The 72,089-nt window shown below is 45.2% G+C and overlaps 1 long non-coding RNA gene across 1 annotated transcript; it reads right to left on the bottom strand.

Annotated features, from left to right (window-relative positions):
• Positions 1 to 11,571: 11,571 nt before the first annotated feature.
• LOC146805165 (uncharacterized) lies at positions 11,572 to 48,253 on the bottom strand. The gene is made up of 3 exons (XR_014967433.1): positions 47,687 to 48,253; positions 17,243 to 17,512; positions 11,572 to 12,783 (listed from the first exon to the last, which is right to left on the bottom strand). It is a non-coding gene; the product is annotated as an uncharacterized LOC146805165 (long non-coding RNA).
• Between the last annotated feature and the right edge of the window lie 23,836 nt (positions 48,254 to 72,089).

Raw genomic sequence — 72,089 nt, 5'->3', positions numbered from 1 at the left:
CGGTTTCTCGTTTTTTAAACAGTATGTGGTACATCAGGCAAGTTGCCAAGTATAATTGTATTGAAGTGTCTAATGGCACAGCCTGATGTCTGCCATTTCTACTATTGTAAATCTTCTTGTATCTATTTTTAATGATTTAACATCCTTTTATTCTTTTAACTTAGTAGTTTTTAGGGATTCTTTGAGCGTGTTGCTATGGAGAGGCCTGTCATGTAAGGATGTAAATGGCTTGTAAATATATTGTATCTGTGATTTCTTTTTAAAATGTCAGCACTTTTATGGCTTTGCGCCGAAATAAAGTTTTTACTGACTGACAATCTAAAAGGAAACGGAAACCTAAGAGGAAAAGTCGACCCATGAAAGGAGCTGCTGAGGTGCACCAACTGGTTAGGGGAATAGGTCCTGGAACATCGATGATCCGTTTGCAAAGCTTGGGTGCCGACCAGTCCAGGAGCCTGGTTTCTGGTCCCATAGGGAAACATGGGTCACCATCCAGCCTTTACCCTCTGGCTCCGATTTTTGTAAGACTGGGAGGCAATGTGTGAAGGTCAATTTGCAAAACGGACTCTTCATCAGATTATATCACCATAGCTAACTGGAAAACATCTGACTGCTGCTTGGAATTTTTGACCTTTTTCTGGATATTGGCTCTGCAAAGCCCTTAAACAGGTCAAGATTGCTAGCTGTTTTTTATACAATTCCTGAGCTAAGAGTGGTTTCATCAGGCGAGATGAGGATAGTGAAATTGATCAACCAGCAATCTGGGCCAGGCTTAAAAGGGAATAATGTCCATTATTATCGAAGTCCAATACAGGGCATTACTAGATTGGTACTAAGTCATATAGACAACTTTCATATTGTGGGGGTCGATGTCTTGCCCTGCCCAGGTTTTGACTGAGAAAATGCTACTTGACCAGGGCAGCCCTGGCTGCTAACAGTGCCCCTTGTTCTGAGTGCCTCTCTAATCATAGATGATCTGCGGGGGTGCTGAAGAGCGACCTATCAAACACAAATGGAGTCACTCACGAGAGCCTGCATATCAATGCATGCAATAATTCCAGGACAATGAAGCTCCTAAACCCTGAGATTCAAGAGGCCAAGACTGTTTGTGAATTTTGGTCAAGGAAAACAGCAGGGCTGGCTACCAGCCCTAGTGTGTTCACCAGAGTGGACTCTGATTGAGCATGAAAGTGCTCGCTCTCCATGTCTGCTGCTTCAACCCTAACTGGGTTACTCAGGGCCTGTGTAACGGGCAGGGCTGGCAATGATTATTTGTATGTTTTATCCTGGAATGTTGCAGGCTTGGCTAGCAAAACAGAGGACAAGGACAGGCTGAAATATATCGAGCAATACACCATTTGCTGCTTTCAGAAAACATTGGCCCTTGAGTGTAGTGCTTAGTGTAAATGGGTTTCTTGACATCAGCACTCAGGCTGTCTGTCCCAAGAAGGGGAGGCCTTCTGGAGTGCTTACTGTGTGGGTGTCTTGCAAACTGGAATGTAGGAGAGAGCAGTTGGGGATAGCTAAATTGTCGTCTAATGTACAGCCCATGAGGATCGTGTTTATGTGCCCGAATGTGGTGTGTGGTTGACATATTGAATGTATATATTCTACCGGGGTTGCCATAAGAGGTTCAGGTAATATGGGGTAATATTATTTCTTATAGTGGCAGTGAAAGGAAGACGTGGCTTCCTGTAAATTGATAGAGGAGGGTAAGAGAGGGAAGTACTTGCCATTGATTTGCAGAGATTTCAACACATGGCCATCCAATGCTATTATTAATAGTGACGTCCTAATGGAAGACCACTGCTTAGGTATTCCTTAAACAGCCATGAACAATTTTAAATCTACCAGAAGGGTGGTACATTCTCTGATCTCCTGATAAACTATCAGTCACGTTTTTATTAAGGGTCGTATTCCCTCAGATGCTACTGCTATGGCGACTTTTAACAATGGGAGAAGTCTGACATTAATTGACTATAACTTAGTCAACACAGAGGGGGGGAATGTGTGCATGATATGAATGTCATCAAGAGAGTGGAAAGAGACCACGACCCTGTGGCACTCTGTTTGAAACTGTGCTCGAGGTGGTATATCAATGAGAAAAATCTAAGGAAGAAAAGTTATGGGCATATGATCGCTCCAACTAATAGCAGAAGCAGAATAAGATGGAGCAGTGAGAAATATCAACTTGAACTTCCACTGCTAGAATTCAGAATGGTTAAGTAGGGACCCACAATCTTGAATTCCCTGACTGATGTCAATGGGGAAATCTTAGCAGTCTGTGATGGGATGGTAAATGAGCTGGTGGCTCTGTGGTCTAAGCCCATTGGACCCAAAACTGTTGGCTCGAATGAAGGGAGCTAGAGCACAGAGGTTAACTGGTATGATGAAGAATGTCTTAGAATGAAGGGAGATGTCTCATCTGTACTTGTGCAACGACTATGTAACCCCCAGAGTGATATGTTATTGCTAGAGTGTAAGGGCAAGTAGAAACATCTCCTAAAAACTAAGAAATCGCTGCATCAATTAGCTTTATGGGAGGAACTGAGAGAGACCTCGCATGGCAAAAATACTAGAAGATTCAGGGAACTGATAACATCGGTGCAGAAGGGGACAGTAAATATCATAGAAACCTACAATGGCCTACCTGTGTGGATCAGTCTCTTTAATATTTTATACAGTGCTAAACTGAAGGCCCATCTTGTGCTGAGCCACCCCATGAGAGTCCTCGTATAGGGCCTTGTACAAATATCATCCAAGTACCAGAGGCGGAAAGATCACTGAATGATAGGTACAAGGCTCAGACCTTGTACCTATTGATATTTACCATGAGAAGCCCCACATGTGGGCCAGTATTCTTCCTTTAGGGCCTCATTACGATGCCAGTTGGACTTGCCTCTGTGGTCCTGTCAAAGGCAGCCAGACCACTGGATCTCTCATCGGAAGAAGTCCCACCGACTACCGTATAACGATGCATGTGAGTAGATTGCAATCCGACAGTAGCGGCCCATCCGACTCCAACAGGAAATTCTGAACACTGCAGCATCGGTAAGACCCATTGGAGTGAATCAGAGAGCAGAACAGAATTCAAACCACCCGCCCAATTACGATGCACGTTTCCAACGAGGCGGTCCAACCTGACGGAAAGGGAGGCACATAAAGTTGAAACCCCCCTCTACACAACTGCATGTGTCTTGTAATGACATGAATCCTGCATTACAAGTCCTGCTGCTCCTGTACCTGCTCAATGACAAGGAAAAGCGACATGGACACAATGCAGGTAAGTGATATACCGATTCCTCCACTGAGATCCCATAGCAAAAAAATGGGCTGCTATCCAAAGGCAGGAGCACACCCGTGTCTGCATGTTTGTTGTGTCTGAGAAATATGTGTCCCAGTAATCACCCTGGGCCACATGCAAATACAAATATGTATTTGAAGATGGACATGAGGGAGCCTCAGGCCTTTACAGTGTGCTGGGTCCTGCCGATGCCGAGCACCGGTAACACTAAAAAGAATGTGGTGAGACAAGGATCCATCGGGCTCTCCATTATAGCCATCAGAAATGAGGATCCACTAATACCCAACTGACATCAGCAGCAGTCCCACCCTGCATTACCTGTGATGTCATTCCAAGGAGACCCATCACAATACACTTATAGTCTCATTATTTCAGAACAGAAACTCTACCAAAAATTACAATTAAGCTATAGTTGTGGGTCCATTGATCCCATGAAATCCAGAGCTCATCTCAAAGCCATTAGTCCTGGAAAATCCCAGGTGTTAGGGCAGTTGTATCAGATACCTGGCAGTAATGACGGAAGCTTCAAAATGCACGTCAGGTGGCACACTAGGATATGCACAGAAGCACAGTAAAGGTGTCGTTAGACACGGCCACACTTACATAAGGCACACCATCTCATACACACACCCAGTTAGCATAAACCTAATGCAATGCCTGGGTGATCTGAAGGGACTGAAAAAAAGAGTGAGTACTGTGAGTGGTGTAGCATCCTTTAAAGTATCCTGGGGTATGTCTGTCTTCAGTCCCGGCAGATCACCAGTTCAGAAGCCCAAAAGGTACCCAACATACATTCCAGATTTTTCACACACTCAAGGTGCTAAATGATCCCAAATCAGCAGCAGTACCACCTTCCATTGTTGCAGATCAAACAATAAATACACTCATTACAGTCCATCCCCTCTGTTGGCAGGTCAGAACAGAAGCATCACCAAACATTCTTGAAAGTAAATCAGAGTAGGGTCTTCAACTACTAATGCAACTAACAACCATTGGGAAAAAGCAACTGTCCTTTTCACCTGTCGAAGCAAAGTAAGTTGTAGTCTCAGATACCAATATGAAGTGCTACGTGACAAGGAGGAATATATGTAACTGTTGTCAGGATTCTTACCTTGGGTGCCAAAAATCTTCCACAGAAGCAGATGATAGGTCCCAAATCCCTAGTGCAGTTACTGAGACAGAATTTATCTGAATCGACACTTACGGGGGGGAAAGGGGAATGGGAAAAGAAATAGAGACTGCCTGCGAATCCAGGAGTTGCCAACCTTCTCTACTCTGGAATCCTCTGTATACGTTCTCACGTCTGTTTTCTAGATTCGGGAAGCATCTGGCTGACCTGTAGAGAAAGAACAACCTTATATTTCTCTATCCTTCTTGATACACTCTGTTAGCCCTCCTCATCTGACTCGAAAATATTCTACCTGAATTATTCACAGTTTAGGCCGCTCTCTTGATGGTTAATTGGATTGGTGTTCCTGAGGAGTTGCGGTTCTAAGTTTTAACCTACAAGGAAGAAAGGAACAATTTTATGTCTATGGCCTCTACTCTAACTCTATTTCTAACCTCACTCTGGGACTGGTTTTCATACCTGAACTAAGTAACTAATTACCTCACTCTCCTGGAATGTAGAATAACAATAGCTCTCTCATTTGTGGCCTTAGAGAGCTTGAATATGCTCACAAGAGGAAAATAAGTCTTTTTAGCTCTCAGATCATGTGTTTATAGAATGTCAATAATTTACCGTTTCAAGAATTTCATAGTCTCTGTTGAGTTAATATATATATATAAATGAAGCAACTCGCAATTCTTTTTCCTGAAGGAAAATCACGGGCACAGACCACTGTTATACCAGAACAGTTTGCTTTTATTTATTTCCCAATTTCAATGTCCAGACGCGTTTCGGCCGTCCAAGCGGCCTTGATCACCTGACCACACGCATTGACAGACCCTCAATTTAAAGTGCTAGTGCTAATTACATTTGTAGTAAACATGGAAGAGTTACTATTTATCTTGTCATTTTTTACATAATCATTCATTGCCAATGCAAAAACAATTACCAAGAAGGTATACTTGGAAATTCAAGGGCTTAAGTGCCACTATTTGTAGAATTTAATTTTATCTAAACATTTCCCCTAGTTGATAATTGATGACAATAGAGAATTTTTTCCATGACATATGATTACTAATATAGTGCTTACTTAACCGTGTTAAAGAATAAAAAAACAGGAAATTAATTTATATACATTCCCACAATAGTCCAACACTTTGTTTAACTTCAAGTTAATCAAATAAAGTGCATAAATGCAACAGTGTTATAAGGACATAAAGTGACTGATGCTTAGGGGTGCAAATTTTGCGAAATGAGGTAGGAGACATAGACAGATAAAGCGCAGTAAACAAATTGACATAAGATTTCAAAGTGCAACAGTAAGATAATGAGCTAAAGGATGGCTTGTGACATATTTAAAATGATCAATAAAAAAGACACCTGGTAAATAAAAACCTACCCTGCAGCATCTTAAAAACCAATCATTAAAAATATATATGTTCATAAAAAGCAAGCCCAAGAACCTTCAGATGGATACGTGACATTCCCAGGGAGAGAGAAGCACCCTGTATCAATATATTGTTGCCAGACACAATGTTTAGACTCATAAAAAAGTGTAAAGGTCTTCTGTTGCATTAAGACCCCCCGGCCATTTGGAATCGAACTCTAATATATACTGTGTTTCCAGGCGACGTAGGGTGGCCTCTCTATTACCACCCCTTCGCTTCTGGGGAACTGATTCAATTGCAAAGTACCTAAGACATTTGGGGTTACTTTCGTGCACTTTTTCAAAGTGTCTGGCTACAGGGTAATTCTGGTCCTTGATGACAATAGCTCTAATATGCTGCAAAATTCGCTTGTGGACTGCCAGTTTGGTACTGCCTATGTATTTTAAGGGACAATCACATTGTAACAAATAGACACAAAAATCTAATTTGCACGTCAAGTGTTGCTTAATTTCCCTTGGAACTTCTGAAAAAGCTGTGCAGTATGTTTTAGTGTTTATACCAAACTGGCAGGCCTTGCAGGATGAGCATTTAAAATAACCTTTTCTTGTAGGTAGCCATGTCTGTTTTTTAAAACTCTCTTGGCTATTGTCAGTTAACATATTCTCCATGCTTCTGGACTTACGGAAGCTGATTGGAGGATTTGAGGGCATAAGGCAACCAATCACCGGATCTTCACGAATTAGATGCCAGCTCTTTCTCATGATGCTCCTCAATTCATTTTCTTGTTTGGAATGTGTTAAAATAAGATGCACAGGTTCATTATTGGGGTCAGAAACCTCTCTTTTTCTGTATTCTAGAAGTTCTTCCCTGGGTTTTAATTGGGCCTTTTTCTTGCCGGCTTCCAATACCTCATAACTGTACCCTCTTGCTAAAAACCTAGTCATACTTTCCCTTAGTTTATGTTCCGCATCCTCAGGGTTACTGCAGATACGACGGATGCGGAGCATCTCCCCATAGGGTATACTTCTTATTAAATGGGGGGGGTGGGAGCTGGAGGCATGGAGAAGTATATTGCCAGCCGTAGGTTTTCTAAAAAGGGTAGTAGTTAAAATATTATTGGATACTAAAACCTGTACATCTAAAAATGTCACTGAGTCATCACTGATATTAGAGGTAAAAGAAAGATTAAGATCATTGCAGTTGATATCCCTGACAAAGTTAATTACACTGTCCTTTGTACCTTGCCAAATGATAAAAAGATCATCAATGAAGCGGAACCATGAGATCACATTTTGAGCAAAGACATTTCTGTATTGGTGTCTGATCACCAGCTCCTCCCACCAGTCCATAAATAGACAGGCATAGCTGGGGGAGAAGCTGGCCCCCATTGCTACTCCTCGTATTTGTTGATAAAATTGCCCATTAAACAAAAAGAAATTGTTTTCTAAGCAAAAGGATAGCATGTTCAATAACATTCTTGTGTGGTCAGCATATTCCATTTGTCTTGTACTCAAGTAAAATTCCACTGCTCTTAGTCCATCCTTGTGTTTGATGCAGGTATAGAGGGAACAGACGTCCAATGTGACTAACAGGTAGCCTTCTTTCCATCTCAGGTTGTTTATTTTTTTGTGGAAATCTCCTGTATCCTGGATATATGAGTTTAACTTTTTCATGTGATCTTGCAGAAAATAGTCGATATACCGTGATAAGTTCTCAAGGGGGCCATCACAGGCAGCAATAATCGGTCGTCCCGGGGGGTCCGTCAAGTTTTTATGCACTTTGGGGATGAAGTAGATGTATGGTACTAATGGATGTTCTTTTTTGATAAACTTGAATTCTTCCTAACTTTAAAGACCCAAGCTTTTCCATGCCAGTAAATCCTTGAACAGTGTCTCTTGTGCATTTTTATATTTAAGTGGCGTACTCTTGCTGTAACATACTACATCATCCAACTGCCTGTAGGCCTCCTTGAGATACTCTACTTTCGGCCAAAGAACTATGTTCCCTCCTTTGTCTGAATTACGGATAGCTAGATCCGCCTTCTGTAGTTTGGAGATTAACTGCGTGAATTTTCCTTGTTGATGGTAATACTTTCTTTTTCTTACTGTATTGCTAGCATGTGTTAATTTCTTTAGTTGAACTGCCACATGCTCACTGAAGGTGTCTAAGCCATCACGGGTGGAAATAGGAATGAATTTTGATTTTGGCTTGAAGGGTGTATGAGGTTTAGTTTGATTCACCAACGGGGACAGTTCACCTGTTTCCACAGTTTCCCCTGATGTTGCTAGATGGTGTATATCCGAGAATAAGGCCAAGTCAGAGACTTGGAGACCAGTAGGATTAGTTGTACTCTGCATTCCATTATCTGTTTCCTTTGATGGTTTTAACATATGGAATTTTTTGAGTTTCAATTTTCTAATAAATAAATACACATCCGCTCTTGTTTGAGTGTATTTAAAATTAGATTCAGGGCAAAAGCTTAAGCCCAGACTTAGTAATTGATTTTCTGCTTTGGTCAGTTCAGTTTGCCCTAAATTAATAATAGTTCTGACCTCGTGGGCTTTATATTCCCTGATCTCCTTTTCTAATATCTCCGGGCGCGTCCGCGGCCTCGCTTCTTTGGCTCGCCGCTGTTTATTCGCCCGGCGCCTGGCCCGTCTCCTTTGGCATTTTGTGGTGCCGTTGTGCTATGTGGTCTTGGCCTCACTGTCTCCCTTCTCCCCTTTTTTAAAATGTCCAGCTCTTCCCCCACCATCAGCTATACGGTGAGGAAAGCTCTATTTGTTCTTTTTGCTTCTCTTTTCCCACATCATGTCTTTTATTGGCAATCGCAACTCTCAGTGAGTCATAACGTCGTGAAAAAGTAAAAATCTGGCCGTTGGCATAATCGTCACAATCTTGTTTAAATTTCCAAATTTTTCGCGCTTTTATTTTTTCCTCCTCTTTGTCAAGCCTGTTGTTCATTTCTTCCCTCCACTTGCTTTCTTGTTGGGGGTCATTGCCTTGTTGTTTAATATACGATTCTTGGGCATCTATTTTTATTATCAGTTCCGCCCCATCTATTTCCGCATATTTGACGAGGATCTGAACTAAACGCCTCGAGGATTCCAGGTTACATTCACCCCATTCAACCATCATCAGGGGATTGGGCGTCTCATAACTTGGGGCTAACATGATGCGTAGCCCCCTTGGAATCCTGCCAACTTCCAAATATCTCTTTAGGGAGCGAGCCTCCCACCATTTCGCCGTTTCTCGCCTCTTTAATTGTTCCAATAATTTAAATTGCTCTCTCAGCGCAGTTGGCTCATTGCTATTCTCCTTCTGTGCCTCTGTTCGTTGGATTGCCTCCCCTTCTAAGGCATCAGAGAAAATTTAATCGGCAGCAAGCTCTCGGGCTCTGCGCGCGTCAGCCGACATCTTAAATTACGGGTTTAAAGCAAACTGTTCACTACACAGTGGGGGCCTTGTCACGCATGCGAGAGAAAGACCTAATCTCCCGCGTCTGCTTCCCCCAATGCGGGTATACCTCCGACTCGGAAACTCAAATATGTATATATATCTCCAGTTCAAATAACAAGAAGTCTCTGTCTTACTTGGTCTCACTGTACTCTCGGAAACGCTCTGAACTCACAGTGAGGAACGCTGACTGGAAACTGTGACTACGTCTGCTGAACTCGGCGAAGTCTCTTCACTCTGAACTCTCTCTGAGGAACTCTGACTGTGAACTGTAATGATGACCGCTGCACTTGGCGAAGCCTTCTGAGTTTCTGGATAAGAACGGTATTCTCAAAAGGGGAAAATGAAGGGCATACGGAAAAAACAAGATGCACTCAAAATGGCTAGGGAACTAAGTTCCCGGTGTGCACATCCTTATGCGACTAGCGGGAAGAAATTGGGGTTTACTCTGACAGGGTTTTTCTCTTCAGAGGAACAGCTGAGAGACATGGCTGATCATCGCGGAATTCCTCAGTTGAAGTGCGCGGCTCACAGGGGGCTCGCGCAACAGATAGGCTTGGGCTCGAGCCTTTCTTCAAAAGACTAGAGCGTGTCACTTTGAATAGATGGCGGCCGCCATCTTGGGTCGTGCCCGAACCGGTTTGCGCAATCAAAAGGAGCAACCTGTTAAACAATAGCCACAGATAAGGACGCAACTTTCTCAACTTGGGGTGCCGACTCAATTTGCTCTTTCTTGGAACTGACGAGGCAAGTGTGCAAGCAATTGAGTTCCTGACAACTGGGTAGCATAATACCGCAATCACAGAGGTACAGGTGACATGTTTGGAAGTTAGCCCCTCGTGTACCTCAGCCACGCATCTGTGAGAGCCCACCCCCCTGAAGTCCATTCAAAGTCCTCTTGTAGAGCACAAGAGTAACATGATTCAAACCAACAGATACACAACACAGTACTTGTCCACCACAACATAAAAGTCAGAACAGTCTGTGTATGTGTCAGTGTGGGTAGCACAAACATCCCAGTTGAACATCTACAGACACTGTGCGTTACTTGGCTGAAGGTACTCATAACCAACTCTGTCACCCAGTAAACACCAATAAAGGCGAGGAGACACTACATCCCACCCCTCTGGAGCCACAACACAGTGGACAAGTTCAGGGCTGATGGACCCCAGCCCAAACCTATCTAGTGAGTCCCTGTACACAAGATCACATTGAGTCTGTTCCCATCACATTCTATTAGTTACTTCTAGGCCTCGATCAGTGACTATGTACAGGCTCACACTTGCAAATCCAAAATGTGTGGACATCTCAGAAGTTGGTGTAATTCTGTGTGCCATAAACATTGTCAACTTACTACGCATCCTCACGATTTCCATAGCAAACATCATTGGTGACAGTCTCAAATATTTCATTAGCTATGTCATGGTGTTACCTTGAAAAAATATCACTAAGCATGTCTCTGGGAAACACAAATGTCCTCCCCTGCTGATGCACTGTCGTGGGCTTGCACACAGCACACACCTGGAATTGGAAAGACCACTAAATGGTTTAGTCACAAACCACAGTCACAGACATTGGGTGCTCAGGTGCGCATGTGCATTGGGCAGATTTTAGGCTAGGGATGGTGGATGGAGAAGAGGCATGAGGTGTTGTGTAGGTTTGAAAACTTGGAAGGCAGCTGTGAGTGTGGATGAAAGAGCCTGAAAAGATCCCTGTTGGTGCGCCATGCAAGATTGAATGCCCTCCAGGTAGGCAACAGTCTGGGTCAGCTTGTCATACTCCTGGAGGGCATTCAGCACTGCAGTGTTAGCCACAGAGATCTGCCTCAGAACATCTATTGCTTCTAGCCTCAGGGCAAGAGGGGAGACAGGAGCAGGGACCGAGGAACCTGGTGTGATGGAGACACTCCTCTGCTTAGAAGAGGAGGCTCGGACAGCAGTTTGGGGAGCAGCAGTGAGGATGGAAATGTAAGGGGGTGGTGGTGATGCAGCGGTAATTTCCCGGTAATTTCTCAATGCAAAACCTCATTTACCTCTAATTTACCACTGTAAAGGTACTGTACCCTTGCCGCTGTATAATACCTTCAGGAGACTTTACATAAACATGTAAAATCAAAAATGCATTTAAGCCAATAAAGAGAGTTTTGAGTAGTTTTAAAGGGTTTTATTTTCTAGTTAAAAGTTAAAGTTTTCTGACCCTTTATTCATTAGTCAAATATCAATCAGGTTACAGATTTGAAAATAGGAAAATAGAATTAATACAGAACATATTACAGTCTGCATATAAGCATCACTTGTAGAAAAGAAAATGTGGTGCAAAATGTCAGTCAAAACTCTTAAAAAGTTTCTAAGAAAAGAGTGAATCTTGCAAGCCTAATCAATAATTAATAACGGCAAAAATCTCCCATAAAGAGAAATAAATGCATAGGACAAATACATCTTTTCAAAAGCAGTTAGTCAAAGCATGAAATTTAAAGTTTAGCACCTAAAATCTAAACCTGTTCTGATCCTCTAAGCTCTCTCTCTCTGCCTTACTGTGCGGTTCCTCTGTCTCTCTGTCTCGGGAGCTGCAAAATAGCCCCCACAGACGCAGCCCCTCCTTCTCTCTCTTAGGCTTCCAGTTATCTGACTACTGTCCTGCCTGGTGTTCAGGAAAAAATAAGCAAAAAAAGCCACCCCTCCCACTTGTAAACCATATTTCAAGCAAACGTCCACGTGCTTGGTCCTCATAGCTGGTCCAATCAAAACTTCAAGACACATCGTCTCCCCATGGGCTGACTGGATACGTCATTAATCAGGTGTGTTCCTCATTACATGACTTCACATCCTTTTACATTTTAAAACAATTACATTTTCTGTAACAAAAAGTATTATTTATGAGGAAACAGAAAAATAAATTTTATAAGAAAAATGTGTGCTCTGCAGTTTCTCTTCACTCCACTGTTTAAACAGGCTACAAAAAAAATAAAAGAAATATGCAACATAATGAAGGGTGAAGAGACGGAAACTGGAGGGCGTGATTTATTAACAAAGACCTTTCATTGAGAGTTGGTAAGGAAGAGGAGCACCTTCCATTATTTCATATTTTCACTTGTAGGTACCAAAAGTGTTACCCTTTCAAAGCATCTGATTGATGTTCTCACTTTTCATGCACCAAAATCTGCCACTTAAAAAGAATACATTTGACTAGGCCTTATGTCATGTTTTCATTTTGCTTGCGCCAAAATCTGCGTCATTTTAAATGCAGTCTATCTGAAGCACAAAAATAAAGCAATGCCTGACTCCAGATGAAATCTGAGCTACATCAGTGGACATAAATGTGGCGGATGGTGTTCTTCCTTGGTCGGCCACCACTGGATGCTGATGAAGAAGATCATGTTAAGGTGTTGTCGTCTTGCTCCTTAAGGACGCTCTCCTCATCCTCCTGGCCAGGGGTCACCTCAGTGTCACTGGGTTCCCGAGAACCACTGTGACCAGCTGCAACCCCAGTGGTCTCAGCCCTGTCTCCTTCTCTGCCCTCTGTAGATGCTGTAACACAAGTAGAAATGGGTTTTACCAATTGCTTGAGGCCAACATGCAAGCATATCATCACATCACACATTATACATCATCACGGAGAAGTACTTGTACAAGGGTCTGTACATCATTTGTACCAGTGGTCTGAAAATATGTATTAATGCCACATAAACTGAGCATAGTCAATCATCAGGGTGTCAGAACAACTGCCAGCTCAAACTGCATCTGGGAGACTGCACAAATTTCACCTCTCAACCTAGGCCCTTGTACCATGGAATTGCTAGCTTAAGCTATCTAATGCAACATCTTCATGAATATATCACTACTTATCCACACAAGACCTGCAAAAAGCTAAAGGTCAGGAGTCTCAAACCTACTACTACCGGGATAAGTGACATTAAATTGTGAACTAACAATTGAGATGGAAGGGCCCATTCCACACAGCTAACATTTCCAAGTTACTGTCTCAATTCTGTCCACTGCCATATGATGCTGTTGACAGATGCACGAGTAGGCTAGCTATGTATCACATGTATTTCAGAACAGTAGTAAGGGAGACATATAGGCACAAAGTTGTGTGAGATAACAGCATAAATGACCTTTGTACCTGACTCTGCCTAGGTACATCAACATTTAAGAACATTACTTGTGGGCAAGCCTTTTCCACATTCAAATTGTCTATACCTATAGGTAATTGACAGTACATAAGGCATTGTAATGAGGCCATCCATGAATATGTCAGATTGGCCCCCACAAGGACAATGGCTTCAAGGTACCTTCCAGGTATTTATGATACATGTATCCATATAGTACTGACTTCTGACACAGAAGTCACACCAACATGTCAGCACATCACTCCCAGTTGCATGTCACCATCTGCAGACTGATGGCTCACTGATGCACATGGCCATCCCAGCACACTACATAGATCCCTTTCATTGGCATGCTTAGAGAAATGGCTGAGATGACTGTAACAACCCTAACATGTGTCAAATCATCAACACATTTAACTGCAAGATGTCAGCCATCAGTGTCATTGGTATGTGTGACTCATCTACCCATATCCTAATATAACACAAAAAATTGGCTTTTGCAGACTCTGTATGAATGGTCATTACTCAGTCATATGATCATGTACACATTGTCAAATAGAAATGTCTGCTGCATACAGTTACTGTATATACCCTCAGTTCAAGTATGCCACAGAGGTACTTGTGACAGTTCAACATGTAAAGGTGATAGAGCATGATTTTTGTGCATAAAATCTGCTCAATGTAATCTGTCCAAAAGTGTGAATTAACATAAACTAATAAATTGCATAATAGTAACACATTGAAAACATAATGTATAACGTTAACATGTGTATAGGAGAATCGGCAAATGTTTTCCTGAGTAATGAAATTAACATAATGAAAACTATTTAATGATAGTTGAGAAACTTAGGTGATTAGTATTTAATAAATAAATGAAGAATAATTTTGTTTGTTAATTGAATGTGATTTATTTCTTCTGAAATGCAGAGACAAGACAAAAACAGAAGAAAAGCCTTTATTCTTCGTGAAACACTTTATAAATATTTTAGAAATAATTCTCTCTTTTGCTAAAATAATGTAGGCCTTGAAATGTTAAAATGTTAGAGGATGTGCTTCCGTGCTCCTGTCCTTCAAAAGTTTCAAATGTTTCCTTAAAATGCAGATGTTAGTCTATTTCTGAATGAACTTTTTAGGTTTTTCCTGTCTAGGTGAGAGACGATGTAGTTCTAGTATAATTGTTTCAACAATTATATACTTACGTATCGAGGACTTCTTTTTCCTTCCTTGGAAGTTGATGTAATAACGTTTTGACAAATGCCGTTTAGAAATGTTTGTAAAGTAGAACTCGGAAGACTGTCTCCTCATGCGAAATGACCAATGAGGATGCAAGGCGAAGAAAGAAAATGAAATATTTAATTGAGATAAGAGTGTCATGTACTATAAGAACTTCTGTGAGAAAATGTTCATCGGCTCGTTCACAAGATTCAATCAATCAATCAATCATGGCATTTGTAAAGCGCACTACATACCCGAGAGGGTCTCAAGGCCCTTGGCGGGGAGCTGCTACTGTTCGAAGAGCCAGGTCTTGAGGAGTCTTCTGAAGGTCAGTAGGTCTTCGGTCTGCTACAGGCGAATGGGGAGGGTGTTCCATGTCTTGGCGGCGTGGTGGGAGAATGATCTGCCGCTGACGGTCACTCTTGGGATGCTGGGGACGGTGGCGAGGGTGCGGTCTGTGGAGTGGAGCTGGCGGGTGGGGGTGTAGAGGCTGAGTCGGCTGTTCAGGTATGTTGGTCCGGTGTTGTGGAGCGCCTTGTGTGCGTGGGTGAGGAGTTTGAAGGTTATCCTCTTATTCCCAGTGCAGGTTTCTCAGGTGGGGTGTGATGTGGCTGTGGCGAGGGATGTCGAGGATCAGGCGTGCGGAGGCGTTCTGAATGCTTTAAAGCCGATTCAGGAGTTTGGCCGGGGCTCCTGCGTAGAGTGCGTTTCCGTAGTTCAGTCTACTGCTGACGAGGGCCTGGGTGACTTTCCTTTTTATTTCGGTGGGGATCCACTTGGAGATCCTGCGAAACATGCGGAGGGTGTTGAAGCAGGAGGAGGAGACGGCGTTGACCTGCTTCGTCATGGAGAGGGTAGAGTCGAGGATGACCCCTAGATTGCGTGCGTGGTTGGTGGGTGTTGGGGGTGTTCCTAGTGCAGCCGGCCACCAGGAGTCGTCCCAGGCCGAGGGAGTGGATCCGAGGATGAGGACCTCCGTCTTGTCCGAGTTCAGCTTCAGTTGGCTGTTCCTCATCCAGTCGGCGATGGCCTTCATTCCTTCGTGGAGGATTGTTTTGGCGGTGTGGGGGTCCTTGGTGAGGGAGAGGATCAGCTGGGTGTCGTCGGCATAGGAGATGATGTTGAGGTCATGCCGTCGTGCGATGTGGGCGAGTGGTGCCATGTAGACGTTGAACAACGTGGGGCTGAGGGATGAGCCTTGGGTTCGCAGCAGATGATCTCGGTGGCTTCGGAGTGGAAGGGGGGAGGCGGACGCTCTGTGTTCTGCCAGAGAGGAAGGAGGAGGTCCAGTCCAGGGCCTTCTCTTGGATTCCGGTGTCGTAGAGGCGTGTTCATAGTGTGCGGTGGCAGACCGTGTCGAAGGCGGCTGACAGGTCCAGGAGTATGAGGGCCGCGGTTTCTCCGTTGTCTAGCAGGGTCCTGATGTCATCGGTGGCGGCGATGAGGGCAGTTTCGGTGCTGTGGTTGCTGCGGAACCTGGACTGGTACGGGTCCAGATTAGTGACCTGTCCCTGCGTTCGTTGGTATATTGACTGCCGTGCTGATTCTGTTACTCTGGGTGGTGTGAATCCTGCAATCCTAAAGACTTTCCTATTTGACTTTGCACATCATCGGCTGGTGATGCTGCTTGTGCTATACTCTTTTATCCGAGGGGTTAGCTTTTCAGACTAAATGCATGCTGTGCATTTGAATTTCTAGGTTGGTATGAGAAACTGATAATCTTGCATATTTGTCTTTGCAATGATTTTTCTCTCTCCCTCTCACTCCTCAATACCTTTTGTTGATGTATTTTAATGAGTTGTTTCTTATTGTGAATTTATCCTGTAACATTGAATCTAAATATTACATTCTAATCTGTGTACATGTGTTTGACCATTCATATTATGAAATAACAAGATACGAATTAGCGTTTGTCTTTATTCATGAGTTATTGAGTTATTTGACATGGTATTGATAAATACTGATGTTTAAGCTATTTCTTCATTTTAGTTTCTGATTACTTTGTCCCTTTTAGCTCTACCAATGATCCATCGGAGGACATTTGTTACAGCTAACTATGTGATAATGACTTATGGGCCCGTCATTAGTGTTACGTTTCTGATAGTTTTATAAGGTTGGTGTGGGGCATAAGATGATTTGAAAAAAACACCGCTTCAGCTGCATCAAAGATACACATGACTGCATGTAGGCATCCATTAAGCTGACATGAGTTATGTTGGCCAATTATTGCTACTGCACACTGCCAAATACCAAGGAGATGTGGTACCCAGTCGAAGCACCCAGAGTCCATTGAATACCATACCACAAGTATGCGGTATACCATCTCATGAGACACAGTAGAGAGGCAGCTAAACTGCAGAATCAAGATGACAAGTGGCCTGTGTAGGACCACTTACACACATTACAATCTGCTGCAATGGAGGACATTACTCCGCCATGTGGATCTGCCACAGTGGTAAGACATGTTTTATTGGCCCTTACTTAGTTCAAAGAAACATGACCTATAGTCAGTGGTGGACACTAAGCACCTACTCCCATGCCCACAAATGCAACAATGGACCTGTTGTGTGGGACATAGCTCAGCTCCAAGTTTGCGGAGAGAATGCTGCCTGTAACAAAATTTAGCTGTTCATGCAGAAAGTCACACTCAGGCAAATACTCACCCCCAAATTGCTGCTGTTGGGCTCTCAACTGCCCATGAAGCTCTGGGTGGGCCACCACCAGTATGCGGTCCATCACAGGGTTGTGCTCCGGTGTGCGCCTCTACCTCACTTGGAAGCCAGACCCAGCTTGAACTCTGCAATCTTGTGTGTTGAGCTCCGGTGATCATCCCACCCCTTACGGCAGTGGGCACGATGCCGGTTTGAGACACCCAGGGTGTCCACCTTCCCGGCGATGGCTTTCCAGAGGATCTTCTTTTGATGGGCAGTGATCTGTATGAATGCAAGAGATGTAGAAATAGTTTTGTACCAGCAAAATTCTAGGTCTCTATATGGTAGGTATAACATAGCTAGCCATCTAGCACACCGTAACGCCATATGGAACATTGTACAAGTGCCCATGTCACATGCTAGGCCTAATAAATGCATGGAAATGGCCTCTTCTGCTCGTGTGAAGGTAAACCCAAAGGCTGGTCATGACATGCACAGACGGAGGTAACCCACTAACATTATGTTGATCAAAGCAATCCTATATGGAATGTGATGTGAAGAACTATAACACACATTATACCGTTTTGGAATTCTGAAGGGAACAGGATGTGTGCATGACTACCCGGACACCTTTCCTGACAATCTCAGTGCATTGATGCACATGGTACATAGTGGAGAGTAAAATAATTTACCCAGCATACAAGGACTTAGAACAAAAGGTAAGGGCTGGAATGTGTGACCCTCAGGACTACGTCTCATTGGGATGGTGTAGAAATGTGAACCACTCCAATGAACTACCTATTGAGTAGGCTAAACTTTGTCTTGTTTTTACTGCTGTCACAGGACACCCCTTTAGGCACATGTGGCACTGTAACACGGATGATACTTACTCTACATTTGTTAGTGGGGAAACTTTAGGGAAACATGTGTTCCACACTTCTACCTCCCACCAATCGTGTACCTGTAGCCTCACTGTACATGTCTCAGATGTGCAATCGGGAGGCATAATGGAAGCTACACAAAGGAAGCATTGTTAAATGCATTAGGTATTGCCTATGTGTTTATTAATACTTTTTTTGTTTTTGTTTTAGCTTGGTGAGTAGTTGAGCAGAATAAATTTAAGAAAGCGTGACTGAGCTGGAAGAAGGTGAGGGTGAGAGGAGTTCGAAACACCGGAAAGCAGGAAAGGGGTGGGTTGACCCCATGCAGATGGAGATCCACAGTTAGCCCCTGAGATACTTTAAATGGTAATCGTCACAGCAGGTCATCCCTTCTCACTGAGTGATGAAAGAGTCCAATAAACACAAATTTACAATGGGGCTTGATCAGGGGCGGCTCCTCCACTAGGGCGGAGGAACGTCACCCCACTACTTTCTCACAGTGCGAGAAGCAGAAACATAAAATGGTAATAACTTCCGGATAATACCATTTTATGTTTAGTTGCAGGCGGGTGGGCAGGGCTGCTCTGGAGCAGGGGAGGAGTGGTGTGTGTGCCCACTCCTGAGAGCGCAATGACTGTTTGGACGGCCCTCTGGGCCTGCATGGAGAACATGGGCTCCCAGTAAGTCCCTGGCTGGGCGGCGGTCCCACCAATCACAACGCTGCCATTGCAGCATTGTGATTGGCTTAGGGGAGGGGAGGGAGGCTGCCTGCTTCCTGTTCCTAATATCAGACTACAGGAGGTAGCCCATACACCCTATAGAGACCAGGGTGAACATATATAACATACAACAATGTCTCTAAGGGTATTAGTTAGTAGTCAATTTAAAGAAGCACAATTAGTTGCTGGGAGTAGAAGGAGAAACCAGGGAGACAAAAATGCAATTTGACAACATAAAATTGAGTTTCTGTAATCGTATATATTTGTTATAAATGACTTCATATATTCTGACATGTAGAAGAACAGCACTGCGTTACATTAATTGGCATGTAACCTGTGGGATACTGTGCACAAGTGCTCGTGAAGTGGTGACGACACAAGTGATATGTGAGGAAGTATGTACAGCGATGTGAAAGGGCACAACAAAAAGACAATTGGTGGTGGAATTTGCATAGTAGAGATACCCAAACATTGAATGATAATATATACAGGTGAAGTCAAGGTGGGTATCCTTGAGGAGCTAGCGCCGAGGTTTTCGCTGTTAGAGTCGACGGCGTTTCGGCCTGTTGGAGTGTTCAGGCCTTCATCAGGACTCTTATTTTTATAACAGTGCTGTGGGTAAGAATGAACACACTCAGAGGTGGACCGTGTTGAGTGAGAGATATGAGGGGAGGTATAGAAAAAGGGAAGGGGGAGGTTTTGAGGGGTTGGATGAGCACAAGGGGAAGAGGAGGACCGGTTACAGCGCGGCAAACATGTGAGAAAGTGTAGGAAGATTACCGCGTGTCTAGGCTCAACGAGAAAGATAAAGTAGCAGGTAAGTTGTCCTTGTCTGTGATCAGGAGCGCGGAGGCGCAAAGGTTGCCAATTAGAATCATGGCGACTTACGCATAGTATGCGCCAGGAATCCCAATTATAGATGTGCAGGATCCCCGTATAGATCAAATTAAGGATGCATCTGTCTGAAGTGAAAGAAAAAGGTAAGTACGCCATTCAGGGGTGGCAGTGGGATCTAACAGCTGAGAGAGAGGACAACTCACTGGTCCAGAAGGATCAGAAGTAATTGTGTAAAGTAGTCCCTGGAAGATGGTCCAAGGCGGGTCCAGTGATTACTGTAAGGATCCGTGTTGAGGAAAAGCTGCTGGAGTAGGTTGTCTGGGGAAGAAGGGAGGTACGTGGGTCAAGGGAGTGCAATGAGAATACAGGTCACGAATACTTGTCATGCATTCATGGTACCCCTGTGGCGGTGGGTCTAATGGACAGCGGTACTAGGAATTAAAAGTCTGGTGTAACGTGGCCAGAATGCCGTGAACCTAGTACCAAATCAGGTTAGGAACGTGGTACCACTTAAGTAGGGGGGTGAGGTATGGCCACCTGCGGGTAGGTATAGTCGAATAACGTTGGTGTGGTATGACGGCCAAGTGGGCGTGGTTGGCCTGGTGACCTTGATACGGTGGAAGGCTATGGAAGTGGAAGTTAGCACGACAACCGGGGAGGTAAGAAGAGTGGCCGCTTAATCAGAGAGCCACTGGCAGTCTAGTGAACATGAATCCCTGGCTCGAGTGAAAATTCAACTCGAATACGGTATTCAGGGAGGGAGAAAGTGCTGGTGGCCAGCATACCACGAGGTGACAGCCGTTAGAACGCACTAAAAATAACTGGCTCAATATCATGCAGGTGAGGGGATTATCCGATCAAAGATCGGGAGGCCGGAGGGTACGCATAACTAATAAAGGAGCAGCGCAACTTTCTATGAAGCAATCGGCTGTCAGCGAGGAATAAATCTCTGGTGTACGAAGCCGGCATTAGTCTGGCCCAAGTAAAGGCGACAATGTGCTGCTGGTGCTTAAAAGCTGGTCTAGTCAGGTAATACGCATGCAAGTATACACGTTTTGTAGAACTAGACCGGCACAGAGCATGCAAGAAGAAGAAGAGAAAGGAAAGACTAAGAACCTCTCGCATCTGTTGCAATAGTTTAAGTATTGTCTCTGCTGCGTGTGAACAAATATATTGGCATGCCACTGTCTGTATTGTCCCCGGAAATGTCGCCTACCTCCCCCACACTACGAGGTGGTCTTATTAATGCCCGTTCGTTGTGTAAAAATGCGCAAAATATACAGGAGCTCATTTCCGACAATGACCTCGATTGGCTTCTGATTACCGAGACCTGGCTTAAGCCTTGGTGTAATCCTGACTTGGCTATCGCTCTCCCGGAGAATTTTTCTATTCAGCGTCTAGATAGAAAGGAAAAACGGGGAGGCGGCCTGGCCATTATATATCGCAGCTCACTAAAATGCTCCTCCCATGAACTCGCCGAGATAAAAGGAGCAGAAGCGTTAGCATTCTCTTTGGGTATACATGATTCACTCACATTTTCTGGTGTACTCATTTATCGCCCCCCAGGCCCCCCTAAGGAATTCCTGGAAAGTGTGGGAGATGCACTCAGTAACTTGGTACTTAGATTCTCGAATTTTACCATACTGGGTGATTTAAATTTGCACCTTGACTCTCCAAAAGCCTCTGGAGTGGACTGCTTTATGGACATTATTAATATTCTAGGACTCACTCTTCTGACTCATCAATATACGCATTCGGGTGGCCACCTATTAGACTGTATTTGCTCTAATTCCAGCAATCTGATAGTCAATCCGCCCTGTCCCCAGATTTGGTCTGACCATTTCTTTATCCCGTTCTCTATTCCATTTTTGCATAAAATGTCGGATAGAATTAGAAATAACACCACCACTCCTAACATGATTCATAAACCTAACTGGAAACAACTATCCAGTAGACTTGATGCGTTGGATGCGCCTGGAATTGGCACCCTGGCGCCAACAGGTAACACCTCTGTTGATAACCAAAAGCTGCGGGATTGGATAACTATGATAGGCAATCAACTAAGTCCTTCCAACATCAGAAATTCCACTAAAAAGAAAATGAAGGCTCCTTGGTTTACATTACCCCTGAGAGTTAAACTGGGGGAAATAAAAACATTAGAACGCCGGTGGCGCAGGCATTATGAGACCACTGCCCGTGACATTTATAAACAGGCCAGAAGACAGTACCATGCAGATATAAAATCAGCCAAAAAAGCCTACTATCTTCAGGCAATTGAAACGGCAGCTCAAGGACAAAAGGAAATCTTTAATATAGTCAAGGACTTTATGAATCCCTCTGTCCTGTCGCAGGAGATTCCACCTTCTCAAATCCTATGTAATGAGATCTCGGATTACTTCGAGAATAAAATTCTTAAAATTGTGAGAACCTTTCCTCTAGTTCCCTCCATTTTAGAAGCAGATGAAAGAGGGGAGAGGGTGAAGGCCCCAATTAGTTTGGACACTTTCGCCCCTGTCTCCCTTGAAGACTCCCTTAAAGCCATTTTTGCGAGCAAATCCGGATCCCCCTTTGATCCTTGCCCTCCTTTGGCTTTACAATCTCTGGCAGAAACTATCAACCCCATTGTAAACAGTATTATTAATTCATCTTTAGCGACGGCAGATGTCCCTAGCGATTGGAAGCTTGCTGCGGTCAAACCACTTCAAAAAAAAAACCTTGCCGACCCTACCACTCTCTCCAACCTACGCCCAATCTCCCTGCTTCCAGTGATGTCTAAATTAACGGAAAAATTTGTGAACATCCAACTCACAAATTTCCTGGAAACTAATGATATTTTACATCATAATCAGTCAGGGTTCCGGTCAAAACACTCTACCGAGTCTGCCTTATTGTTTACAACTGAGACTCTCCGTTTGGCCATTGACCAGGGAAAGAAGGCGGTCCTAATTCTACTTGACCTGTCGGCAGCGTTTGATACGGTCTCGCATAACATCTTGGCGGACCGTTTAGCTGCCGCGGGGGTAGAGGGGACAGCTCTGACCTGGCTGAGAAACTTTCTCAGAGATAGACACCAAATTACAGTATTGGGCCAGTATCAATCTGAAGCTAAGGCCCTTACCTCGGGAGTCCCCCAGGGTTCAAGTTTGAGTCCCATACTTTTTAATCTGTACCTGGTTCCCCTGATTAATCTGATTACTTCTTTCCAGATCAGTACTATCTCGTATGCTGACGACACCCAGCTTATCCTAGTACTAGACAGGGATCGAGCAGGTGCCGACGAAGAAAATCTTAAAGAGTGCCTAGCCGCAACATTTAAATGGATGACAGATAATCATCTTAAATGCAATGCCGAGAAGACGGAAATCCTTCCGGTCGGAAAAGAAAATCTGTTTTCCCCGATAAGTTGTTGGCCGGATGGTGAGGTACCTCCTCCTAATACCATCACATCAGTCCGGAACTTAGGCATTAAATTTGACAATCAGCTGTCCTTCAAACAACAAGCTGTTGCAGTAGCTGGCACATGCTTTCACATAACCAAAGCCTTGAGAAAGTTCTTTGATCTTCTGCCGCTGTCAGCCAGGAAAACTGTTGCAGTGGCCTTGATCACTTCTAGGCTGGACTACTGCAACAGTCTATATGCAGGAGCCAACAGATCGGTACTTCACAGACTACAAATGGTCCAACATGCAGCTGCCCGCCTAGTATTAGGCTGGCCCCGTAGATCATCAGCTTCTGCAGCAATGGATGCATTACACTGGCTACCAATCGCAAAGAGAATACTTTTTAAGGTCCTCTTGATTACCTTTAGGGCTTTTCACCATCGAGGCCCTAAATATCTAACTGAGGGTTTTAAGCGATACAAGCCGGTACGTTGTCTAAGATCTGCGGGCCAAAACCTGCTGACTATCCCTAAATTTAAGCTGACAACTAAAGGTGGCAAATCTGTCTTCGTGTTGGGTGCTAAAGCATGGAACAAGCTACCCTTTTCCTTACGCTCCTTGTCGGATGAAACCCAATACAGGAAAGCATTAAAAACTTGGGTATACTCTATGTCCAATTCAGCTTGTATAGCAATGGTCTGAGATGTAGTGTGCCGCATGTAATCTGTGTCTACTCCCCCCCCCTTCTCGTACATCTGAGTTGGGTGAGCGCCAAGATACTCCCTGGAGTGGTAGCAGCGCTATAGAAGTAACTTTTACATTACATTACATTACATTACATTACATTACATTACATTTCAGCATTTTAACCAGAGACAAGTAAATCAATTGAACATTGGAGTTTTAAACAGAAACAAGTAAATCAATAGAACATTCAAATTTTAGAAGAGAGATGTGTAAAATCCACAGGACAGCAATAGTGGGGTGTATAGCAAGTATGTGCTTGGTCATTAGGGAAAATCAATTGAACATTGGAATTATAAACAGACGAGAAAATCAATTGAACATTGGAATTTTAAATAAAAGAGAGATTTACAACACCCACAGGACCACAATAATGGGGTGTATAGCAAGTATGTGCTTGGTCATTAAATAACATATGCCAGTGATATATCGCGCAAAGCATGTATAGAAGTACACATTGGTGGGTTAAATCAATACAGTGATCATTCTGTAGATGAACCATATGATTGTCTGTGCACATTTTAAGGTGGACATTATACAATATGGTGAAAACTTTATAGATTAAAAGTTGGTGCATAGCAGGGTAGTGAGTGGAACATGCATACAATAGAATATTTCAATGGCCACACCTATGCGGTTATTGTTCTTTGGAGAAGGAAAGTATAATGGTCTGTACACGTGTTAAGGTGGGCAATTAAGAATGGGAATACAGTTGGTGTATAGCAAAGCAGGTATGGCAAAGTACACGGGGACTGCCTGCAGCAAGTGGAGATGTTATATGCAGGCATATCATGAGAACACATCGAGCGTGTGTCCATATGCGTTGAACAACGTGTGGGACATGTAGAGTCATGTCAGGGTACTGTTCCACTCATCTAGGGTGTTCAAGCCGTGTTCAATTGTGTTACAACGTGCTATCCAGTGGCACTCACATCTGTTTAGAAGTCTCTGCATGTTACCACCCCTCGTTGGTAGGGTAGGTACGTTCGAGGGGGAACTACCTGTACCAATACTCAGGAGAGAGCCAAACCTGCCACAAATTCTATCAATGGGGCCTGAATTAACAACAGAAATAACCACCATGAACACCGACACCCCCAAGTCGCTCCCCATCTGCAACATATCCCAAGATGACCTCTCACCTCATGAAAATAGCTTTCTGAGCAAAGGACTTACTTTCATCCCGATAGTAAAAAGCAACTTCTTTGAATTACAGGAAAATCTGTTACAATTCTTCGGAAGGATAAGCAATTTGTTTGTAGGGAGATCACAACATCAACAAACCACTTACTCAATCTTCCAACCAGCTTCCACATTTCATCCCTCTTCAGCCTTTATCCCCTCTGAAATCCTGACTTCTGAAAGGCGTGTTCTACTTGAGATGAAGAACATCCAATTTCAACATGAATGTGTTCCCTACAACCTGACCCTACTTGAAAAACAAGCCTTGAACTGCCTTACATCTAACAAGGATATCATTATTAAGCCAGCAGATAAAGGTGGAGGGATTTTCATCATGGACCAAGCAAAATATGACACGGAGATCGTAAGACAATTGGGCTTCCTGCTCCTGTTCCAGCTGCTGTCAATGGGGGGATAAAGCAGTGCAGGAAGAAAGCCAGGGACTTCATACTTTTTTTGTATGAGTCCATCTGAGATGAAAGGCGCAAAATAAATTAACAGCAAGTCACTGGTAACTTCATCAGATACTGCCCTCCTGGGATTAATGTGTTAGCCGGCTGATTTCAAGCCCTGATGCTGGCTGTTAAGTGGCTGAATGTGCTAGACTGACCGAGAGCGATCCCAAACATCATTTAGTGATTGCTATTTTTGCATCAAGAGAATCCCTCTTGTGTCCAGTGTGCTTGCCTGTGGTGCCAGCAGATACATATCTACAGACATAGCAGCTCAATCATGTAACAATGCAATTGCCTGAATTCAAATGTGTGTGAACCTAAAAAGGAATAAGCAAACCTAGGTTTAAGGTGGTGTCACCACGTTGCATTCCAGAAACAGAAAACAGTCCGTATAATGAGACGAGCAAGATCAGAAAAAATCATAAATAGAAAGAAAAATTATGCACAAAACTGGGAAAAGATGCGTGATGATTAACTGCAGTCTCAACAATAAAGAGTACTTTCACAGATGTGCTATGTGGACAGAAGCAGCATGCAAAATGACAAACAGATTATGTGAAAAAATTATCATCTGTGACTTGGAATGAGAACTTGGGTTCCAAAAAAGAAAAGCCTGTTGAGCAATACACGGGGAAGTGCAGAATCGTAATTGCACTGATTCAAAGTAACAAATAGATTTCTAACTTATACCATAGAAAGAAAATGTATAAAGACCCTCGAGGTTCATCGACATACCATAAACCCGTATTTGCTACAATAATGAGCCATAGTCCATAAACAATTTTATATACGAACGAAAAGAGTTAAAGTTGCACGTACATTAGATGTCACACAACCGGTAGTAATGTGAAAAGTTAATGCTGTGAATACATACGATGAACATTGAAATAATAAAGGCAGGAAAGGGCAATGTGGCGGAAAGATTATAAAATTAACTCATAAACCGTAGCGATAAACCATATTGGTGCACGCCACGGTTAAAATGTGGCAATGTGAGGGGGCATCAAGCCAAACATGGTAGTACATTTAACAATTAAGGAATTAAATGTTAGACGGTATAAAGTATGAATTATTGTTTCTATTTATTACTAAAGTATCTAAAGACTGTGTGATTGAATCAGTGTGGAAGTAAATGGATATACTGCAAAGAGGAACAAATGTCAACTGTTTAAAACAGAGAAAGGGTCATTAAGGAAGACCTATGGGCAGATCTTGACAAGGCAGCCAGCACAGGAAATAGCAAGGATTTTTGGAAGCTTGTGAATGCACCTCATTTCAAAAGCAATAGTGACCCCACGACAGACATAAATGTGGATGAAGAATCATGGGTCTCTCATTTCGAAAACATCTTTGCTTCAAAACCTAATCCTCCAATTACTTCTATGATAGTTGAGCAAAAGTCTTATGCCCCTCTTGTATTCTCACACAATGAAGTCAAGGTAGGACTTGAATCTTGTAGTAAGGGAAGGGCTCCAGAACCAGACGGAGTTCCAATTGATTTTTTTTCAATGAAATCAAGACCTATGGGTACCACTTTTGACAAACGTAATGAATAGCATAGTTCTGGTGCCTTCCCCCCCTTCATGGTCCACAGGTGTGATTGTACCAATCCACAAAAAAGGGAATAGGAATAATCCAAAGAACTATAGACCGATTTCCCTATTGGATACAACATATACATTGATGGGCCACCTACTCCTCTCTAGGTTAGAGGGGTAGGCTAGGAAACATGACATCTTGATTCAGGTCCAGTAAGGATTTCAGCAGGGAAAAGGTACTGTGGATCGGTGCTTAAATTTAGCACTGACCATAGAAAAATATACTAGAAGGAAGGGTGAAAGGATTTACATGGCTTCATGGACCTGACACCCGCATTCGACTGTTTGGTCCATGTTAAGCTATGGAACATAATGGAGGAGATGGGGGTCGATCAACCCATTCTAGACTTGATTAGGCAATCTTATTTAAATGCTGAGGCAACAGTCCATTAGACTAAGGACAGAAACTGTACACACCCTTTTAAAATTGCTTGGGGAGTAAGGCAGGGCTGCGTCCTCACCCCATTCCTCTTTTCCCTATATACCAATGGAGTTGAGAAAATGCTCACCACGGCTTCCCAAGACGTCCCGTCTTTTGACTCTCAATCGTTACCAATACTGGCTTACGTACCAGAACGGGACTAGGCTTACAACGTTTAATAAACTCACATGTCTCCTTCATGGATTCACTCCAATTGAAGGTGAATCAAACCAAGTCCTTTGTAATAATAGCGGGGGCAAAAAAAAGAGACAAAACACCGTACCTGCAAGCGGAGGGCCAAAGAATTGAGGTGGTGGATTCCTTCCCTTACCTGGCGGGTCCTGTTTGACAAAGACCTTTCATGGACAAAGTTGATAGAAGGAAGGAAGCTGGTTATGGACAGAGGTATTGCTGCTGTCAAATCCTTTGCCCGGAAACTCGGTGCTAAACCCTTTTTACCAATGAAAAACATCTATTAGGTCAAGGTAAAGGCAGCAGCGACCTATGGGGCGGGTGTGTGGGGTATGGCATCATCCACAGTACTCCAATCCACTGAAAACAGTTTCTTCAAATCCTTAGTGGGACTTCCTCCCTCAATCTCAAACTACATCTTACACTTGGAATTGTCCTTATCACACATTTCTGATTCCATACAGTTAGCCTCGATTTTACTTTGGCACTCAATCTGGCGGAGAGAAACAGTGACACTCACCCAAACGATAGTGAAGAGTTGCTTGGGTATGGACAAGTGGAAGATGTCTAGATGGCTTAGTTATGTGGAATGCACTTTAAAAGAGATCGGACTCCCCAAATTGTTTTATAACCCACTGACCTGCCAAAAGGTCTCCAAACAAAAGGTCACAAACATGTTTTTATTGTGGTCTGAGTTCAAACGATATGAATACCATAAAGAGAAACGATCAGTCTGTTTATACCATTCAAATCCCACACTATCAAAGGAGGGGTTTTTAGGTCTCGCCTGAGACAGCGCTTTAGCGCTGCTCTGGCGAGACTTATAGTAAGCACTTTTGGAAGTGCAAACGAGTGCTTTCAGGCCGCCAACTACTGTGCATGTGTGCCGGGCGCGCGCACCATTTGGCAGCCTGAAAGCACTCGTTGTCTTTCACTTTCGCAGCCGCTCGGCCGCTTTGATGTTTTATCGTGCATGTGCAGACTGCTCGTGTTGCACTGTCTGCGCTCGCACATACACCTCCCACTCCGTTTGTTCCACCCCCTCCCTAGGTCCCTGGCGTCTCTCCCGCCGTGCTTTCACGCCCGCTCTGTTTATTCCAACTCCTCTGTGGCCTCTCTTCTGCCGTGATTTCACATCCTCCCAGTCCGGAAAACCATTATTCAATTGCCGCGAATGCCAGTCTGTTGTGGCACACGCAATGTTCTTTTAATTAATATTGACATTGAGCACTTCTGAGAAGTGCCTGCACCTTTAAATCCTGGCTTGCGTGTAGCTGCTCTGCTTTCACCCCTCCCTTTTTCATTCCGGATGTGTCCAGGCACCCGGAAGCAGCAGCTCCTTGTCCTCCGGGTTGCCGATGAACATGGGGGAACTACTGGTTTAGACCGTGGCGGTGGAGGGGGCTCAGAGTGTTTGACCTACTGCCCCCTCTCGAGCCCTTCCAGCATTCGCCAAGTCATCTCTCCAGTGTGCAAGTCCGAGGCACAGAATCCGGGAAAGCTTGGACCGGTTCCCAGCCCTCAAATCACACTCTCTCGAGTTGTATTTCCATCTGAGCTCCTGCGCTTCATGTTTTTGATGCTAACGCAGGGGATTCAGGTGCTTGTGTTACTTCCGCTGGTGCTAAACTGGTAACATGCTGAGTTGTGTACTACCCATTATTTAAGCATGGCCGGAAATGCAGTTTGTGTAGCTAGATACACAAGCGGTTAATATAATGCTATTATAATAGGAGAATGGGTTCCCAATTGCACATTATAAAAAGCATGTCACCTCGTAGTTCAATGACCATATACAGGCATGATGCTGACGAATGAGTGCTTGGTTAAGGGCATGGAAGTCTGAAGAGATTTACCAAAGTCTTATAAAATGGGTCTGGAAGAACCCAAGCAGTCTGGCTCAGACCTGCAGCCCCTCTCCTGCCCTCGTTTAAACCCCGCTAGTGTCTTCGTAGCGCTGCACAAGAGAACATCCTCGGCTTTCCAAAGTCTGTCACCCACCTCACTGCCATGTGTTTGACTTTTTCTGTACTCCCCCATGCATCTATATGCCCCTACACACCGTGCTCTTTCTCATCTCCCCTTGACTTACTGCGTACTATTTCAAATATCTCTACTCACCTGTCCTCCACCCCCATCTTTTCATCCCCCTCCCGACCAGCTGCCCCAACCCCTTCCCTCCCACCAGCCTCTGCCCAGACACAGCCTGTTTGCACAGGTATCAAACGGCCATCGTGGCAATAAGTGCGACTGAACCTACCTGAAACTAGATTCCTACAAATACCCGCCACGCCTGGCTCTGCATGCAGTGCCTGGATGGGCGCCTTTCTTAAAGCAGCGCTAAGCATAGCATTTCATATATATGCGCATGTGTGTGTGATGTGTTTGTATATATATTGTACGTATTTACGTCTTTGGGAGTGTGAGGTAAATGCAATTGTGTGTGTGTGTAGTGGTAACGTGTTTAGTTGATGTGTTAGCATTAAGTGTGCATGTGTGTGTAAATGATTTCACTGGAACGAAACCCCGTTCTAATTTTTTCACAGCTGGCGAGGTGCAGAGAGCAGCACTTGGTGCGTGAAATAATTCCATTTGTGCGTCTCTGAACTGGTCGAAAGACCCCGGTCTGGAGTCTAGGCGCTGTGCTTTTTCCACGAGTGCTGCTAACGTCTGAATTTCAGTGCCGAAGATAGAAGGAAACGCGTGGGTCAAAGCCACAGGCCTATGAGATGTTAAACACCGAGATTCTTTCCTAATTTATCGCGAAACAGCGCGGTGACAGCCCCTTGATTCTCTTGCCTTCCTCTTTGTGCCCATTTTACGAGTGCACGGGTCATAGCACTTCTGCGGCAAGCACCCTCCAGCACCTCTGAAAACATACTTCAGCTTGTTGTGTTATTGTGCTGGTACACATTACCAGGCTAGGGTTTGAAATCAGCAATTTAAACATACATTGTGTGATCTTGACAACTGCTAGCAACAGCGGCAAATAAAGTATGGAACTCTCAGGGTTTGAGTTGGAAGTGACTAGTTAAAACTGCAGTCTTAGGCACAGATATCAATTTTTAGAGGCCCGCTCTACCATCCAAAGTTTGGACTCTTAACACCCGCAAACACCTCCCAATAACTTTGCTAAACATAACAGCTTGCGAGGGGGAGAGGATGTGGCCTAACAGCTAGAGCGGGTCGACCTCAAACCTGGGGAATTGGGTTTGGGTCTCGGCAGACACGCTCAACATCCTGTCATTCTGGGCAAATCACCGAATCTCCCCGTGCCTACCAAAAACGAATGTGTCTGTGTGAAACGTAACTAGTGCTCATGCAAAGCGCTCAAGTTTGGAACGGAGTAAACCGGTTCAAGACCCTGCGTCTGCTCCACATTGTGTGATTCTGGGCAAACCGCGTATTCTCCCCGAGCCTACACATATGCATTTGACCTCGTGTGAGTAGTTTGGTGCTCATGTAAAGCGCTCAGAAGCCCTTGGACCGAGTTCTCGCTATATAGAACAGAAAATAATAAATGTAAAGCATAGTCACTGCCTGTTGGATTGACCTTGTCTGTTTACAAACCTGGCCGTACCCTGGCTGGTAAACGGTGACAGCAGGAATGCACCAAGTATCATGACGGTACCAGACCAGAAAGGGGATCTGCAGGCAGCACTCTCGCAGACGCACATCCACAAAATGGTGCCTTACTTGCCTTTTAAACAAGCATTTGCAATGCAAATAGGTCTCGCATTTACGTGAGTAAGCTATTGGCATTGTAAATGACAATGCCTTTTATTTATGTTTTTAAAACGAAAACAAAAATAAAAGGCATTGTCATTTGCAATGTCAATAGCTCAAACTCTTGTAAATGCGAGACCTATTGCATTGCAAATGCTTGTTATATTTAGTAAATGTAAGTAAGTAAGTAATAGTAAGTAAGTAATTTTTATTAGCATAGTTACTTAAAACCATTGCTGTACAAAGTTAATTAAGAAAAGGTATAATAAAAATACAAAAATGACAATTCTAAGTAAAAACGGAATAAAATTTGCACGCTTCATGTTAGTAGGGTAATTTCTTCTTTCTTTGATTTTCCTCATGAGTTCGTATGGTCATTAATGTCAGTCGACAAGCAGTGTTGAGTCAGTGATACAAGGACCATTATAAGAGAATTTTTGGCATCTTTCTTTCCACTGCCTTCATAAATTTTACAAAGCTGCAATTCATGCGAGGATCGTGGGAAGAGAAGCAAACCAGAATTGCCTTTCTACGTGTACGAATCCCTTGCTGGTTGAAATGATGTTTCAACAGGTGTTTTCGTTCGTCACGTAGTTTCTCACAGGAGCAGATCAGGTGCAGCATATCCTCTTGCCCCGATCCACATAGCCGACAGAGAGGCTCGGTTTTTTTTTTGATCCAGGTTGGAAGATTTTGAATGCAGGGGAGCAGGCCTAACCTGTACTTTAAAAAGCACATTTTGGTGGATTTAGGAAATCCCTCGCCAAAATAGTGCTGTGGTGCCTTCTTTAAATACGAATTTACGATCATCCATCCATGCGTTCTTTTGGAAAGGGCGGCCTTGTCTTGAATCCATGATAGCTGTTTGATCGATTTTTTGACCAGTTTTTTGAAAGTTGTATGATTTGCTGGGGTATCCCAAAGCTGCTCTAAACCAGTATTCTTCAGGCTGTCCCGTAGGAACTTGGCTGCCGCCGAGGATGGGTGTTGGGCTAACTCCATCCACAAGTGTTCATTTAATGATCCTTGTGTCGATTTCCTCACTTTATCCCAGGCTATCATGTAGGCTCCCTGCCTTGCTAGGATCTGTTGGTCAATGCCAAATTCAAGCCTAATTTGAGCTGGTGAGGTTTGCTTGGGCAAGCTGAAGATGATCCTGTAGGCAGCTGTTATAGTATTATCAAGGGTCTTGGCGTCTCTTCCTCTAAGCACCTCACTCCCGTAGGTAATTGTTGGGAGAAGTTTAGCGCGGATAACTTGCGTCAAGGGCAGGAGAGACGGGCCAGAAAGTTTGTTGTTTAAGGATTTTAGAGAAATTGCCAAAGAAATCCCTTTCCCTCGAATACTTGTTTTTTGGGCTGAAAACTGCCCTCCGTTATCAATCTTCACTCCTAGATATTTGTATGTTGGCGTGTCTCCGATTCTTGTTTTATCCCAGTACCATGATGTTGATTTATTTCTTTTCTTGCTGATGGTCATTGACTTGGTTTTCTCCAGGTTTATTGTGAGATCGTTTTTGCTTGAATAGCATTGTGTTGCGTTCAGGAGGTGCTGAAGTCCCACCTTGGTGTAGCTTATAAGGACGATGTCGTCAGCATAAAGTAGGCAAGGTAGTTGTAGTCCTCCTAGTTTGGGGGCGTGGGAGTTGCAACCATTTAAAATAGGGACAAGGTCGCTTAGGAACAGATTGAAAAGGGTGGGGGCCAGGACGCAGCCTTGTTTCAGGCCCTTGTTGGTCGGTATGCGCCTGGACAAGACGGATCCATCCCCTACCTTTATCTGTATCCAGGTCTCTGTGTGGAGATTAATTAACAGGTTCAAAAGGGGTCTAGGTATCCCCCAATCATTTAGTTTAGACCATAAAAGGTTCCGGTTTATGTTGTCAAAAGCAGCCTTGTAATCAATGAAGCAGAAGTGTATGGGCATTTTGTTAGATTCTGCCTTATCTATTAGCAAGCCCATGCTCAAGATGTTCGTCATTGTCCCTACTGCTTTGGCAAAACCAGTCTGGTTTGTTGGGATTAAGGATCTCTCTGTTGCCCAAGCCGTCAGCTCTTCTAATAGGATGCCTGCAAAATATTTTGCCTCAATGTCAATTAGGGCCACCAGTCGATAGTTTTGAGGGGAAGCCTTATCTCCTGCCTTGTGGATTGGGGAGATAATAGAGCCCTTCCAGGAGCTTGGCAGGATGTTGTAGTGTCTTATCTCCAAAAAAAGCGGTTCGAGGGCTGTTGCCCAGCCTGCCACATCTTGTTTGTAGAGGATTGGCGGGATACCGTTCGGCCCTGGTGCTCCCTCTCTTCTTCCCTTCTTGATTAAACGCTGAATGGTGTTTTGTAAGTTCGGCAGATTCTCTCTATCATTTTGAGGCTGCCCGTCTGTATAATTTGTGTTGTCCATCATTAGTGGTTTTTGCGTGTCAAACTCTTGGTCCTGGTTGTGACCCGCAGCCTGGTGAAAGTGGTTGCCAAGATAGTTTGCCCATTTGTCCTCTGAGATGTTAGATGAGACCCCATGGTGCATAGGTCTTGTGAATGTGTTTATTGATTTCCAGAACCTTGCCCCATCGTTCCGTTTGATGTCAGAGTGTAGTCCCGCCCATAGGTTGTCTTCAGCGGATTTGTTTGCTTCCCATTTTGATTTTTTCAGTGTTAATTTTAATTTCCGTAGTTGATCACGCTTTACTAGGTTCGTAGGATGCTGTTGAAGTTCTCTCATTGTACGATAGATTGAGGTTTTTATGCCTCTGATTTTTCTTTTATGTTCTCGGGAGAATTTGCACGATCTTTCATTGCTTAATTGTGGTTGTATTTTAGGTCTTGTGGCGTACATGGACATGGTATCAGTAAAATGTTCCCAGTTTGTGATTTTACTGTATCCAGTATAACTACCAAAATGCTGTTTTGCTCTTTCCACTAAAGCTCCGTCTATTACTGCTGAATACTTGATTTTTTTGAAGTTGACAGTATGGGTTGACTCTTTTGGTTCTTTCGAAAATTCGAAGTTGGGTTTTGCAATCTTAAAGATGGTTTCTTGGGGGCAATGATCACTGTCTCCGCTGTGACCTATCTTATATGATTTTAAAAACTGAAATAAAGGAAGTGAAATGAAGGTATAGTCTAAAATACTGCTTGCTCTTGTTGAATGAAAAGTTGCAGCTGGGGGATTGTCTCCAGATGTCCTTCCATTTAAGGCCCTGATGTTGAAATGGACCAGATCTTCCAAAATCTTATTACCTAGCTTTGTTTGCTTGGAGATCTGTGAAATCGCTTGTGGAGGGATGTCCCAGATTGCATTTTGAATTTGTGGGTCAACTTCTTGCGTGGCGCCCATGAGGTTGAGATTGAAGTCCCCAGTGAGAATAACATTTGTTGTGGGTCTTTCCCTAATGCAAGACTCCATGAAGCTACAAAGATTTTTAGCTTCTTTTCTTTTCTTTCTCGGGTGAATGTAGACATTGATTAAAGTAATATCATTTTCGGTGGGGCCTATTGTAAGTTGTGGCAAGTGAATGTTTACCGCCAGTAATGCTGTGAGGCTTGGACCAACTTCTTTTGCTGTCAAAATGCTTGTGGCTGCTATGTAAGTTGCTAGACCACCTTGAAGGTGCCCATATTTGGCTGTCCTTTTTGCAGCGGTGAAAAAGCGTAAGTAGCCATGTAGATGCGGGGGGTCAGCAAGCCATGTCTCTTGGAATGCCACGACGTCGAAGTTCCTGATATATGTCATAAACTCTGAGTCTGATATTTTGGCGGCCAGGCCATTGATATTCCATGAACATGTTCTTAATGAGTCGTGTGCGGCATCCCCTAGCTTGGGCCCGGTTTGTCATTCGTTGTTATTTAAAGTTCTGGCTATCCATCTTGGGTCAAGCAGTCCCGATGATTGTGGGTGTTTGTCTACTATGCGTCGGGCGCTGTCGTTGTATTGGTCAACCTTTTCACCTTCTGGCCCTGCCGCGCCTCTCAGGACCGAGTTTCTGAGGCTATTAGTAGTAGTTGATTCTGCCTCTTTTTCCACCGGGGCAAGAATTTCAGGGTATCTAGGCTTTACGTATGGTTCTATTGTGATTCCCCAGTTTTTGAAGGTTTCTGCCTCAGCGTATATTTTTTGTGAGGTTGCCAAGGTTGTCCAAGTTGCTTTTGTTTTTTCTCTTCCTGTGTGCTCATCGACTACAAATTCAATGGATACCAGGTCTGAGCTTTTTACTTCTGCCAGAGAGGTGACATGAGATAGCAGTCGCAGGATGTTGCCCCTATTCAGTATGTCATGTCTTCCTTGCGAGTGGTAGTTCGGATTGAACCAAACAACGCCAGTTGTGTGACTTTGTTCGCTTGTCTGCTCGCTCTCTGTTTTTGGTTGGCTGGATCGCATGTCCTCTACTAGTCTTTTTGCAGTTGTTTTCATTTGGCAAGGGTTAGATGCAGTGATTCTTAGCTCTCGACCAGGTATTTGGCTTCGTACCAGAGCCTGAGCGATTCTTTGTTCATTTGACTGTCCACCCTCCTTTTTGAGGGGGCTGAGACGCTTGTCCTCTACTAAGCGTTTGCGTTTGTGTTCGCCTGAATTGCGTTGGGCGCGGTTACTCTTAAGTCACGACTGATTATATACTTGGTCAGTACTGGTTGCCCGGCTGAGTGGCGCGTTTCGCCTGGCCTGGAGATGTTACGTACTGAATCCATTGGCCCTATAGTAGATGTTGTTTCTTCTTCTCTCTTCGTGGGCGATGCTCCTTGGGTTGTTTTCAATGGATTACTTGCTGATTGCCTTATATCTATCTCTGCCTTTTCTGATCCTTGATTGCTCCCAGGATGTTCTTGGTTTTTTGTTTGCTGTAAGTTGGGATCGTGCTGTCCGCCACTTTTTTGTGCTTGATTCACACTAGATTCACGGAGAGTATTGCGAGCTACACCGGATTGGAGATGTAAATTTTGTGTACCTATTTCGAGCTCTTTTTGAATGCGAATCCCGGGTGGCTCCATGGTTTTTGTTTTGGGGTTAATGTGCCTCCCCGTCTTAATAGGGGTTTTTACCTTAGTGGGAGTCTCAGATGTACTGAAGGCTTCCTCACTTTCCGGTGGGCACAAGGCATACTCAGATTGAGCTGCGCCTTGTTCCATAGTTGGAACAGTCCCAAAGAGGTGCATAAAGCCTTTACGTTGAGAAGCAATTTTTTGTTTCCTGCCTTTGCGTTTTTTTGCTCGTCTTTGTTTGGCGTTCGTTATTGGGCTTTCTTTTTCTTCCTCGGGGTTTGCAGAGAGTGGCATTTCTGTTGTTCCGAGTGCACAGATCCCTGTGCTTATTGCTCTTGGATTGCAAATGCCTTGTCTGTTGCTCACCGGCGTTTCATTAATCCTTGAGTTGTTTGTATCGGCCACAGTGAAGCTGTTACGAGGGTTGCATTGTCTGTACTTGGATGGCTTTCTAAGCTGTGTGCACAGATTGCTCAAAATCGTCGGTAAGGTTGCCAATTTGTCGATAATTGGGCTGCATCCGCACCCTTCTTTTGTATTCCCAGATCCTTGATTCGGCTGAGCCAAATTGTTTTGAAGAAGCGTGTTTAGCGTGGCCAACTTCCCGTCAATGGCAACCACAAATACAGCCAGTGTGTCAAGTAGCGTCAGTTGAGTGTCCATTTTGTCCGATTGATAATTGAGGGCTTCTACTAAGAGTTGTATAGTTTTAAGCAGACTGCACCAGGCATTTTCATGCTTTGGGATTTCATCATGAGTGTCAGAAGTTGTGGGGCTTTTTTGACCCATCTTTGGTGCCTCCTCGTCCGTCACTGGATGTTCATATGAAGTATCGCTTATTGTGATAGGCGTATTCAGCGTTTTGATGATTGACTTGCTTTTGCCTTTGTCTTGCGTATATGCAGCTAGGTCTTCCCATTCTTCCTTTCCCAGGAATGAGGATATTTCTGTTGCCTCCAGTGGCGAGGTTGATAACCTATCTGTGCGGGCCATGTTCTTACCAGGCCTTAGCATGCTTTCATGGTCCATTACGTGTTCAATTTGAGTTAGGTTTTGGTTTCTCAGAATTGGATCATTTATTTCCCAGCACTCTTTTTTTGTATTTTCATTTGCGTAATTGTAGTTGCTGGGATGCTTAATATGTTCTTTGTTTTTTGCTATACTATTCATAGAACCGTTGGCTTCGTCTCCTGTGCCAACTGTATTGCCCTCACAAGAGGTTTCATTGAGATGGGTGCAAGGGACTGTGAAGCTTTTGTAAAGTATATTTGTTGGACGATCTTTTTTGTTGTTGTTCTCTGCCCTATGCACTTGGAGCAGATTTGCTTCTAAGAGGATTTTTGTTCCTGACAGAGGCCCTTTGGTTATCCCGCCCCTTGTAGTGCGGCTTTCGTCACGCTGAGGGGTTGATGTCACTTGTAATGGCCCCCTAACCGTATGGCAGGGGCTTCCGTTGCTGTTATTGACTGGTTGCAGGCCAGAGTACTGCGCAGGCTGAGTAGGCTGAGTAGGCTGAGATGGTTCGATGGGTTGCTGTAAGCCTAAAAATTCATTGGTGTTTGAGAGAAGTGTGTCCGCCGCATTTTTAAAAAAATGAAACTTTGTGTAGATTTTTGGTTGAAGCAGTGCAATGCTGGTTTTTGTTCTGCTGCCCTTTTTTTCCTGTGTCAATTGCTCACTGCACAGGCTATTCGAATTGATGTTTGTTAAGTCAATTAATGAGCCTTCCTTCTGGCTTAATTGCCTAGATTTAGACAATTGCTTTTCACCTATGCCATCAAGCTCATTCTGTGATGCTTTGCCTTTCTTGCCTTTCTTCATGCGGTTATTTGCCCCCCCTTTGTTCATGGGGCAACCGCGGATCCGCCCTGATCTCATATCGCCAGGGCTATCCGGCCGTCTGAAGCGTGTTAAAAGATGCCCAATAACAAGCAGTCAGGGGAATGTCCGAGCAGGTTAAATAGGTTAAATAGTGCTTAGCAGTTAACTTGACAAATGCCCTTCAATGGTTTCAGTGGTGTCAGACCACCTATTTACAACCAGGGCTGCTGATGCCTTAGTTCGCTGCACCTCTCTGCTCTGCACCTCCTGCTCTAGTTTGCCCCCTCTGCTGATTTCTTACATGGTCCTCGCCGCACTTCCAATAGCTAAGCGCGAGGGTAGGAGGGTAGAAGCAAGACCCCGCTCCTTAGGTGAAAGAGTATCGCTGCGCACCCCCCTCTGTGCTCACCGTGAAGTACAGATTCACCGCTGTGCGTCCTCCATCTCCATCTCCAGGCTCTAGTGCTTAATCACAGGTGGCAGCGCAGAGGGAAGGGGCCGATATCTAAAGATTTTCCAAGGCTTGGGGAACCTGAAGGGGGGGTTCGTGGGTTGCTTGCAACGAAAACAGCTAGAACCGGTTTCGCCTGCGGTTCCACTGTGGTTTTTCCGGCAATCACTGGAGACAGCTCTGATAAAAAGCTCGAGTGCCGACTAGGCCCCCTCTCCCCTTTTTTCAGCTGATATATGGTTTAGTAGTTGCTTGATGCAAGTCCCGTTACTGGCCGTTACTGGCCATCGCTGGCTCTGCGGGGCTCTACGGAACAATGGCGCTGCAGCAGTGATTGACAGCAGCTAGTGGTAGCGGTGTCTGGTGGCGATGCCTGTACCGGTAAAAATAGCGGTAACGGCGATGGTGATGACAGCGCCAGCGCCGCTTCAACTCTGCTCAGCACCGTTCTTCGATGTCCGTAACAAGAGCGGTGGCGGTAGCGGTGGTGGTGTCGGCGCTGGTTCAGCGCCGCTCTCTCTCTCTCTCTCTTGCTCCTCCGGCTCCTTTGGCGTGCTGCAAATCGTGGACTGGATCGCGTCAGCAGCAGGCAATAGAATGTTGCAGGGAAGGGAGATTTACAGGATGAGCTGTCGGTGGTATATTTAGTAAATGTCTCCTGGCCGCAACACAGATTTATATTGTTGAGGTTCCGCATGAACATGATCCCACTGATGTTACGGTACCCGGAAAAAACATTTAATCACTCAGACTTAACTTAAGTACATGTCCTTGTGACAATCATTCATCACAGACAGAGTTGCACTTAGTCCTTTTTTGCAGGCTCTACAAAAAAGAAAGGAACGATTACCTCACCCCAATTTTAAAACAAAGGAATTTTAAACAGTGTAGGGTGGCACTATATTTCTTGAAATCATTATCTGATCCGTTGATTTGCTATTTGGTAGCGACTTTCTTAAGGGCTTGCATGAGAAAGAGGAAGGGTGATGTGGCAAGCACCGTGAGTTGATTTTACGTCAATCCAATTGTATAGTATTCCCATTGAGGAAATAATTTTAACTTAGAATTTATAATGAATTAGAGGGGGGAAATGTTTTTACCTGCTTTTTTAAGAAATTGTGGGGGTTTTTATGTCAATCGAAAGTATAGTACTCCCAGCTGATGAAATAAGCTTATTGCACTGTGCTTTTCCATCTTAGAGCTTACAATGAATTTGAGGGGGGGACATTTTAGTGCTTATTTAAGAAATTGTGTTTTAACCTGTGCTTTTATGATCAAATGTATTTGATCGAATAAAGATTTGGAATGAAAAAACTGTTTAAGACATGTTTAACAAGTGAACATTAAATTTGGTGTATGGTAAAGAATGGCCATGTGTTAGAGCATATATCAGTTTTGCACCTAATGGCTGCATTTGTTACAGTAGTGGTGTTGTATTTACATTGTGAAGGAGCACTCTAGCTTCAACATTCCGGCACAGTGGTGCCCCACGAACTGTGAAATATATGTGCAACTAAGGCAGTTGTACTTCACACCTTTTTACAGCATAAGTAGAGAAACCTTGCATTTAAATGGTTGGAAGTATAGTAAGTGTTGGCAAACACATTAGGTTTCGCTACATGATTAATAATAAGCTGTTTGTGCAGGCGAAGTCTAACAAGAGGCTCACCAGAGCAAAGAGGAACTTAAGCTTAAGAATGCTCTTTTAGGGATAAGAATGCTCTTTTAAGGAAGTATAGAACACTAAGATAACACTTCTTTGGCTTTGGTCCAAGTACAATGGAACTCTACCTGCCTGAGCGGTGATGTGCTCTAAAGACTTGGATGCAACTCTTCTCCAGATAACACACTTACTCAGCCAATATAAAGACTTTACACACCAAGGCATTGTGATAAAAACACGCACAACTCTGATGTTGATGCATGATACCCACACACTAATGCCAAAGGGCACACCAAAAGCAGGCATTCTTTCAAAGAAACACTCCCATGCCGTGAATGCCATCTGCAGATGCGCTTCTATGCCTTGTCGGGGGTATAAAGCGCTATATATATGCAAGCACAATGTCTGGTCTTGTCCTTCAGCATCCAGGCACGTTTTACCTGAGGTGTGTCGCTGATTTTGCCGAATGCTGGGTACTATTAAACCGTGGTGTCTGCACGGGTCAGATCTGACCCTTTTAGAGAAAGTGAACGAGGAGACGCAGGCCACAGATTCTCTGCTCTGACACTGTGCAGCTGTTTTGCTCATTTCATGTAAGAACGGTAACATGACATGTCTAACCCTGGCCACCGCCACCACAGGTATCCCCCCCTTCACAGAGAAGTACAATAGGTTAGTGTCCCCAGGTCCAGAGCCGATAATGTAGGATTATCAGCTGATTTCGTGCCGTTAGTGTCACCACATTCAAATATAGCTTCTTTCCTTCTGTTGCGTCTTTCCAATTGGTTTAATTAAGGTAACCCAGGACTACAAGTCCCAGAATGCGGCTGTCCGTGGCCCCCGCAGGGGCCTTTCCAATGGGCGGCCCTTTAGTGCCATTTGTGCGCAAACGCCACCCAGTGGCCAAGGGTTGGACTCAGGAAGGAGTCCTTCGCCTTGGCGCGCTAGGCTCGTCACTTCCGGTGGACAGAGGTCGGGGGAGGGTACTTATACCTCCCCCCACCTCTCTGGCATCCTCTTTGCGCCAGACACGCCGTCCTTCTTTCCCCGCTGCCAGACACCGATATCCGGGGTAGTGAGGCGGCCATCTCCGGACACAGGCTTGGTCTGCCTTGCTTCGGCACCGGGAAGGGGCATCGGGCGGCCGATAGGGTCGGGCCTCTGAGGGGGCTGGTTGTCTGCAGCTAAGCAGTGTCATAATCTACCCATAAATAAGACATATTGTTAATAAAACAAGCTGCTTTCTGTGTCAAGCCTGTATTTTGTAATGCTAGAAGCCATTACTTAGTGTTAGTTTTCCCAGTCCCCCCCACGCTATCCTTGTGTTTTACCTGAGCTCAGGAGGCCTGCAGTAGAGGCAGGGCCGACTTTGGAGTGGGTGGCGCCCGGTGTGACAATCACTTTGGTGCCCTCATGTCACTAAGATCATGGTCTCTTTTTAGAGTAATACAGATACTAGCAGGCACAAAGCATGTGGAACGCCTGCATGTTCTTCGGGAGGAGAAACTAACGGCTTCCGCTGTCTGCGTCAAAATAACCGAGGGCGAACATACCACTGTTCGTTGTGCCTACTCTTTCCATCACAATTGTGTATTCCGGACGAGTGTACTGTGCCGAGGGTCCCTGCCCCGCGGCATGCGCTGGGCCCTGTGTTACGCCCCCGGGCATAGGCAGCACTATGTTTGGGGCTGCAGAGGGGGGAAGAAACGCGACCAGCCGTGCCTCTGGGCAGCGGTTTTCCATTATGGCACACAAATGGGGTCCAAGGCGCTACGTCCAGGTTGTCGGTACCTCAGGTGGCCCGTGTGGGCGGGGTGGAGCTGCGTGCATGTCCTTCTCCATCGGGCCGGCGGGGCGAGAGTAGGTCAAGTCATAAGGGGCTCTCCCTTCCGAGCTACAATGCAGTTGTCGGCCAGGTCCGGGCGCGGCCCGCATGCGTGGTCCCGGGTGGATCGGGCTGCTCCACAGCGCTGGAAGTGCCTTAGCGATATTGCACTGCCCAATAATATAAAATGTATGGAATCGGTGCATGGATGCATCAGATCATTACTCTGTGGTACTTTTAAATAGTGGTTTTAGTAGAACTTCATACTACACTGTCATAATTTCAAATCGTGTCCCTCTCACTCAATTTAAAGCAACTCTATTCCGTAAACTTGGTAAATTGGAAGGCTGAGCCAACCTCCTCCAAGTTAAAAAATCTTGAGCGTTCTGTATGATAAGCGTAAGGTTACTTTTCGAGCGCCACTGCTTTTGGATGCAGACGCCTCAATGGTAATTTCACAGCACTTAAGTTTGAGCCGAGGGTTTCTAGCGCCTGGCAGGTCACCGGCGCTTATGATTGATTCCACATGGTGGTGCTGTTTGTGGGATTTGGGTGTGATTTGAAGATGTAGCATGACGGTTGTTGTTTATTCAGTGTACATTGAAAATAACTAGTGCCTACTTCAGAGCTGTTCTTAGAGCTGTGGGGGCCCGAGCGGTCTGAATTGTCGCGCTTATAGGAGTGTCACGGTTGATAGTTGTGCGGGCACTATTTTTTGAGTTACGCCATTGACGCATGTTTTTACAAGTCCAGAAAGGGGGTGCCTTGCCTTAGCTGAGGGGTACTAGCACTGGTAACTCCGGCTTCCCCGTATGCATGTACTGCATCCTCGGAGTGCTTCGGGTCCAGGACGGCTGTTCCTCTTGACACTGTTGCCAGCGCTGCATGGTGACTTTGGCGCCCGCAGTTGCAGTTAGGGGCATTTACCCATCGGTGCGGGTATAGTGAGGGTGAGGCGGACATGGGTTCCCCGGTGCCCCCCCCCCTCAAAGTCTACGGGATCTACAGCTTTCAGAAACACATGCTGGCCAATTAAGGGGCTAGGTGTCTTTGCCCGGCTCGGTTTCTGCCTCATGCTGAGTGGCTGGTGACCGAGCCCCACTAGGCAAATATTAGGATGCTAAAGGGAAATGTGGTAGACAGATGCTTGTAAGTGTTTCATATCACTCGGTCAGTTAACCACTTGCATTGGGAGTCGCAAACGGAAACTAATTTACAGCGTTTTACAGTTAAAAATGTTTTAAGCCTATTTGGTGTTGTAGCCAGCGTTTTTGTGCGCGTGTTTAGGAATGCGGACTGCTGTTTTGGGTGGGGCGGCCTGTTTACACCACTGTAGGCACCAGCTGCATCATGGTATTATGACGAGGTCAAGTAGGTTCAATGTTTTAATCTTTCTATCTAAGTCAAGTGTAGTGTTCATGTTTTGTCCCGGTTTTGGCTTTAACATCCTGGTAACCCGACGTTGAGGGCAAGGGCGAGCTGCCAAGGATGAGAGATAAGAAGAGACGTGTAGCCTGCTTTGATTCGCACTGAGCATCAGTAGGTTTGGGGTGAGCCCGGCCGTTTCCGGTGCAGGGGCTGTGACTCCTGAAGTGACTTTTGAGACCATAGTCCAGCTTGCTGTAGGTGGAATGATACGTGTTGATTACATAATTGGATGCGATGACTGAGAAGGCAGAACCATGCAGCACACTATGCTAAACAACGTTCCTGCTGAATTGTTTTAAACCAGTGCCGAAGTGAGAGCTTCTAGTGCAGGGCCAGAATCAATAGGTGACTGCAGCACGACAAAGTTCTTTTAAAGGCACTGTTGAAAAATGGTGCATGCTAAGTAGTCCTCAAGGCCTACCTCTGGCCAGGATGGCAAGCAGGGGTTATGCGGGGGAACTAGCTATTAGCTGTCCAGTCTTGTGAGCAAATAACCTGAATGAAATTTTGTGGTGAGGCTGCTGAGTTGCCCTGGCATTGTTTGCTTCGTTTCAGGGCCAGTGATTGTTACTTTTTAGGGATAAGGTTCGAATTCTTAGTTGTTTTTGGGACTTTGACAGGTTGCCCATAGTCATGCAACACTGCGATAAAGTTGTAATTTTGCGGAGTGTTGAACTAGGTTGTAACTTACAAGCAACTCATCATAGATCTTGCAGTCGCTTCATTGCAGAACAACATGGAGTTCGGGGCCAGTTCGGGACCTGGGCATAGTTTCAGGCCAAGGATTGGTGGCATGGCCCCTGGGGTACTGGGGATAGTTTTGTTGGTTGGTAAGATTTGCAGAGGTTTGTCGTAAGCCTGCGCAGGCTGTTGTTTCCGCAGAGTTTGGGGCGGGTTAGCAGCCCCACCTGGTCTCTGCAGGTTTGCTGTGTCTTGCGGGTCATCCTGATAAAGTAGGAGCCACTATCCATTGGTATAGCTGGATATAAGGAATTCCAGGCAAGAATCCAAGGGATTACAGAGCGAGTGTGGCCTGTTCTGGGCTTAGTATATGCAGGCGTGAGTAGCAATGGTAGCCGCCAGTTCAATCTTGCATCGTTCAAATTCATGAGAAGAGGCATTTCCTTGAGGGTGAAGTAGGTCCCATGCAGGGCTGAGAGGTAACATTCACCTAGACTAACCTGGACTGGGCAAACAAGTATGATCCGGGTGGGATTGAGCGCTGCAAGTATGGGCAGTTCTGGCTAGGGAGGGAGCTAAAGCTCAATGGCCAGGCTTCTGCTTTGGCATCAGGGGTTTCTTGGTGTATTGACGTCCTGTCTTGGCAGGCCAGGTCACACCCAGAGGGCAAAGGCAAGGCCTCGGCCCCTGATGGGCTATGTTTCATTTTAGTTGAGTGGGGCCCGCAATCTCGTCGCGTCTTGCTATGTCTGGTCGATCCAGCTAATGTGCCTACTGCTAACAAGAGCAGGTTACAGGTCGCCTCAGTTAAGACATATTCACCCGCGCCTTAGCCAGGGCAGCAGGCGGGTGTGGTAGTTGTCATCTAACAAGTAAACTGTGGTGCAAAAAAGTTTGGCAAACACGGTGTTAGAGCACAAATGACGACAAAGTATTTTTAGAGCATTTGGCATTCCCGATATTCAGACAAGGGCAGTTACTTGCACATATTGTTCCCCTCTGGTGCCCACAGACTTGTCTGCCCCCTGGGTTATCCGTCTTTTGGGCTAGAACCGGAAGGTGCATTTTCTGTGACCTGTGTCCCAAATACGTTGATAGTCAATGCTGGGGTAGTTGTACCATGAAGGGCATGGTTACCAAGGTTGTCCCAAAGTTTTGGGATCAAACTGGGTTGGGGCAGTAAGTATACAGTCCTTAGGAAGCATTCAGCATTCCATCAATCCAAGTAGGGCAGTTAGCGATACATAATGTCAGCAAGTGGAGAACATGCATCGGTTATTCAGCGACATCATGCCCTGGGGGGCATGCGCGCTGCACAAAAACAGTTTCAACCAGAAGGGTGCCAAGTGGCAAAAACCAGTAAATAGGTTTAATATGTGTGTCTCTGGCCTTACTGCTGTGTGGAGCCAGTCTCATTTAGAGGTATGTCCCGGTGAAAATTGGGTACTTCTTAAGGTTCTCATGACCAATGTGGTTTGTGGTATCTCCCAGCAGATCCACTGAAGGTGTACTGCAGCTAACATGAAACTGGGACTCTGGGATTCCGACGCTTTTGCGGGTTTAAGCTTCCAGGGTCAGAGATAGTTAGCAGGTCCTGGCATCTGTGATCCGATGGCAGTTAAGCAAGCGGGTGCATTGCGTAAATGGTCACTACACGAAAGGGTGAGGTGTCACCAATAGTGGGCACAATACATATATTGTTTCAAATCAGAATCGACACCAATAAGGTGTTACCAAGGTTTAGCAAACAAAGGGGTCTGTACAATTGTCTGGTCAAAGGGGCGAAGTAAGTGCACCTCAGAACCAAGGGTAGCTGACCAGCTGCTGTAGTTAAGCTCAAAAGCCCCGCACGGTCAGCCATATTAGCCATGCTGGGTGGGGACGCTAGAAGTTTCAGAGTGGGCTGCTGTCCCAAGAAAGAGGGAAACAAGGTATTAAGCACAAAAGGCTACTATGTAAAAGAACATTTGGCACATCCAGTGATCAACAATGATTAAAATTTAACGGAGCAGGTAATGTTCCCCCTATGGGGTTGCCCAAGGGTGGGTAGTGTGAACGCCCCGGCCCCCCTTTTCGGGAATATTCTAGGATGGGGGTTAGGTAGAACTTAGTCAATCCTTAATGTTAGGCACCATATCGCTCAGTGCGCACTGTATTAAATTAGACAGATTCTCTTAGCTGGTATGCCTAGGGGGTTTCACCACAGAGGGAACTGAGCTAGCGGAATCCCCATAAGGAATAAAGGATGAATGGCAAGGGCAGGAGGGCACCCTTGCTTATTGTCACATACTTCTAGTTATGAACATTCCTGTGTGTTATGATTTAAGAAGCAAAGGGACTGTGCAAATGTTAAGTATAATCCTTCTCACCCTAATAGCCAAAGTAGGCAGGCGGGGGTGGAAGCGGTTACCTAACAAGTGGGCTGCTGTCCCATAGATGGGGGACACAGGGGTTCAGGCACACATGGTGCTAGTTGGACGGCAGCTAGGTGGGATCAGAAAATAGATGGGGCAATGTGAGCCTTGGTGTCTGAATTCATCCCGCCCAGAGTCGGCATGGGGCTAGGTCATGTGAGGCAGTGGAACTTTCCCGCAGGAGAGTGAATAGTTCTTGGCACAGGTTCACAGGCCAGAAGGTTCTTTGGTTTCATCAGACACTAGCTGATCCAGGCTAACGTCAAGGCCTATTGTGATATAGAGTTCATCTATCACCATTAGGGAGGGATCTCTTCCCTTAGATTTCCAGGAGGCCTGGAAAGGAGCGTTCGCATGTGTGAAATGTGCTGTCCTTCTGGCGGTTGGGGGCCTGACCAACTGGGGGTTTCCCCTGCTACGCTCCTTCCCAAAAAGGGCGTGAGTAATAAGAGACCAACGTGCCACGTGATCCGGAAGAGGATCACCAAAGGTGTAGCACTGTCTAGGTGTCCCACAGTGCTGGTTCATCAGGCGGGCGGGGGCAATAATAGGTTGGTACAGCTGCCCGCCCTTGGATCGCCCGTAAGATAACCCACCATATTGCATACTTTGTATGGAATAAACCTGCAGCAATATTTTCCCAGAACAAAACTTGTCTTGTGTATTTATTTATTCATGCAAGCTCAGACTGTGGGTGGGGGTAAGTTGCAGATGATGGCACTATGCATTGTGTTTATTAAACACAAGCTGAGGACCAGAACATGGTGTCCCTGATGATCGCGTGCCATCTAGAAACCTCATTACTTTCAAAGTGTACACATAACAAGCTACAGATCACGAGAGTGCAAGAGAAAGGTCCTCTTCAAGCTATCTCCGATCAACGATGGTCGAGAGAAGACTTTCTGAAGGGAAGAATGAGTGGCTGGAAAAGCAGCCGGTCATGCATATAGTAATTATCCACGTACACAAGATGATGGCAAGAGACACGGGGTCCTGCTCCAACACAACGTCCTGCACCGGGGATAATGCCAAAGGTTATTGGTAAATGAAATGATTAGTACTCACCACGTGACGAAAGCAGAAGAACGGTCTCCGGTGCTTGCAGAAAGGCGTAGGCAGATTGCACGGCTGGCCCGGGGACAGGAATCCAACTCAGCATGCACCATGGCCCAGCCCTGCTGCTGGGCACAGGCTTGGGTGCTGCATGTGCTCGCGAGACGTGCATGGGAAGTTAGAAAACTGACTACAGGATCACCCCTTTCTTTGTTATGTTCGATCCAGTTTTAACGGTGTTCGACAGCCCTGCAGCCGATGTGCCAACTAGTCCCTCATTTATGCCTGTGACAAACGTTGCACCAGTACTTGTGTGCACCCTAAAGCAGCAAGGTACGGCTACCAGTGTTGGGTTGGGATTACAAATCAGCCCGGGCACGCTAAAAAAAGTGGCGCACATTTGCATATTGCCTTTCCGCCAATCTCTCCTTCCGTGAAGTTTTATAAACACCTGAAAACAAATTAGGCCACTTCTGCTTAGTCCCCCTGCCCCCGCTCAGTATGCACACATTAATTGACAGGCCCAGCAAGAGAAAGGGAGCAACACCTCTGCTGGTTGATAAAAAGGAGGTACTGGCCGCCCATCTGCCTCCAGAAAGGCCTCTCAGGGCCCCACTGGGTCGCTGGCGACATCTGCACACACCAGACACAGCCCAAATCTGCCCCCCCCAAGGCTGCCAAAAAAGCAGCCCACAGCCGGAACTTCAATGCCGGCCCCTCGGCAATTGACCAAGTGCCCACTTTACCACTCTGACCCGGACATCTACTACTGCTCACCACAAAGAGCGGAGGGTGCAGGGCTGTAGAGTGCAAGCTAAGAAGTAAATAACAGAACTGCTTGATACCACGGAGAGCGGGGTAGAGGGACTGCTGAGGCATGCACTTTCTTAAGAGTGCATGCTGGGAAATAAATAAATAACCGAGATTGGGAGGAGTGCGGGAGTGCAGATGGCGTGTGCTCTTTCCTAAGTAAAAGAAGTTCTGCGAAGGAAAAGGAGTACATCAGAGTAAGGAAACTGATAAAAGCCAACACAGGATGAACAACAGAAAATAAAATACTACAGCCAATAGAAGGGGAGATAAGAAAGTGGCAAGAACAGGAAGCAAGGGGCGGAATGTAAGCCCCTTTTAAGATATATATTGAATACAATCGATTTCGCAAGCACAGCGCAAAGGCTGTGCAGGTGAAACCTAAAAAGGATGTCCCTTCTTTCAAATTTTGTTTAAACTTGAATGTTGTATGCAAAAAGATCCAAATTGTGGGACACACTTTTTTTTGCAATGTATTTATGGTGCAACGGAAAAAGAATAACAGGCAGGGAGGGGTAAGAAGGAGTAAGGGCAACAAGCAGGCATCAACATACAGGGGAGCAGAGCGAGAAAAAGAGAGTAAAGTGGTTTTTAGGGGTAACCAAAACTTACAAATGACTGGAGAAAGTTAATACAAAACAATGGAAATGTGTAATTTGGGTTCAAAACAGATGCAATAGTAGTGGGAACAGAGCTGAAACATCAATGCAATCACTAATCCAGAAGTCCTAAAGACTCGCAAGTAAAGTGAAAGCAAAGGTACTTTTGCCTTCGAAAGAATGAATGAGCAGGAAGGGGGTGAAGGTAAATATAACTGGACTGTGAGTGTTAATATAAGTTCCATGGAAGCAAACCGCAAGTATGAGGCAAAGACAAATTGTAAAGAAAGAGTGGCAACCAAGTTAAGAAACAAATGGGAATGCGAATGTGTTATGGAATAGCGCATGACGGAAACTGTGAAATGGAGTATATATCATAATAACAATTGAAAACAGTGTGAAGGTCAAAGAAAATACCTCCACGTGAACTCATGTAAGGTTTATATTAGCAATTCAGTAATGTGTGTATATGCATTAGTTATGGGAGGCTTCATTGTTAGTTGTAAACGATCAGATAAGGTAACCATGTGGGCTTCAACGAAGCAGAGTCGCAGAATGTGGGTGGGGTAGGAAAGCGAAGTGGTATATGTAGGTAGGAGAAAGAAACAGAGGACCAGGGATAGAGGTGTAAAGGAACTTGTGAACGTTTGTTTGGCTGCAAACGAATACCAGAGATACCAAAGAGAGATACAAAAAACCCAGAGCTGAAAACAGTGAAAAACCATGCCACAAAGGAGAGTTAGAAACAAACAAATTAACTGAAAGAGAATGGAGCTGTAGAACAATGGGCCCACTGAGGGAGAAGCACGCCATGCTGCTGCAAGTGAGGTAGGCAGCAGGCGTGGCTCAAGTCTGGTTACCTCCTTGCTTTGCAACACTGTCTCCCCGGGATCTTTGCTTGAGCAGAGTTGTGCTGGTTTGGCAGTTAGAGATGAGGATTTGGTATTTTACCTGATACCATGCTTATATGTTGTGTGAAGCGCCCTTGATGGACAGGGGGAGCAGTATAGTCATAAGACTTCTATAGCCCCAAACAAGTAGTCTTTCCACCACTTCAGGGCACTTTCGACTGTGTGCGTACCCCAAATGTTTCACACGCTGAAACAGGAAAAAGTGTATTTTCTATATGCAGGCGATTTTACCAGATTAGCCCCAGTAGTGCAACACTTGAGAGAGTAAATACACAGGTATGAAAAAAATTGTTAGACCCAACATTTATAAGAATATAAATCTGTAAAAAAAACAGCAGAGCAAGAATGAAGGACATGGCTGGCGGCTTAAAAAGGAACTGCACTGTTGCATTCAAACACTAGTACAATAGACAACCTGAGATTATTACAATAAGGATAAGACACAGACATGCAGAACTGAGGTGCACAAAGGCAGCCCACCCAATAAATGCATCAATAAAGAAAAAGTGGGGTTGTATGGGGGGTGGGTGGTCTTGATGCTGCACTTTTAGGGGGGGAGCAGTGACAAGATCAAGAGCGGAGTAAACAGGAGGATGACTGAAAGAAGGGATGCATGATTTGGTGGTCGAAGCGGACATAACTAAAGTGGTGGGGCAGGTTCATGTGGCAGGAAATGGTAGAATATCGGCAATGCTTCAACCCTTGCAGCTGTGTCCCGGTGCTGGTAGCAGCAGAAGAGATGGGAGCAAAAAAGCGGAATGCTTCCAGAAGTGCTCAACAGGGCACAAATGGAGTTTCTGTCACTGACGTAGAAATGAGACTATAAAAGTAGCCCCACAGTGCTGACAGCCCTCAATGTTAAAGTAAGGCTTGTACATCATGTGTTTCATGAACACTTGGCAGGATGTTGAAGTGGAAGTGGGACATTCCTGACCACAAAACGACAACTTCAAGGTACCACATGTAAACATATGCATACATTACCAACTACAGGACAGCCTTGAGTGCCTATGTAGATTGGCAGCCATCTTAGAATGGTGCAAAAACAACAATTGATGGACAGAATGCAGAACAAAGTCATACATTCACCCCAGTACAGAGATCTGGGCCTAAATCCATCGTTTTTTTGCTCACCATGCCATTCCAGTTTGAACCCAGCCATATGCAAATCAGTCTTGACCCTGTGCCCCATGGGAACAGTCCAGCCCGAACTGCCAAGCCAGGTCCTCCCTGGACTGGAAACAAGCATCCTAGGACCGGCAAGCCTGGCTGAAGACGGCTGAAATGCCAGAAACCGGTCCTAGGAAGCTTGTTTCTGGTCCAGGGAAGACATGGCTTGGCAGTTCGGGCTGGACTGTTCCCATGAGGCACAGGGTTAGACTGATTTGCATATGGCCATGTCTGAACTGGGGTGGCAGAGTGGGCTAAAGAACGGTGATGGATTAAACCCAGATCAGTTGACTGGGGGTGAGTGCTTGCAATGTTCAACACTCCGTCCATCATTTCCTTTGGTTTTTGCTTTGTTCGCCATAAGTTGGCAGGGTATGCTCAGACGTGAGTCCCTTGCTCACTTTGCCACTGGATTCAAGCAAGCCTGGCTGAAGACGGCTGAAATGCCAGAAACCGGTCCTAGGAAGCTTGTTTCTGGTCCAGGGAAGACATGGCTTGGCAGTTCGGGCTGGACTGTTCCCATGAGGCACAGGGTTAGACTGATTTGCATATGGCCATGTCTGAACTGGGGTGGCAGAGTGGGCTAAAGAACGGTGATGGATTAAACCCAGATCAGTTGACTGGGGGTGAGTGCTTGCAATGTTCAACACTCCGTCCATCATTTCCTTTGGTTTTTATCTTAGAATGGTAGCGCCCTAACAGCTATTGTTTTGGGTGATGTTGGTCTCCAGAATATACGTGACTGAAAAATGTACGTTGTGCCCTGGGGGTACTAGGTAGTGTGTGCTTCGTCCAGAGCCCTGAAATGGAATACAAGCATTGGTAATGCATTGGGTTTTGCCAATGCAATGAATAAAAACCTGTTTTCATCAATAATAATCTGGGACGAAGGAAAGTGCTCCCTGACAAGTAACAAGGGAGTGTAAAGGATGTGGCACAACGGTCAGAGCTGTGATCCCAATTTGAGTCCCGGCGCCACAATGCCCTGTGATTCTGGGCAAATCACTTAATCTCTCCGGGTGATAAATTGCTATGTAAATCTGCTGCAAGACAAAAAAGCAAAAAGAGGCTAAACTTTATGAAAAAATAGTTCCACCAACGCGGATGTTAACAGTATTTCGGCTACGGAAAACTGATAAGAGAGGCAGCGGGGGAAAAGTATTGGTAAGTGCAGAAAAATATGCTACAACCAATAGAGATGGAGAAATGGTAAGTGGCACGCACAGGAACCAATGAACAGCCCGGAAAAAGAGGAGGGGGGATGTATTCCCCTTTCTGAGCACTGTGCAGGCAAAACCAAATTACCTGTCAACAGTCCTGTCTGTTACGAGGGACGGTCATTAGTGACAGACACACATTGACATTGTGGATCAATGTCAAAAGAATCAGGTAAGGGCATTTACCTCAGTCACCATCCCTCATTTTAGACACTTAACAGCTAATAAGGTAGACAGGGTTACCTAATACTGTTGTCAGGATCATCAAAGGGGCAGTTGGGCGACATGAACATGACTATTTGCAGAACTTCTCCTACCACCTGACGCTGTGGCTGATTATCCCAAAAGTACCTCTGAATTCCTCCACTCCTAACCAATACTTAATCCTCTGCCCATCCCATATGTGAACATATGGCTAAATTGCACTCTGAAGGTGTATGTGAGTTGTTTATACACTTCAGTCAACAGTTCTTCAAAGTCTGATATAGGCTTAGTGCACAGTGTAACTGAACAATTGGCTAACATCATCCTAGATTACTTATTACAGTATGCAGAGCTGCCTCATGATGAGATGCCTGTACAGACCAACGCACATAAACCATGATTTGTGTGTCCAAGACAATGTAGCCACCATTAACTAGGGTGATCAATGAAGATATGCCTGTGACAGATACGGAATTAACCAACTTCACACATTCCAGTGGTGGCCTCCTCTCCACAAAGTCCTGGGGCTATAGGCCTTCACATGTGTGCTTTGTGTAAGGGCCATGCAATCTATGCAATTAGCCTAATGCTTACACTCAGAGGCACATGTAGCCAATAGATGCAGAAGGTAAGTAGTGGTGCAGAGTACAGTTAGTATTCAAGACACTTACAGTTGCCTCTGTTGAGCCATAGATGGGAAGGATCTTGTCAACCAGAGTTTCCAGCTCCTCTTGAGCAAAGGGATGGGCCCTCTCCCCATAACATGTGTCATAACTGCTCACAAACAGCTGCAGGTGATGGGGGGTAAAACAATTAGCAGTGTCTGGTGGCAAGTGAAAACTTTCCAACAATGCAAGGTATATATGGGCCACATAGGCGGTGTACATGGCATTGGACCACAGCATTTGTATTTTTCTATTGCAGCCTATGGCTGTGACTGTTGAGGCTGACCACGCCTACCACGCAGTTCAAATCATCTGGCAGTTGCAGAAGAAGGCTGTCCCATTGGTGATGTCTGGTATCCACATAGGCGGCTGCATTTTGCAAAGACAGCCAATGGCTGTGACTGCCGCAGATGTACCCACCTACCGCGCGGTTTGCAACCACCGTTGGTCAGTGATCCTGTAAGTCACATCAGTCAGATGAGGCCCCCACCATGTCAGTCCCCATTACCACATTCAATGTGGACCCGACAGTGATTTCCCCAAACAATTTTCAATTAGTACATCTCACCTGGTGTATGAGTCCTTAAAGAGTCCTATTCCACTGAGCACACGTCAGTGTTGTACATGAGTGTTCATCAACACATGAGTACTATGGCGCTGGGTACCCTGGCGGTGAAGGTGGTAATGTGTGCGATGCAGACTCCACAAAATGACGGTCCTCCCCAGATGATGTGAGTAAATATGATGTTCACTGTGCTGTTACAGACTCAAATGTTGTCCAGTTGGGGCAGATAGGTGGAAATTATCATAATGGCAGTGCATCCTATCCATCAGTATGTCACACGTATGAATCTGGTCTGTGTATGTAATGCTTAATGCTGTGTGCTGGCTGTAATGGACTCTCACACAACAGTGCTCACTGTGGCTATATTTTCATCCGCACAAGAGCAGCCTTCTCTTCCACTTTCCTCATACTAGGACTTGCTATGTATGTCCACTGTCATATATGCATGCTGTACACTGCTCACATAAGCACTACTTTGAAGTCACATGACTGTTGGCTATATCTTGGTATGTGTGAGTGTGGACTCTTTTCCAGACCTAATGACAATGGAAAACAGAGTCGTCATCAGGAAGTTTTGTCTCAATAGGGAGACAATAGAGGATCTATGAGTCCTGTTAGAGCCTCGCATTCTCGTCAGACCTATCCCACAGCTCTAACATCAACAGTGAAATTGATGGCCACACTGCACTTCTTGGCCACTGGTTAATTTCAGTACACTGTGTCTATATCTGGTAGAATGTCCCAACTGATATTTAGTATGGTGCTATGAGATGTGCTGTCAGCCCTTCTGAGACACATGGATAGCTACATTCAGTCCCCTAGACATCAGGATTTGGCCACAGTGAAGGGAAACTTTTATGCCATAGGTAACATCCCACATGTGGTTGTAGCTATTGATGGTACACGTATTGGCCCAGTCCCACTGCAAGTCCATGAACAGGTGGATAGGAACAGAAAGAGCTTCCATTCCATCAATGTGCAAGTGGCATGTCTAGCGGATTTCTACATGTCAAGCGTCTGTGAAAAATTCTCAGGATCTGTCCAGGACTCCTACGTAATGCAAAACAGCACTATACCACTGTTGATGTCACAACTACAACCGGAAAGGGCCTGGCTTGTAGGTGAGTGAGATATTCCAGAACCTTTGTGTGTTTGATGTATTGTGGCATCTTCTATATATGTCTGATTCCTAAATGCACCTCTGTGTGTCTCCAATCTAGGTGATTCAGAGTATCCCCACTGTCCATGGTTGTTGGCCCCGCTGAGCAATCCAACAATGCCAAGAGAAGTCCCCTTCAATGAGGCCCATGGTAGAACACGGTGCCCAGTGGAGTGGGCTTTTGGGCTCCCGAAGGCAGGATTCTGATGTCTGGACAAGTCTAGAGGAGCCCTGCTCTACTCACCCAGGAAGGTGTGTCAGATCACCATTGCCTGCTGCACGCTCCACAATCTCACATTTCGCAGGAACATCCCTCTGATCGCAGATGATGGAGACCAGCAGGACTCTCCGGGTGAGGACCCTGAAATAAGCAGTGATGATAATAGTGGCGAAGAGAAGGAGTTGAAATGCATCTCGAGCTCATCAACAACTTTTTTTCTTGAGTGTAAGTATGCTGTCAAATGTAATGACTGTGACAGTTACTGTGGTTGTGCAGCTGTTAGAGTGTAATTGTTCGTTGACTGATGTGTACAGTTGTGGGTGACTCTGTGCTGGTCTGTCTTTGGAGGAGCTCTTCACAAATGCACATGATGTTGATTTGTGCAATTTTATTTTATCTATATACCATATACTGCTGATGTAGACTGGGATTATTGTCCTTTGTATGATTTTCCTACCTGATATTTGACTTTTTTCCAGTTGTATGTAGCTTCGCGCTTTCCTCATCATTTGGACATTTCAGGCTAGTGACATCAGCAGTTGTGAGGTGCTGTTTTGCAGTGCAAATTCGACATGAGATATACCTAGGAATGTCTGGCACAGACTTTTGGTGTATGACTCTGGTAGCAAGGCATCTTACATAGCGATAGGATGGTCAGTTGCTATTACACGATGGACTTTCAGCCCTGTCGTGCGGTGATCCTTTGGCAATTTGTGTGGCATTATGTTGAACTACACAATGTGGTCGTTTGCCCAGCACATGTTCGTCGATCTTCACATCGACTTGGTACTCATTGTCTATGAGCTGGATATAGGTGTTCATGTGTGTCATCATCTTATGCCACAGAGCTTGTTGAACACCACAGGCACATGTTTGTGACATTCCACCAGATGTTGCTACACTTGTTTGGACTGTACCTGTACTCAGTTACTGTAGTGATCCACTGTTGTGGTACCTAGTGATGTATGGTGTGGGATTCCCATTGTGGGTTAGTCAATGGGGCACTAGCCGATTCCCTGACACATTTGTAACCTTACTACTGATTTTTAGCATTGTCTGATGTATCCTCTCCTGACCTGTTTTTTAGGTCTGACCATGACATATGTGGTTATTGACAGTGATCATTTCACAGATGTATCAATTTACTCTGTGGACAACATCATGACCACCAAAGGTTTGAACACAGTAATAAAGATGTGTTGAGACTGTACACTTCAATGTGTGTGTTAGTTGATATGTGTGGTATACTCATGTGGACATTTCACTAATTTGACAAGTCCCTGCATACAAAATGTGTCTCTACTCACATTTGGTGATACTCAAGGTATTTACTTAATTGTTTGACAGATGTGAATGATATAACAAGAGCAACTGGATGTGTAAAAAGTGCATTTATTGAAGAGCAATTTGTGAATTATTTATGGAACATTTGCAGTGCAATGGTGAGCACACATGGATAAAGTTTTGAGCGGTGGTGGATGAAATCATTTTAGTTGTAGCCCCATTGTCTGAAGTCCACAGTCCGACAACCTCTTCCCATCAGAACTGAAATGTGGACAGGAATAGTCAACAAAGTCAATATGTTGCCCACAAAGGAGACATCAGAGTTGGCTTTTCTTCCTGGTTTGGGTCAGTGCCTTGCCACCCGAATCTCCTGCATTTTTCTGGGACGTCCCAGCTTACGTTTGCAAGGGGGATCTACTGCTAGAGGATCTGAGGTGTCGGAGGACTCATCCTCTGCCGGGGCTTCCATTCCCGTGGCAGCCGCTAATGTCGATTGCCAAGATGTAGCTTGGCCACAGGAATATGTAGATGTCAGGAAAAAGCCCTGCAGAAGGTGGTGTGGATGTCCCTCAGCACCCCAATGAGATGGCCCATATTGTGAATTTAGGTATTCAAACAATGGTCCATGGACCGCTGCAGCTGTTTCATTTCCCCCAGTTCCTCAAGTACCTGACCCATCTGCCCTTGGTTGCTTCATATGCCCATTGACATGGGCAATGTTAGCCTTGTCTTCAGTGGCACCAGTGGCCTCACTTTTCTGGCTCCCAGTGACCCTCCCACCACCCCTGCCCCCATGGTCCAGTGGCCCTTACTCAGGCTGCTCCCTCCCACTGTCCTCTCCATCCTCAGTGAGACTGGTGTTAGTGCTCACCTCCTGAGCAGGGACTGGGGTGCAGATGTTGTTGGTGCTGGAGCTAGGTCTACAGGTTGTTGGGGCAGTGGCCAGCTGAAGTGTTGCAGCAGAGGTGGGAAGTGTGGTCGTGAGCTCAGTGAGACTCACTGGTTCTGTCTGCCTAGGCTGTCCAGAAGGGTCAGGTGGGTCCTCCACGTCCATATGTGCCGGAGCTTCAGTATCACTGGAGTCCTGACCCTGGGGTGGAGCAGGACTCTGGTCGTCATGTTGCGTCCCAGCAGATGTTGTGCGTGATCCACCTGTTGCGATAGAGTAGAATGTCATAGTTGTATGTCCAGTATGTACATTCCACATCCTTTGTTACACAGTGAGTAGAGGCATGTAAGGGACAAAAGGGCTGGAGGGTGACATTAAGAACTGCGGTCATTGTATTTCACAGTTTAGCAAGGATTTGTTTGACTTCCATTACATGAAGGGTGTATGGCATTATCATTAGGTGAGGTGCTTCACTTCATGCTGACAATTGGGATGGACATGGCATCCCCCAATGACTTCATGCAAGAACATTGTAGATGTCACTTGGGCATTGTTAAGCTCAAACTACTAGGTGTGTCCAATACAAGCCTATTGACATATGTGTTGTACATTTGCACTGGTTATCATGTGTGCTGTTCATTGCCAATGGCTCACCAGCCATGTAGGTCTTGTGGCCTTCGAGCATTAATGATATTTCTGTTACATGCTTCATTGACTGTCATGTTGTTTTTCTTTTAATTTTCGGGGACCTGGTGGATTTCAGGCTCAGCAGTAGGAGATGTGTCTGAGTAGAGGTGCGCGTGTAATATTTGCAGTCTGTTGGACATGGGGATCAGTGTTGAGATGGCTGCCAAGTAGCTATGGGTAAAGGAGAGGAGTACCTCTTGTTAGGTGTTCAGGCAACAGGGCCTGATGGTAGTTGCAGTCCTGACTCCCTCTCCCAGCCCACACATGTAAAATGGCTACCTACTTGCAAGGTGAAGCTGAGTAGTGACATGGCTGCCAAGTGGCTATGGGGAACCGACTGTAATACATCTTGTTAGGTGGTCAGAAAACAGGGCCTGATGGTAGTTGCAGTCATGTCTCTCTCTACCAGATCACACTTGTAAAATGGTTACCTACCTGTGAGGTGAAGTTTAATAGTGACATGGCTGCCAAGTGGCTATGGGGAAAGGAGAGGAGGGCATCTTGTTAGGTGTTCAGGCAACAGGACCTGGTAGTACTTGCAGTCTAATCAGTTACATTATGGCAATACTGCATTTTGTTACATTTCGGTTGAGAATTCTGTGTTGGCACATACTGTTGTACATTGGAACAATCTATGGTTCCAATGATGATGATTTGAAGTGAAAACACTTGCAGACGGCATTCCCATGTGTGGGATGTAATGAAGGTGGATATATTGGGAATCATGTGCAGGACTACAGTCTTAAACACATCTCTTATACTTTAGCTAATCCATATGGGACATTGGATTTGATGGACGATAGCAAAGGTGAGTTATGTGCGAATTGTACATTGATATGTCGTGCCAGTTAGAAAGGTGTTACTTACCAGAATCCAGTCCCACAGGTATTCCAGTCAAGTCCTTAGTGTGCAGGATGGCAAGTATCTTCTCCTCCCAGGCTGTGAGGCCTAATGGTGGACCGAAAGGCCCACCGCCAGTCTTCTGAGCCGCCATGTGGTGACTGTTGACTAGGCACTTGACCCTGAGCTTCAGGTCATATCACCTCTTCCTGATGTCCTCCTTTGTGCGCAGGATTATACCAACAGTATTGACCTTTTTGATGACCCTGTCGCATATTTCATTCTTCCTTTGAACAGAGGTTTGTTGGACGTAGGATCCAAACAAATGTGGCTCTACCCGAATAATTTCATCCACCATCACTGACAACTCGTTGTCAGAAAAATGTTATCTTTTTTTGTGTGCCATTTGAAAAGTGAAAATGTGAGTGTGATGGTGTGGGTGATGCTAAATGGATATTGATTAGAAGAGAAATGAATGATGTGTGAACAAATGTGTCTGGGGTGTGTGTGGGGGGGGCAGTGTGGAGAAGTGATGGTTACCTTCTCTCTCTTTCTCCAACAACGTAGTGTGTGGGGCTGCACTGCAGTGTAGTGGCAAAGGATCATGGTCAGGGATGGGGCATGTTTTATACTTTGCAATGTAGGCGTAACCACCTGAGCAATGACCATCAGTTGTGTACTTTTTTTTGTTACTTAGTATGGACACAGTTGTGATGCTTGCGGTAGCAGCAGCTTGGCGGTCAATCGCTGTTGTTTGACTGCAGATTCTGATCTCTAGTACGACTCATTGTAATCTGCTCAGTGGTTGGAGCACAGTGCAGACAGCCACTGACCATGCAGAGACCTTTCTGACGGCAGCGGTCGGAGATTTGCATTGCATGTATCGTACTAGGGTGGGAATTAGTTCAGGGCCTTGGCGTTCAGAATTGTCCTGCGGACACGGCGTTTGGACACTCGGTCATACCGGCATTGTAATCAGCCCCACTGTGTTCAACTCAGTGTTTGCGGGCAATGCCATACCCCCCCCTCATGACGCTCAACTATTATTGTGCCGATCTACAAGAAGGGCGATTGGGCTAGTCCATCCAATTACCTCCCGATCTCCCTCCTGAATGGGGCAGGCACTGTTTTAGAGGAAATCCTGCTCAACTGAATCCAGGGTTGGGTGGATGCCCATAAGATCTTGACGGAAGTGCAAGCCGGCTTCCGGCAATGAATAGGGACCATCAACCAGGCTCTCAGACTATATATGATTTCCTATACATTTACGGTTGTTAGGAAGTCATCACTTTATCTAATATCTGTAGACCTGAAACAGCTTTCCATTTAGTTGATAGAGAGAAGCTGTGGTGATCCCTAGTAGATTTAGGAGTTGCTATCTCTCTGGTAATGGCTATAAAGGCTCTCCAGGCCGGTAACATGGCTAGTGTTAGGTAATTCCCAGGTGGGGATGTACAAAATCCTTTCCAGGTTGAAAAATACAACCGGCAAGGGTGTTTGCTAGCACCCTTACTTTTTGGTCCCTTAGACGTAGTGGACTACCTGACGGAAAGGTCCTGAGGCATCCCTATTAGCTGGAAAGAGGGTACTCAAACTACTATATGCAGGTGACGCAAAAAAAATGCACATTTGCATATTGTCTTTTCGCCAAACTCTGCTTCCGTGAAGTTTTATAAACACCTGAAAACAAATTAGGCCACTTCTGCTTAGTCCCCCTGCCCCCGCCCAGTATGCACACATTAATTGGCAGGCCCAGCAAGAGAAAGGGAGCAACACCTCTGCTGGTTGATAAAAAGGAGGTACTGGCCGCCCATCTGCCTCCAGAAAGGCCTCTCAGGGCCCCACTGGGCCGCTGGCGACATCTGCACACACCAGACACAGCCCAAATCTGCCCCCCCAGGCTGCCAAAAAAGCAGCCCACAGCCGGAACTTCAATGCCGGCCCCTCGGCAATTGACCAAGTGCCCACTTTACCACTCTGACCCGGACATCTACTACTGCTCACCACAAAGAGCGAAGTGTGCAGGGCTGTAGAGTGCATGCTAAGAAGTAAATAACAGAACTGCTTGATACCACGGAGAGCGGGGGAGAGGGACTGCTGAGGCATGCACTTTCTTAAGAGTGCATGCTGAGTTATAAATAAATAACTGGGATTGGGAGGAGTGCGGGAGTGCAGATGGCGTGTGCTCTTTCCTAAGTAAAAGAAGTTCTGCGAAGGAAAAGGAGTACTTCAGAGTAAGGAAACTGATAAAAGCCAACACAGGATGAACAACAGAAAATAAAATACTACAGCCAATAGAAGGGGAAATAAGAAAGTGGCAAGAACAGGAAGCAAGGGGCGGGATGTAAGCCCCTTTTAAGATATATATTGAATACAATCGATTTCGCAAGCACAGCGCAAAGGCTGTGCAGGTGAAACCTAAAAAGGATGTCCCTTCTTTCAAATTTTGTTTAAACTTGAATGTTGTATGCAAAAAGATCCAAATTGTGGGACACACTTTTTTTTGCAATGTATTTATGGTGCAACGGAAAAATAATAACAGGCAGGGAGGGGTAAGAAGGAGTAAGGGCAACAAGCAGGCATCAATATACAGGGGAGCAGAACGAGAAAAAGAGAGTAAAATGGTTTTTAGGGGTAACCAAAACTTACAAAGGACTGGAGAACTTTAATTAAAAAAAATGGAAATGTGTAATTTGGGTTCAAAATAAATGCAATAGTAGTTTGAACAGAGCTGAAACATCAATGCAATCACTAATCCAGAAGTCCTAAAAACTCGGAAGTAAAGTGATAGCAAAGGTACTTTTGCCTTCGAAGGAATGAATGAGCAGGAAGGGGGTGAAGGTAAATGTAACTGGACTGTGAGTGTTAATATAAGTTCCACGGAAGCAAACCGCAAGTATGAGGCAAAGACAAATTGTAAAGAAAGAGTGGCAACCAAGTTAAGAAACAAATGGGAATACAAATGTGTAATGGAATAGCGCATGACGGAAACTGTGAAATGGAGTATATATCATAATAACAATTGAAAACAGTGTGAAGGTCAAAGAAAGTACCTCCACGTGAACTCAAGTAAGGTTTATATTAGCAATTCAGTAAAGTGTGTATATGCATTAGTTATGGGAGGCTTCATTGTTAGTTGTAAACGATCAGATAAGGTAACCATGTGGGCTTCAACGAAGCAGAGTAGCAGAATGTGGGTGGGGTAGGAAAGCGAAGTGGTATATGTAGGTAGGAGAAAGAAACAGAGGACCAGGGATAGAGGTGTAAAGGAACTTGTGTACGTTTGTTTGGCCGCAAACGAATACCAGAGATACCAAAGAGAGATACAAAAACAACCAGATCTGAAAACAGTGAAAAACATGCCACAAAGGAGAGTTAGAAACAAACAAATTAAGTGAAAGAGAATGGAGCTATAGAACAATGGGCCCGCAGAGGGAGAAGCACGCCATGCTGCTGCAAGTGAGGTAGGCAGCAGGCGTGGCTCAAGTCTGGTTACCTCCTTGCTTTGCAACACTGTCTCCCCGGGATGTTTGCTTGAGCAGAGTTGTGCTGGTTTGGCAGTTAGAGATGAGGATTTGGTATTTTACCTGATACCTTGCTTATATGTTGTGTGAAGCGCACTTGATGGACAGGGGGAGCAGGATTGTCATAAGACTTCTATAGCCCCAAACAAGTAGTCTTTCCACCACTTCAGGGCACTTTCGACTGTGTGCGTACCCCAAATGTTTCACATGCCGAAACAGCAAAAAGTGTATTTTCTATATGCAGGCGATTTTACCAGATTAGCCCCAGTAGTGCAACACTTGAGAGAGTAAATACACAGGTATGAAAAAAATTGTTAGACCCAACATTTATAACAATATAAATCTGTAAAAGAAACAGCAGAGCAAGAATGAAGGACATGGCTGGTGTCTTAAAAAGGAACTGCACTGTTGCATTCAAACACTAGTACAGTAGACACCCTGATATTATTACAATAAGGATAAGACACAGGCATGCAGAACTGAGGTGCACAAAGGCAGCCCACCCAATAAATGCATCAATGAAGAAAAATTGGGGTTGTATAGGGGGCGTGGGTGGTCTTGATGCTGCACTTTTAGGGGGGGAGCAGTGACAAGATCAAGAGCAGAGTAAACAGGAGGATGACTGAAAGAAGGAATGCATGATTTGGTGGTCGAAGCGGGCATAACTAAAGTGGTGGGGCAGGTTCATGTAGCAGGAAATGGTAGAATATCAGCAATGCTTCAACCCTTGCAGCTGTGTCCCGGGTGCTGGTAGCAGGAGAAGAGATGGGAGCAAGAAAGCGGAATGCTTCCAGAAGTGCTCAACAGGGCACAAATGGAGTTTCTGTCACTAACGTAGAAATGAGACTATAAAAGTAGCCCCACAGTGCTGACAGCCCTCAATGGTAAAGTCTGGCTTGTACGTCATGTGTTTCATGAACACTTGGAAGGATGTTGAAGTGGAAGTGGGACATACCTGACCACAAAACGACCACTTCAAGGTACCACATGTAAACATATGCATACATTACCAACTACAGGACAGCCTTGAGTGCCTATGTAGATTGGCAGCCATCTTAGAATGGTTGCGCCCTAACAGCTTTTGTTTTGGGTGATGTTGGTCTCCAGAATATGCGTGACTGAAAAATGTACAGTGTGCCCTGGGGGTACTAGGTAGTGTGTGCTTCGTCCAGAGCTCTGAAATGGAATACAATCATTGGTAATGCATTGGGTTTTGCCTATGCAATGAATGAAAAACCTGTTTTTATCAATAATCGTCTGGGACGAAGGAAAGTGCTCCCTGACAAGTAACAAGGGAGTGTAAAGGATGTGGCACAATGGTCAGAGCTGTGATCCCAATTCGAGTCTCGGCGCCACAATGCCCTGTGATTCTGGGCAAATCACTTAATCTCTCCGGGTGATAAATTGCTATGTAAATCTGCTGCAAGACAAAAAAGCAAAAAGAGGCTAAACTTTATGAAAAAATAGTTCCACCAAAGCGGATGTTAACAGTATTTCGGCTACGGAAAACTGATAAGAGAAGCAGCGGGGGAAAAAGCATTGGTAAGTGCAGAAAAATATGCTATAACCAATAGAAATGGAGAAATGGTAAGTGGCACGCACAGGAACCAATGAACAGCACAGAAAAAGAGGAGGGGGGATGTATGCCCCTTCTGAGCACTGTGCAGGCAAAACCAAATTACCTGTCAACAGACCAGTCTGAGTCGAGGGACGGTCATTAGTGACAGATACACATTGACATTGTGGATCAATGTAAAAAGAATCAGGTAAGGGCATTTACCTCAGTCACCATCCCTCATTTTAGACACTTAACAGCTAATAAGGTAGATAGGGTTAGCTAATACTGTTGTCAGGAACATCAAAGGGGCAGCTGGGCGACAGGAACATGACTATTTGCAGAACTTCTCCTACCACAGTCAGCGCTTGTTCCCTGAGGCTGTGGCTGATTATCCCAAAAGTACCTCTGAATTCCTCCACTCCTAACCAATACTTAATCCTCTGCCCATCCCATATGTGAACATATGGCTAAATTGCACTCTGAAGGTGTATTTGAGTTGTTTATACATTCCAGACAACAGTTCTTCAAAGTCTGATATGGGCTGAGTGCACAGTGTAACTGAACAATTGGCTAACATCATCCTAGATTACTTATTACAGTATGCAGAGCTGCCTCATGATGAGATGCCTGTACAGACCAACACACATAAACCATGATTTGTGTGTCCAAGACAATGTAGCCACCATTAACTAGGGTGATCAATCAAGATATGCCTGTGACAGATATGGAATTAACCAACTTCACACATTCCAATGGTGGCCTCCTCTCCACAAAGTCCTGGGGCTATAGGCCTTCACATGTGTGCTTTGTGTAAGGGCCATGCAATCTATGCAATTAGCCTAATGCTTACACTCAGAGGCACATGTAGCCAATAGATGCAGAAGGTAATTAGTGATGCAGAGTGCAGTGAGTATGCAAGACACTTACAGTTGCCTCTGTTGAGCCATAGAGGGAAAGGACCTTGTCAACCAGAGTTTCCAGCTCCTGTTGAGCAAAGGGATGGGCCCTCTCCCCATAACATGTGTCATAACTGCTCACAAACAGCTGCAGGTGATGGGGGGGTAAAACAATTAGCAGTGTCTGGTGGCAAGTGAAAACTTTCCAAAAATGCAAGGTATATCTGGGCCACATAGGCGGACTTTGGTGTACATGGCATTGGACCGCAGCATTTGTATTTTTCTATTGCAGCCTATGGCTGTGACTGTTGAGGCTGACCACGCCTACCACGCAGTTCAAATCATCTGGCAGTTGCAGAAGAAGGCTGTCCCTTGGTGATGTCTGGTATCCACATAGGCGGCTGCATTTTGCAAAGACAGCCAATGGCTGTGACTGCCGCAGATGCACCCACCTACCGTGCGGTTTGCAACCACCGTTGGTCGGTGATCCTGTAAGTCACATCAGTCAGATGAGGCCCCCACCATGTCAGTCCTCATTACCACATTCAATGTGGACCCGACCGTGATTTCCCCAAACAATTTTCAATTAGTACATCTCACCTGGTGTATGAGTCCTTTCAGAGTCCTATTCCACTGAGCACACGTCAGTGTTGTACATGAGTGTTCATCAGCACATGAGTACTATGGCGCTGTGTACCCTGGGGGTGAAGGTGGTAATGTGTGCGATGCAGACTCCACAAAATGACGGTGCTCCCCAGATGATGTGAGTAAATATGATGTTCACTGTGCTGGTACAGACTCACATGTTGTCCAGTTGGGGCAGATAGGTGGAAATTATCATAATGGCAATGCATCCTATCCATCAGTATGTCACACGTATGAATCTGGTCTTTGTATGTAATGCTTAATGCTGTGTGCTGGCTGTTATGGACTCTCACACAACAGTGCTCACTGTGGCTATATTGTCATCCGCCCAAGAGCAGCCTTCTCATCCACTTTCCTCATACTAGGACTTGCTATGTATGTCCACTGTCATATATGCATGCTGTACACTGCTCACATAAGCACTACTTTTAAGTCACATGACTGTTGGCTATATCTTGGTATGTGTGAGTGTGGACTCTTTTCCAGACCTAATGACAATGGAAAACAGAGTCATCATCAGGAAGTTTTGTCTCAATAGGGAGAAATAGAGGATCTATGAGTCCTGTTAGAGCCTCGCATTCTCGTCAGACCTATCCCACAGCTCTAACATCAACAGTGAAATTGATGGCCACACTGCACTTCTTGGCCACTGGTTAATTTCAGTACACAGTGGCTATATCTGGTAGAATGTCCCAACTGATGTTTAGTATGGTGCTATGAGATGTGCTGTCAGCACTTCTGAGACACATGGATAGCTACATTCAGTCCCCTAGACATCAGGATTTGGCCACAGTGAAGGGAAACTTTTATGCCATAGGTAACATCCCACGTGTGGTTGTAGCTATTGATGGTACACGTATTGGCCCAGTCCCACTGCAAGTCTGTGAACAGGTGGATAGGAACAGAAAGAACTTCCATTCCATCAATGTGCAAGTGGCATGTCTAACGGATTTCTACATCTCAAACATCTGTGAAAAATTCTCAGGATCTGCCCAGGACTCCTACGTAATGCAAAACAGCACCATACCACTGTTGATGTCACAACCACAACCGGAAAGGGCCTGGCTTGTAGGTGAGTGAGATATTCCAGAACCTTTGTGTGTTTGATGTATTGTGGCATCTTCTGTATATGTCTGATTCCTAAATGCACCTCTGTGTGTCTCCAATCTAGGTGATTCAGAGTATCCCCACTGGCCATGGTTGTTGGCCCCGCTGAGCAATCCAACAATGCCAAGAGAAGTCCCCTTCAATGAGGCCCATGGTAGAACACGGTGCCCAGTGGAGTGGGCTTTTGGGCTCCCGAAGGCCAGATTCTGATGTCTGGACAAGCCTAGAGGAGCCCTACTCTACTCACCCAGGAAGGTGTGTCAGATCACCATTGTCTGCTGCACGCTCCACAATCTCACATTTCGCAGGAACATCCCTATGATCGCAGATGATGGAGACCAGCAGGCCTCTCCGGGTGAGGACCCTGAAATAAGCAGTGATGATGATAGTGGCGAAGAGAAGGAGTTGAAATGCATCTAGAGCTCATCAACAACTTTTTTCCTTGAGTGTAAGTATGCTGTCAAATGTAATGACTATGACAGTTACTGTGGTTGTGCAGCTGTTAGAGTGTAATTGTTCGTTGACTGATGTGTACAGTTGTGGGTGACTCTGTGCTGGTCTGTCTTTGGAGGAGCTCTTCACAAATGCACATGATGTTGATTTGTGCAATTTTATTTTATCTATATACCATGTACTGCTGATGTAGACTGGAATTCTTGTCCTTTGTATGATTTGCCTACCTGATATTTGACTTTTTTCCAGTTGTATGTAGCTTCACGCTTTCCTCATCATTTGGACATTTCAGGCTAGTGACATCAGCAGTTATGAGGTGCTGTTTTGCAGTGCAAATTCGACATGAGATATACCTAGAAATGTCTGGCACAGACTTTTGGTGTATGACTCTGGTAGCAAGGCATCTTACATAGCGATAGGATGGTATTACACGATGGACTTTCAGCCCTGTCGTGCGGTGATCCTTTGGCAATTTGTGTGGCATTATGTTGAACTACACAATGTGGTCGTTTGCCCAGCACATGTTCGTCGATCTTCACATCGACTTGGTACTCATTGTCCATGAGCTGGATATAGGTGTTCATGTGTGTCATCATCTTATGCCACAGAGCTTGTTGAACACCACAGGCAAATGTTTGTGACATTCCACCAGATGTTGCTACACTTGTTTGGACTGTGCCTGTACTCAGTTATTGTAGTGATCCACTGTTGTGGTAGCTAGTGATATATGGTGTGGAATTCCCATTGTGGGCTAGTCAATGTGGCACTAGCCGATTCCCTGACACATTTGTAACCTTACTACTGATTTTAGCATTGTCTGATGTATCCTCTCCTGACCTGTTTTTGAGGTCTGACTATGACATATGTGGTTATTGACAGTGATCATTTCACAGATGTATCAATTTACTCTGTGGACAACATCATGACCACCAAAGGTTTGAACACAGTAATAGAGATGTGTTGAGACTGTACACTTCAATGTGTGTGTTAGTTGATATGTGTGGTATACTCAGGTGGACATTTCACTAATTTGACAAGTCCCTGCATACAAAATTTGTCTCTACTCACATTTGGTGATACTCAAGGTATTTACTTAATTGTTTGACAGATGTGAATGATATAACAAGAGCAACTGGATGTGTAAAAAGTGCATTTATTGAAGAGCAATTTGTGAATTATTTATGGAACATTTGCAGTGTAATGGTGAGCACACATGGATAAAGTTTTGAGCGGTGGTGGATAAAATCATTTTAGTTGTAGCCACATTGTCTGAAGTCCACAGTCCGACAACCTCTTACCATCACAACCGAAATGTGGACAGGAATAGTCAACAAAGTCAATATGTTGCCCACAATGGAGACATCAGAGTTGGCTTTTCTTCCTGGTTTGGGTCAGCCTTGCCACCCGAATCTCCTGCATTTTTTTGGGACGTCCCAGCTTACGTTTGCAGGGGGGATCTACTGCTAGAGGCTCTGAGGTGTTGGAGGACTCATCCTCTGCCGGGGCTTCCATTCCTGTGGCAGCCGCTAATGTCAATTGCCCAGATGTAGGTTGGCCACAGGAATATGTAGATGTCAGTAAAAAGCCCTGCAGAGGGTGGTGTGGATGTCACTCAGCACCCCAATGAGATGGCCCATATTGTTAATATAGGTATTCAAACGATGGTCCATGGACCGCTACAGCTGTTTAGTTTCCCCCAATTCCATGAGTACCTGACCCATCTGTCCTTGGTTGCTTCATATGCCCATTGACTTGGGCAATGTTGGCCTTGTCTTCAGTGGCACCAGTGGCCTCACTTTTCTGTCTCCCAGTGACCCTCCCACCACCCCTGCCCCCATGGTCCAGTGGCCCTTACTCAGGCTGCTCCCTCCCACTGGCCTCTCCATCCTCAGTGAGACTGGTGTTAGTGCTCACCTCCAGAGCAGGGACTGGGGTGCAGGTGATGTTGGCGCTGGAGCTAGGTCCACAGATTGTTGGGGCAGTGGTCAGCTAAAGTGTTGCAGCTGAGGTGGGAAGTGTGGTCGTGAGCTCAGCGAGCTCAGTGAGACTCACTGGTTCTGTCTGCCCAGGCTGTCCAGAAGGGTCAGGTAGGTCCTCCACGTCCATATGTGCAGGAGCTTTAGTATCACTGGAGTCCTGACCCTGGGATGGAGCAGGACTCTGGTTGTCATGTTGCGTCCCAGCAGATGTTGTGCATGATCCACCTGTTGCGATAGAGTATAATGTCATAGTTGTATGTCTAGTATGTACATTCCACATCCTTTGTTACACAGTGAGTAGAGGCATGTAAGGGACAAAAGGGCTGGAGGGTGACATTAAGAACTGCGGTCATTGTGTTTCACAGTTTAGCAAGGATTTGTTTGACTTCCATTACAGGAAGGGTGTATGGCATTATCATTTGGTCAGGTGCTACACTTCATGCTGACAATAGGGATGGACATGGCATCTCCCAATGACTTCATGCAAGAACATTGTAGATGTCACTTGGGCATTGTTAAGATCAAACTACTAGGTGTGTCCAATACAGGCCTATTGACATATGTGTTGCACATTTGCACTGGTTATCATGTGTGCTGATCATTGCCAATGGCTCACCAGCCATGTAGGTCTTGTGACCTTCAAGCATTAATGATATTTCTGTTACACACTTCATTGACTGTCTGTCATGTTGTTTTTCTTTTAATTTTCGGGGACCCTGTGGATTTCAGGCTCAGTAGTAGAACATGTGCCTGAGTAGAGCTGCGTGTGTAATATTTGCAGTCTGTTGGACATGGGGATCAGTGTTGAGATGGCTGCCAAGTAACTATTGGTAAGGGAGAGGAGTATATCTTGTTAGGTGTTCAGGCAACAGGGTCTGATGGTAGTTGCAGTCCTGACTCCCTCTCCCAGCCCACACATGTAAAATGGCTACCTTCTTGCGAGGTGAAGCTGAGTAGTGACATGGCTGCCAAGTGGCTATGGGGAACCGACTGTAATACATCTTGTTAGGTGGTCAGAAAACAGGGCCTGATGGTAGTTGCTCTCTACCAGACCACACTTGTAAAATGGTTACCTACCTGTAAGGTGAGGTTGAATGGTGACATGGCTGCCAGCAGCGGGAAAAAAACAAGGGTGTTAGTGCTCACCTCCTGAGCAGGGACTGGGGTGCAGATGATTTTGGTGCTGGAGCTAGGTCCACAGGTTGTTGGGGCAGTGGCCAGCTGAAGTGTTGCAGCTGAGGTGGGAAGTCTGGTCGTGAGCTCAGTGAGATTCACTGGTTCTGTCTGCCCAGGCTGTCCGGAAGGGTGTTGTGCGTGATCCACCTGTTGCGATAGAGTAGAAAGTCATAGTTGTATGTCTAGTATGTACATTCCACATCCTTTGTTACACAGTGAGTAGAGGCATGTAAGGGACAAAAGGGCTGGAGGGTGACATTAAGAACTGCGGTCATTGTGTTTCACAGTTTAGCAAGGATTTTTTGACTCCCATTACATGAAGGGTGTATGGCATTATCATTAGGTGAGGTGCTACACTTCATGCTGACAATTGGGATGGACATGGCATCTCCCAATGACTTCATGCAAGAAGATTGTAGATGTCTTGTGGCCTTCGAGCATTAATGATATTTCTGTTACATGCTTCATTGACTGTCATGTTGTTTTTCTTTTAATTTTCGGGGACCTGGTCGATTTCAGGCTCAGCAGTAGGAGATGTGTCTGAGTAGAGCTGCGCGTGTAATATTTGCAGTCTGTTGGACATGGGGATCAGTGTTGAGATGGCTGCCAAGTAATTATGGGTAAAGGAGAGGAGTACATCTTGTTAGGTGTTCAGGCAACAGGGCCTGATGGTAGTTGCAGTCCTGACTCCCTCTCCCAGCCCACACATGTAAAATGGCTACCTACTTGCAAGGTGAAGCTGAGTAGTGACATGGCTGCCAAGTGGCTATGGGGAATCGACTGTAATACATCTTGTTAGGTGGTCAGAAAACAGGGCCTGATGGTAGTTGCAGTCCTGTCTCTCTCTACCAGACCACACTTGTAAAATGGTTACCTACCTGTGAGGTGAAGTTGAATAGTGACATGGCTGCCAAGTGGCTATGGGGAAAGGAGAGGAGGGCATCTTGTTAGGTGTTCAGGCAACAGGGCCTGGTAGTAGTTGTAGTCTTATCAGTTACATTATGGCAATACTGCATTTTGTTACATTTCGGTTGAGAATTCTGTGTTGGCACATACTGTTGTACATTGGAACAATCTATGGTTCCAATGATGATGATTTGAAGTGAAAAAACTTGCAGACGGCATTCCCATGTGTGGGATGTAATGAAGGTGGATATATTGGGAATCATGTGCAGGACTACAGTCTTAAACACATCTCTTATACTTTAGCTAATCCATATGGGACATTGGATGTGATGGACGATAGCAAAGGTGAGTTATGTGCGAATTGTACATTGATTTGTTGTGCCAGTTAGAGAGGTGTTACTTACCAGACTCCAGTCCCACAGGTATTCCAGTCAAGCCCTTAGCGTGCAGGATGGCAAGTACCTTCTCCTCCCAGGCTGTGAGGCCTAATGGTGGACCGAAAGGCCCACCGCCAGTCTTCTGAGCCGTCAGGTGGTGCCTGTTGACTAGGCACTTGACCCTGAGCTTCAGGTCATATCACCTCTTCCTGATGTCCTCCTTTGTGCGCAGGATTATACCAACAGTATTGACCTTTTTGATGACCCTGTCGCACATTTCATTCTTCCTTTGAACAGAGGTTTGTTGGACTTGGGATCCAAACAAATGTGGCTCTACTGGAATAATTTCATCCACCATCACTGACAACTCGTTGTCAGAAAAATGTTATCTTTTTTTGTGTGCCATTTGAAAAGTGAAAATGGTAAAATGTGATTGTGATGGTGTGGGTGATGCTAAATGGATATTGATTAGAAGAGAAATGAACGATGTGTGAACAAATGTGTCTGGGGTGTGTGTGGGGGGGCAGTGTGGAGAAGTGATGGTTACCTTCTCTCTCTTTCTCCAACAACGTAG

The sequence above is a fragment of the Triturus cristatus genome, chromosome 8 (genome assembly GCF_964204655.1).
Source record: "Triturus cristatus chromosome 8, aTriCri1.1, whole genome shotgun sequence".
Taxonomy (NCBI): domain Eukaryota; kingdom Metazoa; phylum Chordata; class Amphibia; order Caudata; family Salamandridae; genus Triturus; species Triturus cristatus.
The sequence above is the reverse complement of the archived record's forward strand: the minus strand, read 5'-3'. Positions and strand labels throughout refer to the sequence as shown.